This window comes from Haliotis rufescens, unplaced genomic scaffold (assembly GCF_023055435.1).
Source record: "Haliotis rufescens isolate VD_foot unplaced genomic scaffold, xgHalRufe1.0.p SCAF_5, whole genome shotgun sequence".
Classification (NCBI taxonomy): Eukaryota; Metazoa; Mollusca; class Gastropoda; order Lepetellida; family Haliotidae; genus Haliotis; species Haliotis rufescens.
In genome coordinates, this window is record NW_025964223.1 from 14,620,737 (window position 1) to 14,692,825 (window position 72,089).

At 40.6% G+C, this 72,089-nt stretch overlaps 2 protein-coding genes and 1 long non-coding RNA gene across 3 annotated transcripts in view; all 3 read left to right on the top strand.

The window, feature by feature from the left end:
• The first annotated feature begins 1,781 nt into the window (after positions 1-1,781).
• Positions 1,782-24,499, top strand: LOC124138329. Its single transcript, XR_007218366.1, has 3 exons — positions 1,782-1,814; positions 23,019-23,261; positions 24,330-24,499. It is a non-coding gene; the product is annotated as an uncharacterized LOC124138329 (long non-coding RNA).
• An 11,456-nt stretch (positions 24,500-35,955) lies between these two features.
• Positions 35,956-55,579, top strand: LOC124138330 (CD209 antigen-like). Its single transcript, XM_046504921.2, has 4 exons — positions 35,956-36,000; positions 41,171-41,413; positions 47,871-48,053; positions 55,203-55,579. Exons 2-4 carry the CDS (start codon positions 41,176-41,178, stop codon positions 55,445-55,447), a joined length of 666 nt encoding a protein of 221 aa, XP_046360877.2. The 5' UTR covers positions 35,956-36,000; positions 41,171-41,175; the 3' UTR covers positions 55,448-55,579.
• A 14,696-nt stretch (positions 55,580-70,275) lies between these two features.
• LOC124138331 (C-type lectin domain family 4 member M-like) overlaps positions 70,276-72,089 on the top strand; it is a 4,731-nt gene continuing 2,917 nt past the window's right edge. Inside the window, exons 1-2 of the mRNA XM_046504922.2 lie at positions 70,276-70,531; positions 72,054-72,089. The exon at positions 72,054-72,089 is cut by the window's right edge and continues 147 nt beyond it. Coding sequence (XP_046360878.2) covers positions 70,294-70,531; positions 72,054-72,089 — 274 coding nt within the window. The 5' untranslated portion in view covers positions 70,276-70,293. The remainder of the gene's footprint in view (positions 70,532-72,053) is intronic.

Genomic DNA, 72,089 nt, shown 5'->3' on the forward strand with positions numbered 1-72,089 from the left:
GTCTTTAGATTACCATCACTTGTCATGAAGACATAACTACATACTGCATGTCCCCTTTCAGCAGGAAGGGGCTTTTCAGTGAATTAGTCAACATTGCTAAAATAAAACGTAAAAAAATAAAGTATCACACTTTAACCTGTCTGGATACTAAGTAAGGCAAATTCGCAAAGTTTCAAAAGCATTTGTACTAATGTGTTAATTATAAGGCATGTGAAACTATTTAAACCATAGTTTTGTCCGAGTAACATTGCAACCAATATCTTTTGGTTGGTTAACCTGTTGGTGGTGTTTTGCATATAGCGACAGACAGGCATGTTGAAGATCGGCGATGTACCTAGATACCCGGAGAATCTGTTCTGATATATTTCGCGCCCCCCTCAGTGTAAAGCCCCCCCCCCCCCGATTATTCGGTTTGTTGAAATGTCTTTAGGTACTATATTTTTTAAATAGTTATCTTTAATGTAAGGAGGGTTACTTTAAAAATAGATTATGAAATATGGTCATATTTTATTTGGTAACTGTACCTTCCATACTAAAACAATTATTAGACATAATCATACCAAACAAATTTGAATGAAATGACTTAATGTAACAAATACATGTACCGGTACGGTTACTGTTGTAACTGAATTCAGAAATCTAATTAATCCTCGCAAACATTCGGTTTTAACACTAACTACGTAAAAACTGTCAACATATCCTCGCGCGCCTCCAGCTCAGGCTGTCCGTTATACTCTGATTTAAGATCTAAAATATATTCCTTAATACAGGCTACGATTTGAAAATGGTATCAGTGTAATATCAGTGGCTAGAATATCATGGTGCAACCAGGTTTCTGTTAAACATACAACTTCATAACTATCTAATTCAGCACTGATTAAATCTACTTTGTCTTTAAGACTGCGTACGTTTAGATGTAAAATCTTTAAATCTGGACTATGCAAAGGTCCTGGATTCGGATGGATATCACCGCAGCAGAAGAGAAAAAGTAAAACTAAGAATGATAATCGGAAATTATATAAGCAAAGTAAGCCAAAATATAGAGAAATGTCTATCATCTTCCCGAAATGATTAGCATGTAGAATAGATTCAAAAACACCCACCGCCAGTCTGTATTGAACAACATCAACCGGCATCGTCAAAGCAAAGTGTACAGTCATGTAATTGTTACAATCGGGCTGGCGGTGAATCTTAATAAAGAACACCTTGTTAAAAAGACACACCGAAACTGAGAGGGGGGGGGGGGGGGGGGGGGGGGGGGATTGGGATCGATGACATGCATCAACCAAGTCAGCGAACCTGACCATCCGATCCCGTCAGTCGCCTTTTACGACAAACATGGGTTGCTGAAGACCTATTCTACAACGGAATCTTAACGGGTTTGATATAACAAATACACTGAACTGTTCAACAGTGCCGACGACACATCACTGGGCATAAAATCTAATAAGATTGAAGCCACCTATGAATAGCAAATTAAATTAAAAATGGGGGGGACGGGGGGGGGATTTTATTCCGGGGGCGAATATATTTCGTGACACCGGCTCGGAGTCAGTATATAGTATTTTTGTGGTATCTCAGCGGGCTTGCCTCAATAACCCCGGACTGGTACAAACAGCCACATAAATACATGCATGCATCAATCTTACGTCGATGAAGTAAACCTCATTTAACGCCTGTTTGGTTTATGGATTCTCTCGTTTCCGTGCACCGGTCGATGAAGTTTAATACTTAGAAGTTTTAGTGTCCAAAGCATTCACTAGATCTGGCGCTTTGAGGACGGAAGACTTGAACGGTTGAGGATCCGTAACAAGGTAGTGTATGCTTGTAGCATGTCGTCCAACTGGAACTAATGGTGCTAATCACGGGTTTTTAGTTTATGGTTGCTCTCATTCTGACGTGAATACAAGTAAGTGTGTGTGTGTGTGTGTGTGTATGTGTGTGTGTGTGTGTGTGTGTGTGTGTATGTGTATGTGTGTGTGTGTGTGTGTGTGTGTGTGTGTGTGTGTGTGTGTGTGTGTGTGTGTGTGTGTGTGTGTGTGTGTCTGTGTGTCTGTGTGTGTGTGTGTGTGTCTGTCTATCTCTGTGTGTGTCTGTGTGTGTCTGGATGTTCGGATGTAGGAACGTCGACTAACGAACGAATCTCATTGAAATCAAATCTATTTCTCCGATGCGATATCTCCAATCGTGAACTTTCATATCGATTAAGTGAAGCATTCAGAGACGCATATCTAGTTTCTAGTTAGCGATTATACCCGGAGTGTTCCGTTTCCAACTAAAGTATGATATTGTTGTGTATAGATTACATATTCTGCTCAAACTGAGCACTGCCTCCGTGGTCTAGAAGTAGAGCGTCCATCCAGAGAGCGGAAGGTCCTGGGTTCGATCCCAAAAGGCGTTAAAAGATGGTACTTGTTGTTACCCTGTCTGGCGCTCGGCATTAAGGGGCTAACCTAGGATTAGTCGGCTCGGAGTCAGTATACTGTGTCTGAGTGTTTGTGAGGTGAGGTGAGGTGAAATGGGGTTTAACGTCGCGTCCAAGATTATTGCATTTATATAGCGACGTGCATTTACGTGTGTGTGTTTGTACTAGTCCGGACTGATGCCGATTTATAGTGCAAGCTCACTGAGATACCATGCCGCAGTTTAACATGAATACCCCACTCAGACACAGTATACTGACTCCGAGCCGACCAGTCCTTGTTTTAGCCCCTTAATGCCGAGCGCCAGACAGGGTTACAACAAGTACCATCTTTTAACGTCTTTTGGTATGACGCGGCCCGGAATCGAACCCCGGACCTTCCGCTCTCCGGGCGGACGCTCTACCATTAGACCACGGAGGCGGTCGTAGAGTTTGTGTGTCACGCAGCAGGTACTTGAAAAGTGAAGCTGACACTTCACATGATTGTTTCCTCCAGTGATGACACCTAATTTCGTTCATGTGGGACCAGTTCATGTGCCTACACCGCCGTGATATTGCTGGAATATTGCTAAAAGTGGCGTTAAACCTCACTCACTCACTCATATGCCTATATTTGTTTCAGAGGTTTGAATACGATTTACAATTTGGCCGCTTACCAAGTTCTGTAATTACTGACTTCAATATATTATTTTTCAATTTACTTTTAACAAAATAGAAGCTATGGATGTGTTGGCGCAGTTGTATCTTTGTGGTTTCGTACAAATTTGTATTTTGTTGTGTTTGATAAGTACAAACCTGTCATTTTAAATACGGATGTATGTGGATTCTTACATGAACATAAACTGACGTCCAAAAGAAACTTTACCAACTGAAAATATAAACTTCAGACAAAGTATAAAATGTTTTTCGATGAAGTCTATCTAAAACACATAACCTCAATAAGTAGTATAGGTAATGATGGTTCTGGCTCACTTCCAGTGGAGCCGGATTCATATACCTATACTGCTACTACAGGGGGCATTTTTTATGCCAAAATGACTATGCGATTCAACGATAGTCATAAGATTAAGTTAAATTGACTCCAGCTCACCACCACCTGGAGTCTATGATACAAATTTTTTATACGTAATGATGGTTCTGGCTCACTTCCACTGGAGCCGGATTCATATACCTATACTGCTACTACAGATGGAATTTTTTATGCCAAAATGACTATGCGATTCAACGATAGTCATAAGATTAAGTTAAATTGACTCCAGCTCACCACCACCTGGAGTCTATGATACAAATTTTTTATACGTAATGATGGTTCTGGCTCACTTCCACTGGAGCCGGATTCATATACCTATACTGCTACTACAGATGGAATTTTTTATGCCAAAATGACTATGCGATTCAACGATAGTCATGAGTTGTATTAAACGAAACATCAATATTAATTAATAATGGATAAAATTTACTATAGCCCACGAGGATATTGGAAAGGTGTAGGAGCAATAAAAAAATTAGCCACCGCGGCTAAGGTATCTAAAGATGTGGCCAAGGATTGGTTAAAGAAACAAGCGATGTGGCAAATATATTTACCGGCATCGCGTTATATACCGAGGAAGAAGTTTGATATTTTTACGACGAATGAAGTTCATCAGGCTGACCTCTTGTTTCTTCCCCACGATAAGGTAAAACGCAAAACGTATAAATACGCTTTAACAGTAGTAGATGTGGCTAGTCGATACAAAGAGGCTGAGCCATTAACCTCGAAAGAATCAACAGAAGTAGCTAATGCACTGAGTCGCATATATAAACGCGGACCACTAAAATGGCCTAAGCTATTTCAAGTAGATCCCGGTTGCGAGTTTATGGGATCGGTAACTAAACTCTTAACAAAGCACGATGTCGAAATCGTCCGTGGTGAAAGAGAGGCCCACCGCAGTCAAGCTATCGTCAAAAGATTTAACAGGACATTAGCGGAACGTTTGTTTGGCTATCAGTATGGGATCGAAATGAAATTGGAACGATTGAGATCAACCGAATGGGTGACACGATTATCAGCCGTTGTATCAGCGCTGAATAATGAAGTGACGAGATTAATAGGGAAGAAACCATCCGATGCTATTAAAATGAAATCCGTGACTTCCGAATCTTCAGCACCGAGGAGAGGCAAAGAACGAAAACTTCCGGATAGAGTAAGGGTAAGATATTTATACCAGGCCGGTGAACTCGAAGGAGGCCTACGTCGCGCAACTGATCCCATAAGACGTATAACATTAGTCGATTGGTTACGAAAGAAGGAGCGCCTATTCTTTATTATCTTCAAGATGGACCGGGTAGGGCATTTGTACGAGAAGAGTTGTTCATAGTTCCCGACGGTACGGTATTACCACCATAACCATAAGCATAGGTAGTTACACCATCATTATCAATCCATCTCTTTGTATCTAAGGGGGATAATGATGTCTTGTTCATTCTTAATCCATATATCCTATGATTGTAACTTCTTAAAGAGTTCATCTTGTGTTTGAACGTTCTACCGTTGAATAATGATTCTTTATACTGTTCGTGTTTGATATGCTTTTTTACAACATACTTCTTAACGCCCTTAGCTTTTCTTATCTCTCCATTATCGGACTTCTTTATAGAATACATCTTAGGTCTTAATCCTACATACTCCGCTATAGGGGTCCCAGCACATTCATCCTTCATCTTACCTAATACCTTTTTATTTACAACGTTGTGCAGTGGATTATCTTTAGGATAATCGCTTGTGTCGTACATATCTATTTTTTCTGCCATATCTTTATACACATCCTCGGTTTGTATTTCCATCAACAAAGAATCTGTGTCGGTATATAACACCTCGCATCTATCGCCGTATTGCTTCTTAAGTTCATTGTAATAAAAGTCATACATTAAGTGTTTTGACAAGTCGAGAATACTCATACCAACGTACACCGGTCTGTTGAATTTTATATTACTCTTCTGCATATGCAACGCGGCTAAGTCGTTATCGAATATCTTGCTTCTGTTAAAAGCCGGACTGGCTATAAGTTTCCTGAGTCTTTCTTCCTCATTAGATCTGACTAATTTAACATCAACACGCTTCCTTAGATTCTCCATAGTTTTACCAAATACCGAGTTATTCATGAGCTTATATAGATTCTTTTCGAAATCGCTGGTAGCTATCTTTCTTAAATCTGTGTTCAACCTTATATAGGGCTCCATCCAAGGGCTTTGATCAAACTTTAGAACTCTGTGTATTTTCTTAAGTTTCATACCTAACGATAGATGCAACTTGAGATTTCTGTATTGACTTATATATTTTGTCTTATCCATCAAATTTGGTACGAGTTTTTCTACGTTAGCTAACCTACTATTACCCATCAGGGAGCATTGATATTCCGACATCCAATCTTTATTAACCATTAATCTTTCGGGAGCTAGCGGATAACTGTTATGGTCTTTATGTAACGAACTTGGATATTCCAAGTCAACTTCTAGTATGTACCCTTTATTCTCATCATTATTATGGATATTAGTAACATTGATATCATCGACCCACTCAAAACCACCTGTGGGTAAAGGTTGACTTATAGCCCATCCGTACAAATTGTTAGCTTCGAGAAATAATATGTGCGTGTCGGGTTTACTCGGATCGTATCCTTCCACTAATTTATTATTAGCCTTAGAATACCTTTTAGCTGCCATCGATATACCACCTCTTAATCCTTTCTCAATAAACAAGTGCATATCGTAATCTGTGAGTAATTTTAGTTCTACGCCGGTCTTCTTCAACAATGCATCCCACGATAGTCCGGGACTGGAATAGTACCATGCCGGGTCCAAGCCGTATTGTTTTAAACATGTCTTTCTAAATATCTCGAATATATCGGCGAGTAACAGTACATCGGTTTTTAAGTACAGATAGTGATAATCGCCTAAATTCTTACAACCTAATTTATCCCAGACCGTCAGAGCGTGTTCATAATCGGCATCTGTTATTCTAGATTCTAGTTACTATAGAATGATTCGAGGGGTGGTAATTCAGTTTCTTCGAATCTAGACCAATCATCCATATATTCGTAAGGATATACACCTTTTCTCAGGAACAAATGACGAGTTATCTTATCGGTATATTGATTTGTTGTCGCGAAGTCATCGGGATTGTTCGCATTAACTAAATTGTCCAGGGAAGATAACAGAAACTGTACAGAGTCTATGAATCTAAGCCCATTACTTTGCTTTATTTTAGATTTCCCATCCTTGTCCCTATAATGTATAGGTTTAGTCAACGAGAACGATATGTATTTTTCCATATTGTTAGAAAAGCACGTTAAACCGCCGTCGGTCTTTGAGATTGCTTGCATAATGAGATGTGAATCGTATCCCCTAAGGTTATGAAACACAACGGGGATGGGTATTGTTTGAGAATTCATTTTTAGTTTCAAGTTACACTCGTTATGCGCGGCTCCCCGATAATTACACGTGACGTGGCAATGATCTCTTACGGAATCCCCATCCAGGGGTTTATTACAAACGTGACAACTCGTTGACTTCTTATGGACACTCCAATCATCCCTCGTCATACGCATAAGTCTCTTACACGATGATTTTTCCCTGATTATTCTCTCTTCATTTTGTAGATATTCTAGGAACTTTCCCGCCGCATCGGGACCTCTGTAAATCACGGGCGGGTTTGTTTTCCCATCATACCTTACAACTATATATCCAAACCCACAAGGAATATGTTCTTGAGTTTTGTAGGTAAAACTACTACCAGTATTGCGTTCGGTATTTTATATGGGTTTGATAAGCGCTTCGAAGTCGGCGTAAATTACGTACGGTACTGGCATTTGATTACAATAATGTTCAAATTTTAATATATTTTTTCCCTCTTTAGGCATATCGATCCTGATAGCGGTCTGTCCAACACCTCTACAGTCTTCTTTATGCGCTTCTAATAGATCTTGTCTGCTGTACCCATGTAGGCATCTTTCGCAGAAATATTTCTTTCTAGCATGTTTTGTTTGATCGTATAGTAGCCTGTTTAAACTCTTTATCCATGTATAATGATATTTTCCATCTTTTTCGATCAGAAATGAATTGATTCTGGGAATATGTTCTGGAGCGGAGCTTATCCTGTGTACAACAATTCCTTTAGAATGCCCGAAAACATTTATAGCTAAATTATTTTGCTTTTCCACCTTATCAATTTGCGATATTGGTGTAGGTTCGTCTATACCATCGAAGTTGAGTCCATCGTTTTGGGGATAGCTAGAAGGTCTATCCGGATTTTTGTCTACGAGGAACAATGCAGATCTTATCATCATTCTTAAACAGTCATCGGATTTATTTTTTACGTTAATTATGGCTTTTTTCTTCTTATAATACGGGGGTAAATCTATATAAGATCCACCTTTGAAGGGCATATAATTCGCTATATCTAAATATAAACTATCGATTTTATCCACACCCCAACCAGAACCTCTATTAGTCCAGCGTTCTAAAGTTTCCTGTATTCTCTGAATTGATGTATCTAATGATGAGTTTATAGTATCGGATTCGGTTATAACTTCTTGATTGCTTTGGAAATATGGTTCGGTATATTCGACGCTATCATCTGCGCTACTTTTACTCAATGACATTTTAATCGTCAGCTGGTATTTTATACTATGTAAATCATCTAACTCCTCGTTACTTTTACTCCATATGATGGGCTTAATATCTTTAACATCCATGTTGGAATTAATATCCATCTTCCAACCTCTTAGATATTTACCAACGCCGGCGGATGTGGGTACAAATATTAATTCTTGTTGTTGTTGATTATTATCATTATGTTGAATATCATCATCATCATCATTATTATCTAGTAAAGCGATCAATTCAGCTCTTCTCATTTTAGAATAACCTCTCAGCCCACTGTTTCTCGCTCGAACTTTGAGTTCTCTAACAGTCTGGGGTTTGTTGTATTCCAAACCGAGTAAGGTAATCAATTCAGCTTTTCTCATACGAGAATATCCACGTAGGCCACTTTGCTTTGCCATAGCTTTTAACTCTCTAACAAAAACCATTGTGGTTGAATGGTATATGCAAAATGAGACAAATGTCTAATTGGTTGTTTTCATATATCTAAATACGTATTCTCCCCAACCTATTCCTCTCATTGATGTAATCTCTCTTCCTAGCATGAATAATCTGGTTCCTGACCCTATCAGCACCGTGTTTCTTGCATAAACTATAACGACCTTTGACCCCTATCCCGCATTCAGAACACTTATAGTTTATGTGTCCGCGCCTGATGTAATAATTGTGTATACCGCAGTAAATATCAACACAGCGTCGATTACATAGAGTCGTCTTCCCCATGAGTGTCAATTTGCAATTATTCATGGTATATACATCTATCATATCATTTGTCTAAATGCAAATCACATCTACACTAGGCGAGATATTGATTAGGCTATTTATAGATCGCTATAACTAGGTCACGGTTTATGCATAGCCACAGCTGTGGTTATTTATGAGTAGCTATTGTATAGCTGAAAATCAATAGAGCAGATAACCCCATTATCACAAATGTGACCTCTCGGTCTTTCTGAGCCTCTGACGGTGTATAAAACTGACTCATTGTTGGTATCGGTATTGGGTCTAGTTTTTTCCCCAAAACGAGGTAGTATTCGTGCATGGCATATTCGACATCCTTAAACGTTTGAATTGAATGTCCTTCCTTAAGCAGTTTTTCATGAATAAAGTCTAATCTCTTCATTCTCTGCTGCGTATATTGTAACTGGGCTGCTTGGTATTGTTCTAAAGCTTCGTTATGTCGTTTACGCTCCTCTTCAACTTCTTTAGCGTTTGATTCCCTCATACTGGAAAATAAATAATTACTCCCCGAAAAAGCTAGAGCATTAACAACAGCTCCACCGACCATCATCGCAATTGTTGCCATAGTATATGAATATAAAATATTCAAATGTTTAATTACTTCATTATGTCTTCCCGGATAAGTCCTTGTTTGATGAGCATATCCTTCGTTGCCATTGCTAATCCAATATCCAGAACCATCATACCTATATCAAATCCATTAAAATCTAGCTTGGGAGGTGTGGCTTTAGTAATCATTTTAGCCATACGAGCATAGCCAATGGCCAAGCCGGTGACCACCGCTGAATGATACATCGCGTTTACCAACATTTTACCGTCTGTAATTGGAGTAGTCATGCTTCTTATAGCATTATATGAGGACTAACCTCTAATTGAACTTGTTGTTGCGGTGGGGGTGACGTTTTCTCTTCTCCGGCTACCAAAGTGGCGAGTCTTTCTCTATGTTTATCTAAAGATTTATCTACATCAGGCTCAGATTCTTTGAGCATTTGTTCAATGAGTTCGTCGCATTCCATAATGTAATACCTAAGGAGATATTTAAGTCTAACATAATATAATATGGCATATCCAATACATCCCGTAATAATGAACTGTTGCGAAAGAATGAGGATTTCGAACCACATTTTATGTAATATTAGCCGCTAATGTTCAATTTGCTACTTTTTTGCTATATTTTGCTACATTTTGCTACATTTTTGCTATAATTTACTAAGCAATTGCATAAGCAGCTGGTTGATCGGTTTTTAATACGAGTTTACAGTGCTTCGTTGCCGCTAACACTTTTCTGACTTTATCTCGATCGCCCTTGGTATAAATAACATCATTTTCGCGTAAACATTCCTCGAATGAATCTCGGTCTTTGCAATGAAAGAATGCTACCCATTTGGTCTGCTCTCTGAGATCTTTCAGGACAGAGTTGTATTTTTGAGTAAGTACCCAAATGCTTTGCTGAGTATGCCGACCGGAGAATGCTAAATACAAAAGCATATCTTTCTTTTTTGTGAGTTCTTTACTCGCGCTGCAGTCGTCTATTACGAAAAGGGTTGATTCTCCTTTGTATTTTTTGTGACATACTCGGAGACAGTCTTGTAAACGATCGCCCGGATCGACTCTGTGTACCCCGTCGTCATTCATTACCCAATCTCTCGATAAGTATGTTTTATTAACGCTTATAGTCGGGCACAGAATAATAATATGATCGAAAACGTCCTGATAATGACTTTCTAAAATATCTAGAATAAAAGCTGTTTTTCCGCAGCCCGTTTGCCCGCATATGATAGTGCAGTGCGGATCTTTAGGTAAAAGATTATCAATAGATTGCTTGCACGAATCTACCATTCTGTATATTAAATTGCGCATTCATAATCACGTACAAATATATGTTTAATTTACCAGCCGTTTCCTGGAGCTTCGTTATCTGTATGGTGACACCCTCGCTAGCATTTTCTATTCTCCTCCTGCTGCCATGTAGTTGGTCATTGTCCATTGTTATCATGTCGAGCCATAGCGCGTACTTCGTGGTGAGGTATTCACCCATCGATACACTCCCGAGAGACAGATCTTTCACGACCGCGTTAACATCCGGAGAACGTTTTATAGAAGGAAGTTTTTTAATCTCATCCCACTGGTGATATGCTAGCATTCCTTGGCTATATAGTTGATTAGGAACGCCCTCGATAGTCAATTCTACTTTTGTAATCTTGGGATTGTAGAACTTCTCGGTATTTCTTTTAAACGTATCGGAGGGATCCTCGAACAACATTAAAATACCCTTCAGCGACCTCGTGGGGACGTTTAGATTTATATTCCACATTGTATCTTTTTTGTCCCTCGTGATATTTCGATGTCGCAGCACGCGATCGTACAAAATGGCTAAACTTCCCGAATAATGGTTACGAATTTGTCTGGCTAATGCGGGATCCGTTATCATATCGTACTCGAGCGAGATATTGTCAATGGAATAGCTAGCATCTTCAGCAGCTCTGATTACTCTACCGTAGTCATTAAAAGTGAGTTCGTATTCTAACCTATCACCTAGGGATGCTTGATAAAAGGGCATGTGGGAATCTAGTAATTCAAAGTCTAGGGGAATATAGAATCGGTTACGTAATGCGTCGGCAATGGCCTTATCTTTTTCGTTGGTATCAACACCATTTTCAGCACCCACGCGCAGTCTCAATGTATTCTTATTACAAATACCTTGGTACTGTAAGTTTTCCCACTCTTTATCCGTTCTCCAGAGATCCATGTAACAATAGTATACATCGCTATCGTCGATACTCAAAACCTCATTACCGCTAATTTTAATGGCGATTTTCTTAACGATAGCACGACCTATGTTCTGAACGGGCTCCCTGTTAACGTCGGTAGAAGTCAAACTAATCGTAAATGCTAGTCGGACAGTTCCCGGAACTAACACATCGTGTGCGCCGAGATTAGGAAAGCGAACCAGAAGCGTTTGATTCTGATCGATGGTACTAGGGTTATTAGTTATAGTTACAGACTGACAAATTGCTTTGACCCCTAATGGATCTCGAAGTCTACGTTGTGGGTTTAACTTGCGTCCGTATTGCGAAGACATTGTTATATTGAAAACATGTATCCTATGAAATCTTGGATACCTATTACAATAATTCCACGTTACAGGTATCGGGGTTTAGTATTAGGGAATTACGAGGTCTTGAGAAGGCAATGCGAACAATGCGGGGAGAACTCATCAATAATACAGCCAAGATATCCGAAATCGACAAGCATATAGCTTACGAGAAAACAAAACTTGACGAGGCGGACCTCGATGAGTTCAGTAGACGCCGCATAGCGAAAAGAATACGTGACTTAGAAGACGAAAGATCGGCCCGCCTCGAAGCAGCTTCCAGTAATAGAAAGGCACTTCGTTCGCAAATCAGTCGAATTCGAGAAACTATCGATCAAGTCCTCAACGATGACACTACACTGGCCGATAAAATTAAAACATTGTTCAGAGAACAGGGAATAACCATTGCCAGTATTTTAACCGCGTTGGGATTTATTATATCGACTTTGACTCTCTCGTTAACAGGTGGCAGTACAGGTGGTAGTACACCGCCTAACGATAAAAACGGGATAAAAGAGTGGATAAAAAAGCATTTAAAAGCATTAGGTTCAGCACTGGGAAAGCTCGCTGAGAAAGCCGCGGCCGCACTTCCCGGTATAATAGGGAGTATTGTTTCCTGGCTATTGAATTTATTAGCTAAGACCACCACTTGGCTTAGTCAAAACTTGTGGGGGCTGATCGTAGCAATTGCAGGGCTGTTGTACGTATTCGCTAAGAACTATTTAAGCAAATCATGAGTAAACCAACCATGACTCCACCCACTACCAGCGCTGTTTTTTCATTGATATGTTGTTGATTTTTAGTCTCAATATGCGGTGACACTTGTGCGTCAGTAGATATTTGTGAAACATGTGGTGTTTGTGGCTTGACTATTCCCTTTTCGCCCGTGATTGTTTGCGTTATTAATTCGACGTTAATATCTGAATTTATACCTGGTTTTTGTTGATCAGTAGAGATAACAATTTTATCATCATAACCTATCACTTGACCGATCTTAAGTTCCATATTACTCGGAGACATGTATAGTCCCGGTGCATAAACGTAGTCCACTTTGGATTGAGCGTACTGTAATGCATCTTGAAAACGCTTTATAGACGATGGTATGTCAACTGGTGAATTAATGGCGTCCTCCACGTTTGCGACAAACTGTTTTTGCGCATCGAACGCCGTCCCAGAACCGATAATGGACGTTCGTGTTTGCGATTGTGCTCCGAGAATTGCCCACACATAAGTTCTTATCGATTCATTAACTCTTTCAAATCCTGGGTTAGTAAAATTATTTTCCGTTTTATCATTAAGAAATTCATTCCAAGCGTCTGTTGTATTGTTTGGATGCACAAACTTTGTTATAATATATGCCACTCTCAAAGTTCATACGATCTGCTCTAAACTGTTTACTCGAGAGAGCAAAGCCTGAAGGGATCACACCCTCTTTAATTAAATAATCGCTTTTATCTTTAATAGTTCTTTGTCCATTGTACGGAATACCTAGACCATGGCTAGGTCCTTTAATGCACCAATCTTTACTCGTAGAAACATTAAATTCATTACAAATACGTTCGAAGGCCCTCTTATTATAATGATTATTTGCGTGATTCCATGCTGGATCCAGCGGTAATGGAGCACTAATTTCTTTAAGTATACGTCTAATCTGATAGTACACATGAAATAATATAACAGACTTATATAGTATAAATCCTGGGGCATTAACAGATACGCCACATCCCGTTGTGGCACACCATACGGCAAAGTTTAACTGATTCTGCCAAAATTGCATCGGACAGTTAAACCAATCGTCCACCATTTTATCGTTAGTTGCCGTGAAACTGTATTTTTCAAAGATATCGTGGAATTTAACGGTAAACTCAGCACCGGAGGCAGTTACTATAATTGATTGATTAGTAATGTAAGTTGATTTCATATTTAAGTTATGATATAGTATCAATGTATATTTAATATGTATGTTACACTCCCTGGAATAACAAATGGTCAGTCTATTGAACTGCTTCATACTATCGATAACTCGGATGGTCAACTCGAAGTAGCTCTATGCGATGTAACGTATTACCCACTGTGGACCAATATAAATGCTGCGAGAGGTTATAACAATGAGACAGAAATAAATGGTCAAAAATACATTATACCTGATGGGTATTACAGCGTATGCTCACTCAATGATGAATTTTTTAAGCCTAATGGGATTAGTCTAACACAAAATGAGTCAAATGGGTTACTGATTTTAAACGCTGGAAAAAAGGATGTAAAGCTTTACGAGAACTTAGCATACACACTTGGATGGGGAGGAGAAATAACAGTAATCAAGACATCAGATCAGGGACTCTATTTACCTGATTTAGTTCCCTATAAAGAGTTGTGCATCCATCTTGATCAAATCAGTACGACGGATAATATTCAACAAGAAAGTCCTTCAACTCTACTCAGATCTATTCCAGTTAAAAATGAAAAAAATACAATAGTGGTAGAACGGAATCTTTCTCAACATTACAATATAAAAAATTAAAGCGGGGTATTATTTCAGACCTTAAAATTTCTATATTAGATGTAAAACACCAACCTGTACATATAGGATACTTAAGTGTAACACTCCATATTATATATAATGGTTGATTCCATATTTAAGTTATGATATAGTATCATTGTATATTTGATATATATGTTACACTCCTGGGAATAACAAATAGTCAGTCTATTCAACTGCTTTGTACTATCGATAACTCGGATGGACAACTCGAAGTCGCTCTATGCGATGTAATGTATTACCCGAGGTGGACCAATATAAATGCTGCAAAAGATAATAATAGGATAATGATATTATCCGTACTTGGTACTGTCAAATACATTACTATACCTGATGGGTATTACAGCGTAAGCTCACTCAATGATGAAATTTTTAAGCCTAATAGAATTAGTCTCACACAAAATGAAGCAACTGGGACAGTGAAATTCGACCATGAAGAAACTATACTTTTATTGGACCAATCACCTACACTTGAATTTACACGCTTAGTTGGCACAATTAACAAGTTACCAGATCAGGAGGTTAAATTACCCGATTTAGTTCCCTATAAAGAGTTGTTCATCCATCTTGATCAAATAAGCACGACGGATAATATTCAACTAGAAAGTCCTTCAACTCTACTCAGATCTGTTCCAGTGAAAAATGAAAAATATAATAGCGGTAGAACGGAATTTTTCTCGTCATTACAATATAAAAAATTGAAGCGTGGTATTATTTCAGACCTCAAAATTTCTGTATTAGATGTAAAACATCAACCTGTACATATAGGATACTTAAGTGTAACACTCCATATTAAAAATAATGGTTGATGCATCAGGCCCTGGAACACTAAGGCAATGTAATACAATTGCGCTTTCCGATCTCGGAGACACAGAAGGATTTGATAAACCCGGTTACAATGGTAAGTTATACGCTTTACACTTACACGGTAATGTATACAAGCGGAAAGAAGTCACATTCACGGGTAATCTAGCAGATTTAAGCGATGTCGACGTTAGTAGACTCATTAAAAACACTTCGTACAATATTATTCTCAACGGTGAGAATAACTGGACTATGGTCGAAGCAAACATCGAGTGGCTACTGAATATCGTCATTACCCCACCTTATGTGATGATGGGTAATGGACATAATTTAACTATGATAATAAATAGTGGCATCGTACTCGCGGCTTATATCCCGTCAAAACGAAAAAGTGTGTTAGTCACTCCCCTGCCAGAAAACCCAGGTCATATGTTATATAGTCGTCCGGCCTTAAAATATGTTAGTTTAAATTTGATTACTGAATTCGAAGATATTAAAGATAACTTGAGTGCAATACCTAATATTTCCACGCTTATTATTGAAGTCTTGTTCGGAGATGTACCGGAAGATGCCTTCGAAATATTACCAGGTCTATCGATTAAATGGCTCAAGAAACACGAGCGTCGACGTTGCAGTATTATTCATATCGGAGCATCACCCGTTGCAACCCTCGAGGGGGTCCAAATTATTAAAAGTGACAGCATTTCTCTTACTAAGATATTCTTGCCGTATAATATACATTTGATAAGGTTGATGTATAGTCTCAAAACATTTAAGCAAGACCAATTAAAGACTATTATATGATCGTAATATACACTATGAGTTTATATCCAGCGCTCGATGAAGCATTTGAAAAGATGGATACTGTTGATGGATTTCGATTACATCAAATAAGCGACATAAAACATCGAATAGAGAAGGATAGGGAGTTGAGACTTGGATTGTATAAAAAGTATCGCAGAGCCGTGAATGCTCTGGACGGAGTTGACACCGCTCTTGTAGTATCTGGCATGGGACTCGGTGTAGCGGGTACTATCAACTATAATCGCCGCGCCTATCGTGCTCGGCATGGAAATAGCCGCTGGAGTCTCGGGACTAACAGGAATAGCGATAAAATTCATTTCTCGTAGGTTGCAAAAGAAAGCATTAAAACACGATAGTATTCGGATACTCGCCGAAGCAAAGTTGAACAGCATTGAGGATCATATTTCGACAGCAATGGCCGATTGTAAGATATCCGAGGATGAGTTTCGTTTAGTGCTGTCGGAACTCACCAAATACAATGAAATGAAGCAGGAGATTCGATCAAAATCTCATAAGACCAGTGGTATTAGGGAAGACGAGAAAAAAAAGTTCATAGAACAGGGGAGGCAACAAGCGCGTCAATTATTCCGTGCCAAAACCAAAGAACTGGTTGGAGATTAAAAATAGATTGCTTACTATCGTTTGATCACATTTAGACAAATGCTTACATACATATATAATAATGGAGAAAGCTATTAAATGGAGAGAATTACCACAAGGTTTTTATTATATCAGTGATGTCAAACCAACCAAATACGGTTATAAATTGTTTCTTATCAATTTACAAAAAGAATGTAGTTATATAGTCTGGTCTCCTAGTAAAATGAACGAAGAACTTAATAAAAATGTTGCATATCGCTTTATCGATAAAAATAATGAAGAATATTTTTATTACCATTTAGGCTCATCTAAAGCAATGATTGGCCCCAAGTATTGGTCAGCTAGAGCCAATTTAACTTAATCTCATGACTATCGTTGAATCGCATAGTCATTTTGGCATAAAAAATGCCCCCTGTAGTGGTGGTATAGGTATATGAATCCTGCTTCAGTGGAAGTGAGCCAGAACCATCATTACCTATAAAAATTTATATCATTGGCTCCAGGTGGTGGTGAGCTGGAGCCAATTTAGCTGAATCCTATGACTATCGTTGAATCGCATAATCATTTTGGCATAAAAAATTCCATCTGTAGTGGTGGTATAGGTATATGAATCCTGCTCCAGTGGAAATGAGCCAGAACCATCATTACCTATACTACTCAATACAACAATAGTGTATGCAGAAAATGTTAATCGTCTGTTACATGTTTGCGAGATAACACGCGAAAAAGTGAAAAACACGTGCACCACGGACAACTGCAAATGCACGTGCGGGTAAGGGTATAGAACGATTGCAACGGCAAGTCAGACATCCACAGTGATAAAAAAACACTCAAAAGAAATGCCACGACTCACAGTCGAACAACGTGAACGAGCCTTGGGCATGGTAGAGATGGAAGCCACCCACGCCCATATTGCACGAACCTTCGGTTGCTCCCGCTTTGCCGTTACCAACTTGATGCAACGTTACAGATAGACAGGGCGGACCGCTGACAGGACAAGAACAGGCAGACCCAGGGTGATCACGCCCCGTGATGACCGGTACTTGCGTACCTTGCACCTCCGAAATCGCTTCCTGACAGTGACGTCATTGGCGACAAATGCCTTAGGTCACAGGGCTAGTCGACAGACAGCGGCCAGGAGACTCAGGGCTCATGGAATCAAGGCTTTTATACCATACAGAGGACAGACTATTGACAGCGCATCATCGTCATCTGCGATTGAGATGGGCCCGGACTGTACGGCGTTGGCAACGACGTGACCGGCAGACGGTTTTCTTCACTGACGAAAGTCGATTCTGTATGTTAAGGGCTGATGGAAGACAACGAGTTACCGACGAAGGGGTGAACGAACGGCGGCGTGTTGCGTGGAGGAGGTCGTACCATATGATGGAGGGAGTGTCATTGTGTGGGAAGGGATCTGTGGGCAGGAGAGGTCACCGCTGGTCATCGTTGACGGAAACAGCGTTTCACGGATAACATTCTTCGTCGAGTTGTCCTACCATTTCTCCAACAGCAGCCACGTGGTGTCATTTATCAGCATGACAACGCTAGAGCCCATACAGCCAAAATGGTCACTAACTTCCTCGCAGCCAACCACGTCAACGGCCTGCCGTGGCCTGCACGCTCACCCGACATGTCCCCCATAGAACACCTCTGGGACTTGATGGATCGTCGTGTTCGACAACGACCACACTCTCCAGCCAACCGGCAAGAACTGAGCTTGGCCCTCCAAGAAGAATGGCGTCAAATCCCACGTGACCTCATCAGACGACTGACTTTTTCTGTGCGTCGAAGAGTTTTTGCGTGTATTGAGGCATTTGGTGGTCACACACGCTACTAATGACTTGTTATGGAACGTGAGCGATTGTTTATGCACTCTGCCTATTGTCCATGATTCTGAAAGTTCGAGTTTTGTACTACACCCAACTTTGGGGGGCTCTGACGTCATTCTCGGTCGCGGTATGATTGTCATTTTCAGTGTTGATTATGTTGACATATATAAGTATCTTCTCAATACACTTTACTTCATGCATGTATGTTTTGTTGTTTTTGAGCAAGAGTGATTTCAAACTCTGGTAAAGTTTCTTTTGGACGTCAGTTTATAATATGACTTTAAGTATTCACGATACAATGCTATTCTAAGTTCTGTGACTAGAGCTACATATAAGAGTATCTTTTGGGCTTGTAAATGTAATCGACAAACCCTTTCCATAATCACAAAGGACCAGTGAAGAGCCGCAGTAGAATATCTTTTCAGCAACCAATACTTGCCGTAAAAGGCGACTATGCTTGTCGTAAGAGGCGACTAACGGGATCGGGTGGTCAGGCTCGCTGACTTGGTTGATGCATTTCATCGATGCCAATTGCGTTGATCGATGCTCATGATATCAATCACTGGATTGTCTGGTCCAGACTCGATTATCTACAGACCGCCTTCATATAGCTGGAATATTGCTGAGTGCCACGTGAAACAACAAGCCAACAAACCAACCAAAACCACACAGTTATCTGAAATTGCCAGTCTTGAAGGGGGCACGGGTGGCCCAGTCGTCTAAGGCGCCGCGATTCGCTGTGCAGAGTTGTGTCCCTTAGGCACGCCAGAAACCTATGATTGTATGTTCGAATCCCGGTTCGCCTCGATTATGTTTCTAGGTTTATCAGCACCATACCCGTGCTCATGGGTTTCACCGAAGTGGTAAACGTCTGAGACCTGATCACTTCGGGCTTTCCTCCCACATTAAGCTGACACGCCGCGATATAACTGGAATCCTGTTAAAAGCGGCGTTAAACCCGACTCACTCACTCAGTTTTTGAAGCTATACCTTGGTATGCATGTTTCTTCTTTTGGTGATAACATGTTTTGCTTTGTTCATATCTTTGGAATTTCATTGCTCAATATTTATCCAATATTGGATGACGTAAAGCAAATCATCACAATTGTCTTAAAGAAATTGATCTTTATGTGGGGAAATCAAAGCTTTATTCTGTTATAGTACACATTCTGTTTTATATTTGAATGGAAATTGATTTGGGGTTGAAGGTAAATAAACGACAATGGTTGTTTTTGGTGGTAGACCTCGAATAATGAAGGGACGGTATTATCAACTATACTCTCTTTCTAGATATTCTAGGATATGGACTGAAGGTTATTTCAAGCTGATGGGCATTTATGGAACTATGCCTAAATGTTTATGCATTTCAACTTCTTTTACAATGATTGCATCCATTAGGAGATTTAATGGTACCGTTTTGTGGGAGAATGAAATACTTTCGGTTTTCTCAGGGTTGAACTAAACGCTGAAGACAATGTTGACCTGGCGACTATGCTTGTCGTAAAAGGCGACTAACGGCATCGGGTGGTCAGGCTCGCTGACTGGGATGATACGTGTCATCGATCCCAATTGTGTGGATCGATGCTCATGCTGTCAATCGCTGGATTGTCTGGTCCAGACTCGATAATTTACAGACCGCCGTCATATAGCTGGAATATTGCTGCGTGCGACGTTAAACAACAAACTAACAAACAAACAAACATCAGTTATAGATGCACTCGAATGTAAAACACATTGTCAATACAATTTCAATACTCAAGACCCGTTAAATACCCGTTTAAACAACAGCAGCTTTTTAAACAATATTTCCATGTACGGTACTTACCCTGACACAATACAATCTGCGTCATCTATCGACTTTCCCGCTTACGATGCTCACATGTTTCTGATCGGCGGAAATCCTTTGGTAAGTAAACGATTCTCACGGATGAAATATTTAATATGCAACCCGTAAAACACAAAACATATGATTGATTATCTACCAGCAGTGTACAGTATGCGTAGCATTCATTTTTTGTGTGCACTTTGCGACTCTGACGCTGACATTCACACTGAAATAAATAAATCAATAATTCCACAAAGGACACTTAGTACATAGTACTCCAGGAGAAATAGAATGAGGTATCACAAATGATTCGATCCCGTCTGTTGCGGGGCACATTTGTGATAAATATTTGAATTGTATTCAATGGGGTTTTGGTCCAATTTTGAACATGGTCTACGCAGGTGGTTAAGGGTTATCTTATGCTAATTTAAGAACCACTGCAGACAGTTTCCAATCGAAATATTTGGGGTACGTACAGGGATGCAACATACCCATGACATTCAATGTTTAGGTCTATCTAATCTATCATGCCATCTGTGGGTACACCCGTCCCGCTTTGACAGCTACGCTGTATTAAGGATAACGTGCTAAATAATATAGTTGCTTACCACTTTTGTCACATTCGTTTTGGTACGCCTTGAGACCAACAGCTTACTTTATGTGGTCTTTTAAAAAGCGTTTGAATTGGTATTCGTTTCCAAACGTTTCACTTTATTGCTAGAATCAAAAATAATCTTGAGACCAAGGTAATATTTATTCAAGAGAAAACAAACTTCAGAGTTAATGTCTTGTGTGGTGTCTTTGGTGTTTTTTACCCAAAATAGTGCGATTGTGAAACACAAAGTAAAAAGGTGTTTGCAGCTCAATGCCTAGACTAACATCTAGTCTCTGAAATGAACATATCGTAATAAAAATATAATAAAAGGGAGCCCAGTGACTCTCTTCATTTTCAGAGTAATATAGACTTGCCAAACATTATAGACTTGCATGGGCTGTATTTGATATATATTTGTATCAGGGTCTGTAAGACAGACTACTCCATGCCCAACCGTCCCTTCCCTGAATGCCCCAATACTGAACCCCATGCTGCCTTAATACCAAAGTATGTTTAATTACATCGGTCCCTATTTCGGGAAACGTATGCACAAACAGTTAATCCTATGTTTCTAGCTACCTTAACACCAAAATTAAAAGGACTTCCGTTATAATGATATCACTTCGATTTGGGAGAAAATTGGACCCGGTGGAGTACAATCTTAAAAGGGGCAGTGCTTGTAGCCACTTAAATCAAATTAAAGTAAAGGCACTTCCAGTTTAATGACTCGACTTCTTGTTTGGGACATCATGCTCATTGTAGTGCACCGACACTAGCTAACTTCATGACAAAGTTATTATCTCTTCTGGGTTAATGACATCACTTAGGTGCCTCTAACAGCATTAATAAAAAAATAGTAGTACTTCAAGGTTTGTGATATCACTTCCGGTTTACGAATTTAAAACGCCAACGCCGGATAATCACCAGTCTCTGAAGCAGGTTCCATGGGGCGTAAAGGAAAAATAGCGGTGAAAATTATGTGAATGGATCACACAAAAAATCAGTGACCAGCTACATATGGATATCTATACAAACAGGCGGATCAATAGTTATCGCTCACACAGAGGGAAGGGAAAACATAAATATAAACGCAAACGCCAGAAAATCAAAGCGCGGTGAACAATATATGATATGATCACAAAAAACCCAGTGATGACACCAGGTGTTCGCGAGTACGCATGTCTTGCCCTATCGGGGCGGTCGGGTAGCCTATTGGTTAAAGCGTTCGCTCGTCACGCCGAAGACCCGGGTTCGATTCCCGACATGGGTACAATGTGTGAAGCCCATTTCTGGTGTCCCCCGCCTTGATATTGCTGGAATACTGCTAAAAGCGGCGTAAAACTCACTCACTCACTCACTTGCCCTATCGGTAGCACGCGGCATCCACACAATTTGCATAAAAAATGTAAACACATGTCTAAAGGAAGACAATATAAGACAGAACATGTTGTGCCTGTAACTTCATTTCCGGTTTAATGATACCACTTCCGGTTGGATGAAATACATGCCATGCCTGTAGCTACATCAGCATCAATAGAGGTCCATGAACTCCCCTTTTAGAAACTTCACTACTGGTGTTAGAAATAAATACGTATGTGCATTGCATGACAATTTAAATGCATCCAGCTAGCTTCCAACGAACGTCATATGTACTCCCGGTTTAATTACCTTGACCCCCAATTTCAACCAATCACATACTTGACTATTTCTGATTGAAGACATGGTACTTGTTATCACGAACGATAATGCACTTTGCGCAAAGATCGCTTTCAGAAAACTCCAAGGAATACACTCCATATGAAGTAACGGTTTTATGTGTTACTATTATCATAAGAGACGACTTAACCGATTCCTATACAATATTAAACATAACCGCCATATTGAAAATTACCATTTTTGAGTGAGTGAGTGAGTGAGTTGGGTTTAACGTCCACTTTTAACACTCCGTCAGTATTCCAAATGCCAAGGCCATTTTGTTTTTCACAATTCGATTTTTGTTCTTTAACAACTGTGTACCTTTAGTATGAAGGAATAAAACGCCAAAAAAAATAAGGCTGAAATATGGCGCTGTTAAACAACATACACATTACGGAAGTTATATGGTTCGATTCCAACTTTGCAGGCACAATGGCTATACAGTTATTCATGTCAGTCGCCCTGTCTGATGTTCTTGACACCAGTCTGACACCAGCCATGACAAGCACTTTGTTCAACTGTGTGATACAGTGTTACTCAAGCACTGGATGTTCCTCCATCTTCTACAACAAAGCGACTCACCAATGTGCAGTGTCATCGCACGTATATCGAGAAGGCGACAGTGTTCTAGCATCTTCCACGGGAATGAAGCTGTACACTTGGAACCAAGGTAGGGGATGAAGCGTTTCCCAAGCTATGTAAATACAAGTCAACATAGATTTACGATTCCGACTATATCATGAGCTCATATACAAATAGTGATGATACCAGGTGTTTGCGAAAAGGTGAGCGAATCCCGTCCTATTGATGGCACTCGTCACAAACACATGCAAAGGAAAGTCAATAGTTCACCTGAAAAAAACGGGAACATATGGTATAAGTCCAAATAGGGAAATGTATCGGACATGATCTTTGTCACTGATTGGTCAAATTTGGGGATGTCTACCATAAAACGTTTTGAAAGCTTTACTGAGGCCTTAAATGTTGAAACCTTGATCAACCAACTTTTGAGCTAGAGTCGTATGACGCTGTTTGAAATTTTAGCAGAAAGAGCATGCTCGATGTGAGTCAAGTTAATAGTTCACCTGACAAAACATACAAGTATGCTCGGTTGTATCTCAAAGTTGTGAAAAGTAAACACCAAAGGTTGGAGCTGCTGGAATATTGGCCGACATTGAAGGGGAGTTTGACTATTGAACATTTGAAGTCATCCCTCTTGTCATACAATCTTGAGGGGAGTGTTTTGTCACTCTGAATCTTTATGCATGGTCCTTAATTGAAACAGATGAGCCAGCCTCCCTGGTCTCCAATATGTCACTAGCAGGTGGGTAAATCAGTGGAAGGGGCGTGGCTATTTGATGGTTATTAAACTGCATCAGATCATCGATATGCCTGAAGCTTAAGTTAAACTTCTTGGCCAAATATACTTGTTTGGACTGACATAAATTTCGAAACAGATCAGCAAAATCAGCGAGAAGGGGAGCACAATTGGTTCCCATGGGGATGCCTATTTCTTGGTAAAATATCTTCCCCACAATTTGTATACGGATGTTATCAAAGAGGAAGTCCAACGTGCGAGGAAGCACTCATATGTTACTTCGGTCAAGAAGTGGTAAACGTCTGAGACCTGCATCACTTCGGGCTTTCCTCCCACATTAAGCATGACCAACTCATTACATCTTTTATTATCTATTATCTCGTTTATATTTCACTTAATCAATAAAAGTCTCTCTTTTAGCTGGATGTCCGTTATCAGCTGGCTGGATTTACCACCGTCCCTCAAATCTCTGCTACAAGCGCAATGATTACAAGGTGGACATAACTACGGCAGAGACTGCGTGCAGAGATGCTGGAGCAAGACTTGTTGTCGTGGACACCGCCGAGAAGAACGCTCATCTCCTAACATTACATCCGACTTCAGGTGAATATGAATGCTGCTCAGCCAGCAAAGATCATAGGCGGCCTTACTTTGTTTCTTTAACGCCGCCGCTGACCTCACTGTCTGGGCACGATGACAAGATATCCACTCAGTCACCCAGCTACCACTCATATGAAGTATTTTGCCAATACCAGGATTTTATTATCATGTCGCGATTTATCATTTAGGACTATGAGCAGAAACTTTAACTAACGTATACAATACCCCATCTTAAAATAGTTAGTCCACATATTGCAATGTCCGTTTTCGTACATTCTGTTATCCCTCACCCAAACGTATTTTTTAAGGGACCTTATGTCATGGCACGTTGTCTGTTGTGAATTCGTTTGGTTGTCCGTACCTCGTGAACTTTAACATGGGTGACAGCTCCTCGATAACTCCAAAGCATATAAAGTTGAAACATTGCAAGAATTGTCTCAGCTATAGTATCTCCAAATCGTGGACATCGAATCTCGATCACATTATTATACATGGCATCCACGTCAGCCCTATTGAAACTATCAGTTTTGCATATTATGAAATTTTATATCCATACCATATGTAATTGAGCTTATCTGTGTTGTAGACCTCTGTTGTTAGCTTTGTTTATGCGTCTTTGCTCATGCATTATGTACACCTTCACAGATAACAAATTTTGTTTTGTTGCATATTGCGACGTTTCGATGTACAGTAAACTACGGTTATAACGAATTCAAACTGACCACTAATTTTAGTGCGTTATAACCGTAGTTCGTTATAAGGATATATACAGCATATATACAACAAATGGCCGGGACTTAAAAATAAGTTCGTTATATCGTCCAGTTCGTTATTAGCGTGTTCGTTATAACCGTAGTTTACTGTATATTCTTACACCATTATCACGCTGGAGTGACAAAAAACATGAGTGATGAGTGGTAAGAGAGCATGACATGTTGTGATAAGCAGCAGATAAACATTGACAACAGCAGGTAATAGATTACAAGTAGCATATACTAGGAGTTAATTGGGTGAGGCCAAATGTACAGTAGGAACAACAAATAGAACACAGGTAATGAAGCACACGGGTAATGAAGCCAGATGTACAGTAAGGATAAGAATTAAAAGTATGAAACAGTTGTGACAAACTAAGTTTATCTTGGCTGGTTAGTTATGTTGAACAAAGGTTTGTGATGGCGGATTTCAATAGCTTCTGAGAGTTTTCTTTTGGTGTGAAGTCCTGATATTTGGTTGAGAGGATTTGGACTTTGTCGAAATTAATTTGACGGCTAGGGGTGTTTTGCTGGTGGTCTGAGAGGGTTGATTTGCCGTCTGCTTTGGCTGTTGAAGTCTTATGTTCTTTGGTGCCGGTATCTACTTGGCGGGAGGTTTCAGCAATGTACGAGTCACCACAGTCACAGTTAATCTTATAGATTACTCCTTTGGGGGCTGCTTGTTGGAGTGTTGGAGTGGGGGTTACGGCCATTAACTAGTAGGATGGTTCTTAGGGATGGGGAGTCAGTGAAGATGGTGCATGGGGTAGATGCCTGCTTGGTGCTTGTTTGATGTGAGGCCTTGCCAGTGAATGGTAAGGTGATTGTGATAGGGCGGATGATGGTCTTGTTGGTGTAAGTTTGGGCTAGAGTGTGGTGGAGATGGTCCTCTTGACTAGCTTGGTCGGGTTCTGGTTGAAATTGGTGAAGACTTAGTTTTCAGGGTTGGATAGAGTTGATAGAGTTGATAACTTAAGCACCAAGCAGGCATCGACAGCATCTTCACTGGCTCCCCATTCTTTAGAACCACCCTCCCGCAATGTCCGTAACCCCCCAGTGCCAATCAAACACTCATGCATGACCTTTTTGATCTTATACGATGACTGTGCAGGAATAGGAGGACCAGTAAATGACAACTCATTCGTATGCAGCTATTTTTTACGACCTCATATACTGAGTGTCATTAACCGCGCTTGAGAGTGTAGTCCATAACGAGGGGGCTGTAGTTTTTCCTGCTATGCTTTAATCATTGCAAGGATCATAATTTTACTTATGCCTATTTTGCAGCTTGATGTTGATGTCCTGCATCACTTTTGTGTTGTTACATATATGCTACTAGGAATATGGACTGTGTGATAACACCATGTGTTTGTGCATGTACGTCAGTTTGCCCTGTTTTGATTATAGAAACATGTATATATTTTTGTTTATATCCTGTCAAGCTGTTTTACACTACACATTCATAGATGCTTTCAATCTAAATTTTCTTTTCTCCATGGGACACATTTCAGCTATTTGCGCCTTTGCTATATGTCTGAAATATTGCCAAGCCGACATTTAATACCAACTCACTCTTATTTCGAATAAACAACAAGTTCAATATCCTATTGGGTTTTACAGGTGATCATTCTTGGATTGGGCTTCGCAAAGTCTCTGGAACTTGGAAATGGAGCAATGGAGAAACACTTGGGCCTTTCAATGCCTGGGAAAAAAATCATCCCATCAATGGCAAGGAGTGTGGAATTTTATCAGGGTACCTTCAAGGATGGTCATCATTTTCTTGTCTAACTGGTACTAATATTAACTATATATGTGATAAAGAGGTCAATTCTTATTCACGTCTTAAGCTTAAAATATTAAAGTGAAAACAGAAATGTAATGTTTTGCATTTGGCGCATTAGTTTCTTTGTTCCTTAGAATGAAATCACGTGCGATCTCATGTAAAAGCCACACAGATTCTGATGTCATTAAATCTGTGAAACATATTTCCGCCTCAACATGACTACACACTACACGAATAAAACAATTTCTTGACGTTTGGAATAGTATGGGCATTATTCTAATTGCATATATTGCACATCTAAGCAAAGTTGAGGGTATTTTGTTTTCGTGTGACACTACACCAATTTCGGGCAATGAAAGTAAGTGATTTATGTAGCATTTCCGAAGAAATCAAGCTCCCAAACACAACATTGTAACAGTCATGAAGCACGTGACCTCGGGCAGAACATGCAAAGGGTGGTATGCCAGATTTACGATTGTCACTCAGATTCAGACACTTTAATAAACATATTTGATAATTAAGGAAGCAACAGTATTGATTAAGCGACGTTTGCAACGTGTTAAAAGTTTACGTGCGATAGGCATGTTGCAGGTGGGCACATGTCAAAATAATGTTGCCCAAACGCTGCATATTTTCTAATCTGTCATCAGCAGTCCCTTACCAGAGCGTAGTGACATACTTATATTTCATGTGTGCGTATACGATTTGAAATAAATATAACTTGGGAAGTTTACTATTCTCAAACCATATACGGCGTTAGACGTTAGAAATTAGACATTTCCCTCAATTCTACAGAAATAAATAGGAAATTATACAATTTCAAATGATTTGCAGAGTCACGTTTGGCACATATGAATTGCGATTACCTTCTATAAGTTTAAAATGCTTGGATAAATAGAAGCCGATACGTGAGTTGTGTGTCATTTTATTTTCCTTTCATTGCAATATACAGGTATATGTATCAAATTTCAATCGAACCGTACGAAAAAATGGAAACATAAGGAAAGATAACTAATATTAAATATGAACGGTGTTTCCCTACACAGTCTGTAAACGAAATAAAGGCTCGTTATAGTAGAAATAATTAATTGCAAGAGGCAATGAGGAAGATCAATCTTAAGCTTGTTTCTAACATTATACTATAGTGGACCATGTGAGGAAGAATTATTGCGAGAGAAACATTATGCCTTCAGTGCAAATAAACACTAAGGTTTTAGATTAAATTAACATTGATGAGAAACTCATATATTCCAAGATAAAATTCATGTGAAGCTTTTGCTGGCACAGTTGGGTAAATAAAAAAATGTATTGTACCGCCATTTTAGTTACCAGTAGAATAGTATATTCAGTGAGAGGTACGGAATAACAACGCAGTCAAATGGAAACTTAAGATACATGTTTGATTGTTTGTTTGTTTGTTGTTTAACGTCTTACTCAGCAATATTCCAGCTATATGACGGCGGTCTGTAAATAATCGAGTCTCCACCCGACAATCCAGTGATTGACACCGTGAGCATCGATCCACGCAATTGGGATACGATGACATTTATCAACCAAGTCGGAGAGTCTGACCACCCGATCCCGTTAGTAGCTTCTTACGTGTGCCATACCGTTTTGCATTGTAATTAACCCTGTAATATAATTTGTTTGTTTGTTGTTTAACGCCAGACTCAGCAATAGTGGGGCTATATGACGGCGGTCTGTAAATAATCGAGTCTGGACCAGACAATCCAGTGATTGACATCGTGAGCATCGATCCAAGGTAGCTTCAACGTGAGCAATATTAAAATTGAAGTCTGCGTGAAGGTTGTCATTATCTATGATTGAGACAAATTGAATAGGTTCAAGGTGTCCCAAAAGCCCAACGATCGTAGGTTATGAAGCAAATCCACGTTCTTGTGGCAATTATATGTTTGATGTCGAACACATGGGCACTTTCTTGATATCAATAGTCGAATATGTGTCATTTCCTCTTCACCTTGTTAAATCAAAGTAAAGTAAATTATTGCGGCCACAATAACGATCTCTCATCCCAGTTATCGTTTGGTGCTTTTTGTCATCAAGTGACGTTTCTACAGTCTGGTTCTACTTGCCGGCTTCTGTTTTAATGGGGTTCATCAGTGTTGTTCTTTGTACTTTTCTAATCTATTTTGAGTCTTGAAAACAACTGATGAAACCTTGTCAATAAAATGAATGCTTGTTTATCCTTTGTGTCTTTTTGTACTGATGCCTGCGTGATTCAGTTTCAGATTGGGGTCAGATGGAAAAAAAAGCTATCCTCTGTTTCCGTTCACAGGTGGCGCAGTCGTCTTAGGCGTCCCTTGGGCACGCCAGAAACCTATGATTGTGGGTTCGCATCCCGGTTCGCCCCGATTATGATTATGTTTATGATTAAGTTTGTCAGCACCATACCCGTGCTCGTGGGTTTTACCGGTGGTAAACGTCTGAGACCTGCATCACTTCGTGCTTTCTTCCCACGTTAAGCTGACGCGCCGTGATATAACTGCAATACTGTTAAAAGCGGCGTTAAAACCAACTCACTCACTTCTTTCACTCGTTTCATGAAACTGGTGTTAATTACATACCTCCCGTTATGTAAAACATACACCCAGTGCAGTACATATTGCAACAGAAAGTCTGTTATATGTCTGTTATATGTCTTCCAATTTAACGATCTTGACCCTAAGTCCAGCTGTAGATGAAAACATTGTCACTACTTTTGACAATATGTCATACGAACACTGGGTTGGTTCAAAGCATAAAGAGGCAGACCTAAGTTATGAATCAGCATTCCCGTGTCTGTCCTGATCAAGTACGTTCCAAAGGAGTATACGACTCAAAAAGCACAATGTATATATAATAAAAGCCAGTGACCTACACTATGTTCAGTGTGTAGCATATGCTACATTTATTACACTAAATGCTTCCTATGGACATTATATTGCCTGGAGATTGTCATCACTTATCATACATGAGTATCGAAAAACATAATTAGGAACGTTAAAATTAATTTAACAGACTGACTGCAGAAAAACCGGCTTGTTATAATTCCACTTTAGTAGTCATCTTTGTGAAGCCATTCGAAGTACACGTAACAGCGATCTGACTGGATATGGCATTTTCACCAAAAGTACGGTGGCCCATAAGGGACGTGGAGTCTGTTTTTCCATATTTTCATATTTCACTTACTTTTATCGTAACCTTTCGCAAATTAACACGATTTGTCTTACAAATATGTGATAAATCACGTGTAAAGAAGATATTGAATCGCTGCAAAGTGAAACGAAAATGTCTAAAACTAAAATGAAAATGTCAAAAACCAAAACGAAAATGTCAAAACTAAAATGAAAATGTCAAAAACAAAAGTGAAAATGTCAAAAACTAAAATGAAAATCCACAGAAAACTATTTCTACCGCGGTGATAATATTTCCACCGAGGTGAAAACTATTTCCACCGCGGTGGAAATATTTTCACTGTGGTGGGAATATCATCACTGCGGTGGAAATAGTTTTCTGTGGTTTCATTTTAGTTTTTGACATTTTCACTTCACATTTTAGCGACTCAATAGCTACTTTAAAGTACATTTTCCATGTTTTCGGTTGTTTTTATACATCATTTATCATATATTTGTATGACAAATTGTGTTAATTTCCAAAAGGTTACGATAAAAGTAATTGAAATATCAAAATATGGAAGCACAATGTATATATAATAAAAGCCAGTGACCTACACTATGTTCAGTGTGTAGCATATGCTACATTTATTACACGAAATGCTTCCTATGGACATTATACTGCCTGGAGATTGTCATCACTTGTCATACATGAGTATTGATAAACATAATTAGGAACGTGAAAATTAATTTAACAGACTGACTGCAGAAAAACCGGCTTGTTATAATTCCACTTTAGTAGTCATCTTTGTGAAGCCATTCGAAGTAACAGCGATCTGACTGGATATGGCATTTTCACCAAAAGGGATACAACTCGTGTTCTACACGGGATGGCTCCGCGATCGAGCCAAGAAAGTAAGTTGGGAATTTCAAGGGTAGAAACTGGGCTTGGATATAAGCTAGTGGACACTCTCGCCTTGGGAAGATTGAGTCCATCATGCCCCGACACAATCAGACCTGAACAGGGCCAACTGACAAACAGCTGACAGACTGGTACAAGCTTTACAAAAGAAACAAAGTACCAATAAATACTTGCTCAATAAACATAGAAATATTTACAAGTTTATATTATCTGTACACTACAAACCTTAATAACCAGTTTTAACATTACACTTTTCCGGATTTTAACATCTTTGGGATTATGACAACCTTAGCACTTATTAAACAAACATGCAAAACATATTTAGAAATATATTTAGGTATTATTAGCGTACTTACAAAATTTTGGGGCCTTTTACCAACGTAAATTCAAATTTCCATCTCAATAGACTATCGCAGCAGACGTCAGATGTGCTTTCATAACTAATGATCCGGATCATTCTCCGGGTCAAACCTTATGAACTTCTCAAATTAACTGAAAATACGGAAAGAAGCTCTCGTAAAATGATATCTAACAAAAAATGCTATCCTACAACTACCATCGCAGATGACCTGGTCGATCAGAAAGCGAAAGGATTTGAGATTTCATTCCTTACAGACAAACAAAATGACAAGATTGAGACGATAAATATAGTCATCACTGTCTCATTTCGATCTTACAATACCAGAGGCATTCTTAATGCAAGTGAGACTACACAGTATCAAGTACCACTGCATATCGCGGCAACATGAAACGCTCAGCAGTTTATCTTGATGTCCTGGAACAGGTAAATAAATGTGAGCCAGCACCTCGAGAAACATATCCGAAGTTTACAGAGGTTAAGTGCCATGCAGATTTACACTGATGGCCCACTGTCTGGTCGTGTTGGTGCTGGTATATTCATCGTTAATGAAATGAGAGAACTTTCTATCCGATTGGCTGATTATCAGTATTTTCTGCTGAACTAGGAGCAATCATTGAAGCATTGCGTTGGATTATTAATTTTTTAAGGCCTGTTTCGGCGGTAATTTTCAGTGACTCTGTTAGTGCATTGCAAGCAATTCGGGTAGGTTCTTCCTCAGCGAGACAGGTCTTGATCAACATAATTCTCGTCCTTTATAATGACTTAAGTGAAGATCTGTTAGATGTTGAATTTTCATGGATCCCTGCTCATGTTGGATTACTTGGAAATGAGAAAGCTTCAGGGTCATTATTGCGACGAGTCTTGGATTCAAACCTAAAAACCGCGTACCCTGGCTGGTTTGACAATTTCACCCGTACAACCTCTCCAGTAGGTAAGAAATGGCATGTTGAATGTCACTGTCACTATAAAACACTATATTTTGAATTATTCTTGCTCAACAGGCAACTTTGATTTAAATATATAAACCTTTATTCCTGCAATATTATCTATTCATTTGTGCACACAATGTTGATATTACAGGAGCAGGGACATATAACCAAGAATGTGTGGTTCGAACACACAACCAGCGGATCCTGGAGACACACGCACACGCACGCACACACGCACGCACGCACGCACGCAGATTGAACTCTAGGCACCGTGTTTTGATGGTTGTTAGGGTTATCGATGATACACTTGTTTTATACATTAAATCATTGATATCGTACCATCGTTCCTCCTACATGTACGTACCTACATAAGGTGCTTGTACCCCCTACGGTTGTCGTCATGCCACCATGGAACTCCCGCAAGCAGACAAAACTGTCGCAGTCTTGATCAATCACCACATTCCCGATTCCTGCAGAAGAAGGCTCGTGTAATACATGTATGTAGACGTGTAACCACAGCGTGCTTTGGTTTGTTTGTTTGTTTGTTGTTTAACGTGGCACTCAGCAATATTCCAGCTATATGACGGCGGTCTGTAAATAATCGAGTCTGGACCAGACAATCCCGTAATTGACATCATGAACATCAATCCATGCAATTGGGATCGATGACATGCATCAACCAAGTCAGCGAGCTTGACCACCCGATCCCATTAGTCGCATTTTACGACAAGCATCGTCGCCTTTTACGGCAAGCAGCGGTTGCCGGAGAACTATTCTACCCCGGAATCTTCACGGGTCTTTGGAGTAAGTGCGTAATTCATTATGTGGGAAGGTAAAATGGGGTGCGTGCTTGTCTGTTTGTTCTAGTCCGGACAAATACCGGTTATATTCATAGCGAACTGAGACACAATGTCACTATCAAGCTTTCATAATTAACCGCAGTTAGTACTGCAGGAGTTATCGCCGATACCAGCAAGATAATATTTTACAACGCTTTTTTGGTTTATATCGTTGTTGACTAGTTAGGTCCCATGTATTCTTTGGTATGAGTTTTTCATGGACACCCCACCTCCACACATTATACTCCAGGCCGATCAGCCCTAATGTGATCCCTTCATGTCGAGCGCCAGGCAGACGAGTGTAACAACAAGTACCATCCTGTAACGTATTTCTGTATGACGCCGCCGGCGGGATCGAACCAGAGACCTTCCGCTCTATCCACTAGGCCACAGTAGCAGGCCATTGTGTGGGAAAGATGAACACAAAATGGAATGCCGACCATTTAATATCCTTTGTGTACATCTTACCGAACTGTTTAAATAGCGTTCCTCGGACAAACCCTTTTTTTCTCAATATGAAATTATATATGTTAACGAGGTCCGACAAACCCACGAAGATCGAGGAATAATATAATTCGTGTGCATGCTAATGATAAATCAATTTATCTGTAATGGACACTTATAGAACAATTTTTGTGTAGGGTTATTAGATTTAATTACAGTAAAACAAATAAAAATGTTTCAGAAAGAGTTGGTTGTAATGATAATATTCTTTAGATTCATCTTCCTAGAACAATTCGCTTCTGATACTAAGCTTATTATAGAAATTTAAAACGTCAACGACAAAGAATAATCAATCTTCATTATCTGCCGAGACAGATTCCATTGGGCAAAAATAGTGATGACAATTATGTGAATGGATCAATGAAAATCATGCCCTGCTCCACCCGTGGTGACCGCCTCCGTGGTCTAGTGGTAGAGCGTCCGCCCGGAGAGCGGAAGGTCCGGGGTTCGATCCCCGACCGCGTCATACCAAAAGACGTTAAAATATGGTACTTGTTGTTACCCTGTCTGGCGCTCGGCATTGCACGTCGCTATATAAGTGCAATAATCTTGGACGCGACGTTAAACCCAATTTCACCTCACCTCACCTCACCTCACCTCACCTCACCTCACCTCACCTCACCTCACCTCCACCTGTGGTATCCGCCACTCACGCAATCTGCATAAAGCGTGAGTGTGATTTAGTTGTTGCCCATTGCTTTAACGAAAGTTTTACATACGATCCACACATGGATACTGTGAATAGAATAGTTTTTGCAGCATATTCCAGTGTGCATAAGAAATCTCCGACAACATCATAAACACGTGTTTATGAATCAAATAGTTAAGATACTAGGTGTTCACGGAAAAGTGCGCTTATCCTGCCCAATCGGTGGCACCCGTCCGAACACGAGAGCGTATGGTTAAGTCAAAATAGGGAATTGCACCGGACATCATATTTGTTACAGATGCCCTGAAACACTTTTGTCACTGAAACTCTCAAACACTCACCCGTGAACAACACAATGATGTACAACCATCCGCTCTTGGTTAAAGTCATCTGAACCATTACTGTTGTACTGAGTGGGAAACAGGAGGGTTGTCAGCAGTGTAGAACTACCTCGATTATATTGATGTTAACACTGACACCGTAGACCTGATACCACAAGTATGTACTGGTATGGTGAAGACAATGGCTGGTATCTTGATAATATTGGAAACCAGTCAACCGTCCTTTGGACTGGTTGATCTTGGAACGAAGATGTGAACTTGATATGATATGCACGCCATCCTGAACAAAATACTTGAGGTAATACACAATGTACATGTTTATGTTCATTTGCCCCGTTGACAACGGCGGAGATATAGTTCTGTGTTGTAATGGGAATGACTTCTGTTTAATTTAATGTGTATTATACAAGGATAATTCAGGCGTATTGTTGGTACATTTTGGCCAATACAGCGAAGTGTGTTAGAGCATTGCAAAGTTTAATCATCAGACTGGAAATACGAGGGCTGATAAAAAAATTCCAAGCCTGACCAATTGTCAACTATGGGCAAGAACAAAGTGAACTAGTCAATGTAGTCCATTGTTTCAGTAGTTCATTGCAAGTGTATTTGGTCTGTTCAGGCCGTTTTTATATCTGTTTGTTTGTTGTTTAACGCCACACTCAGCAACATTGCAGCTATATGACGGCGATCTGAAAAATAATCGTATCTGGGCCAGACAATCCAGTGATTGACAGCATGAGCATCGATCCACACAATTGGGATCGATGACATGCATCAACCAAGTCAGCGAACCTGATTTTCCGATCCCGTCAGTCGCCTTTTACGACAAGCATGGGTTGCTGAAGACCTATTCTACAACGGAATCTTCACGGGTCTGATATAACAAATACACTGAACTGTTCAACAGTGCCGACGACACATCACCGGGCATAAAATCTAATAAGATTGAAGCCACCTATGAATAGCAAGTTAAATTAAAAATGGGGGGGAGATTTTATTCTGGGGGCGAATATATTTCGTGACACCGGCTCGGAGTCAGTATAAAATATTTTTGGGGTATCTCAGCGGGCTTGCCTCCATAACTCCGGACTGGTACAAACAGCCACATAAATACATGCATGCACCAATCTTACGTCAATGAAGTAAACTTCATTTAACGCCTGTTTGGTTTATAGATTCGCCCGTTTCCGTGCACCGGTCGATGAAGTTAGATACTCAGAAGTTTTAGTGTCCAAAGCATTCACTACATCTGGCGCTTTGAGGACGGAAGACTTGAACGGTTAAGGATCCGTAACAAGGTAGTGTATGCTTATAGCATGTCGTCCAACTGGAACTAGTGGTGCTAATCACGGGTTTTAAGTTGATGGTGGCTCTCATTCTGACGTGAATACAAGTAAATGTGTGTGTGTGTGTGTGTGTGTGTGTGTGTGTGTGTGTGTGTGTGTGTGTGTGTGTGTGTGTGTCTGTCTGTCTGTCTGTCTCTGTGTGTGTCTCTGTGTGTCTGGATGTCCGGATGTAGGAACGTCGACTAACGAACGAATCTCATTGAAATCAAATCTATTACTCCGATACGATATCTCCAATCGTGAACTTTCAAATCGATTAAGTGAAGCATTCAGAGACGCATATCTAGTTTCTGTATCTTGATAGCAAATATAACCGGAGTGTTCCGTTTCCAACTAAAGTATGATATTGTTGTGTATAGTTTACATATTCTGCTCAAACTGAGCACTGCCTCCATGGTCTAGAGGTAGAGCGTCCATCCGGAGAGCGGAAGGTCCTGGGTTCGATCCCAAAAGACGTTAAAAGATGGCACTTGTTGTTACCCTGTCTGGCGCTCGGCATTAAGGGGCTAACCTAGGACTGGTCGGCCCGGAGTCAGTATACTGTGTTTGAGTGTGTGTTTGTGTGCAGAGTTTGTGAGGTGAGGTGAGGTGAGGTGAAATGGGGTTTAACGTCGCGTCCAAGATTATTGCACTTATATAGCGACGTGCATGTACGTGTGTGTGTTTGTATTAGTCCGGACTGATGCCGATTTATAGTGCTAGCTCACTGAGATACCATGCCGCAGTTTAACATGAATACCCCACTCAGACACAGTTTACTGACTCCGAGCCGACCAGTCCTTGTTTTAGCCCCTTAATGCCGAGCGCCAGACAGGGTAACAACAAGTACCATCTTTTAACGTCTTTTGGTCTTTTGGCATGACGCGGCCGGGGATCGAAACCCAGACCTTCCGCTCTCCGGGCGGACGCTCTACCATTAGACCACGGAGGCGGTCGTAGAGTTTGTGTGTCACGCAGCAGGTACTTGACAAGTGAAGCTGACACTTCGAATAATTGTTTCCTCCAGTGATGACACCTAATTTCGTTCATGTGGGACCAGTTCATGTATATTTGTTTCAGAGGTTCGAATACGATTTACAATTTGGCCGCTTAACATGTTCTGTACTTACTGACTTCAACATATTATTTTTCAATTTACTTTTAACAAAGTAGAAGCTATGGATGTGTTGGTGTAGTTGCTGTGTTTGATAAGTACAAACCTGTCATTTTAAATACGGATGTATGTGGATTCTTAAATGAAATAAATTTATAATATGACTTTAAGTATCACGATACAATGCGATTCTAAGTTCTGTGACTGGAGCTACATATAAGAGTATCTTTTGGGCTTTGTAAATGTAATCAACAAACCCTTTCCATAATCACAAAGGACCCGTGAAGAGCCGGAGTAGAATACCTTTTCAGCTACCAATACTTGCCGTAAAAGGCAACTATCCTTGTCTCAAGAGACGACTAACGGGATCGGGTGGTCAGGCTCGCTGACTTTGTTGATGCATGTCATCGATGCTCATGATATCAATCACTGGATGGTCCAGACTCGATTATCTACAGACCGCCGTCATATAGCTGGAATATTGCTGAGTGTAACGTTAAACAAGCCAACCAAAAACCATAATCACAAAGTAATCTGAAATTGCCAGTCTTTGAAGGGGGCACGTCGTCACCGCGATTCGCTGTGCAGAGTTGTGTCCCTTAAGCACGCCAGAAACCTATGATTGTGGGTTCGAATCCCGGTTCGCCCCGATTATGTCTCTAGGTTTGTCAGCACCATACCCGTGCTCGTGGGTCTGGCTCGCTGACTTGGTTGATACATGTCATCGATCCCAATTGTGTGGATCGATGCTCATGCTGTCAGTCACTGGATTGTCTGGTCCAGACTCGATTATTTACAGACCGCCGTCATATAGCTGGAATATTGCTGAGTGCGATGTTAAACAACAAACAAACAAACAAACATCAGTTATAGATGCACTCGAATGTAAAACACATTGTCAATACAATTTCAATACTCAAAACCCGTTAAATACCCGTTTATACAACAACAGCTTTATAAAAAATATTTCCATGTACGGTACCTAACCAGACACAATACAATCTGCGTCATCAATCGACTTTTCTGCTTAAAATGCTGACATGTTTCTGATGGGCGGAAATCCTTTGGTAAGTGAACCATTTTCACGGATGAAATATTTAATATGCAACCCGTAAAACACAAAACATATGATTGATTATCTACCAGCAGTGTGCCGTATCCGTAGAATTCATTTTTGGTGTGTACTTTGCGACTCTGACGCTGACATTCACACTGAAATAAATAAATCAATATTTCCACAAAGGACACTTAGTACATAGTACTCCAGGAGAAATAGAATGAGGGGTCACAAATGATTCGATCCCGTCTGTGGCGGGGCACATTTGTGACAAATATTTGAATTGTATTTAATGGGGTTTTGGTCCAATGTTGAACATGGTCTACGCAGGTGGTCAAAGGTTATCTCACCTAATATAAGAACCACTGCAGACAGTTTCCAATCGAAATATTTGGGGTATGGACAGGGATGCAACATACCCATGATATTCAATGTTTAGGTCTATTGTATCATGCCATCTGTGGGTACACCCGTCCCGCTTTGACAGCTACGTTGTAGCTACGTTTAATGACGCTCTGATCATTAAGGATAACGTGCTAAATAATATAATTGCTTACCACTTTTGTCACATTCGCTTTGGTCCCCCTTGAGACCAACAGCTTACTTTATGTGGTCTTTTAAAAAACGTTTAACTTTATTGCTAGAATTAAAAATAAACTTGAGCCAAGGTAATATTTATTCAAGAGAAAACATACTTCAGTGTTAATGTCTTGTGTGGGGTATTTGGTGTTTTCTACCCAAAATAGTGCGATTGTGAAACACAAAGTGGAAAGGTGTTTGCAGCTCCATGCCCAACCATCCCTTCCCTGAATGTTCCAAAACTGAACCCCATGCTGCCTTAATACCAAAGTATGTTTAATTACATCGGTACCTATTTCGGGAAACGTATGCACAAACAGTTAATCCTATGTTTCTAGCTACTTTAACACCAAAATCGATTTGGGAGAAAATTGGACCAAGTGGAGTACAATCTTAAAAGGGGCAGTGCTTGTAGTCAAGTTACAATCACTTGCAGTTTAATGACACGACGTCCTGTTTGGGACATCATGCTCATTGTAGTGCACCGCCACTAGCTAACTTCATGAGAAAGTTATTAACTCTTCTGGGTTAATGACATCACTTAGGTGCCTCTAATAGCATTAATAAAAAAAATAGTATGTACTTCAAGGTTTGTGATATCACTTCCGGTTTACGAATTTAAAACGCCAACACCGGATAATCACCAGTCTCTGAAGCAGGTTCCATGGGGCGTAAAGGAAAAAAAGCGGTGAAAATTATGTGAATGGATCACATACATATAGATATCTATACAAACAGGCGGATCAATAGTTATCGCTCACACAGAGGGAAGGGAAAGCATAAATATAAAGTGTAAACGACAGAAATCAAAGTGCAGTGAACAATATATGATATGATCACAAAAAAACAGTGATGACACCAGGTGTTCGCAAGTACGCATGTCTTGCCCTACCGGTAGCACCCGGCATCCACACAATTTGCATAAAAAATGTAAACACATGTCTAAAAGTGAGGTGAAATGGGGTTTAACGTCGCGTCCAAGATTATTGCACTTATATAGCTACGTGCATGTACGTATGTGTGTTTGTGTGGCTGCTTGTACTAGTCCGGACTGATGCCGATTTATAGTGCTAGCTCACTGAGATACCATGCCGCAGTTTAACATGAATACCCCACTCAGACACAGTATACTGACTCCGAGCCGAACAGTCCTTGTTTTAGCCCCTTAATGCCGAGCGCCAGACAGGGTAACAACAAGTTCCATCTTTTAACGTCTTTTGGTATTAATCGAACCCCGGACCTTCCAATCTCCGGGCGGACGCTCTACCACCAGACCACGGAGGCGGTCTCATGTCTAAAGGAAGACAACATAAGACAGAACATGATGTGCTTGTGACTGCATTTCCGGTTTAATGATACCACTTCCGGTTGGATAAAACACTTGCCATGCCTGTAGCTACATCAATAGAGGTCGTGCCCCGGATCTTGGTTGGAACAAGTTAACCTATGCTGGTTGTAACACGGACTCGAAGGATCAGCTGGTCAGACCAGGTGACGTGGTGCAGAGTGACGTCAACTGACGTAAGGGAAATACGTCTAATGGTTTGCTAGTTAGGAAGTTACTGCAAGCGTTTGGCGCGGTGGAATGACAATAACAGACTTTAGAATACAGTAAACTACGGTTATAACGAGCTCAAAGGGACCACTTATTTTAGTTCGTAATAACCGTAGTTCGTTACAAGCATATTTACAGCATATACACAAGAAATGGTCGGGACTAAAATATAATATGTTCGTTATATCCGTCAGTTCGTTATAAACGTAGTTTACTGTATTATAAATGGGATTATGTTCGTTGTCATAGTTAGGACGCGCATTTGCTAGTTACTTGTCTACGCCAGTTATGTGTTTACAACTATCCTTCTTGTCTCTTTCAATTGTTTGTTAAAGTACCCAGACGGCATGGATTGCCTCTCACAATATCAATCACTTGTTCCAGACTCAATTAATTACACGCCGTTTACATACATGTATGAAAAACAACAAAGAAACCAAACACTACAAAATCTGAAAATTATTGAAATTGCCGCACATCATATGAATGTTTTAGATGCCAAGACCATTTTGTTTTTCACAATTCGATTTTTGTTCTTTAACAACATTGTACCTCTAGTATGAAGGAATAAAACGCCAAAAGAAGATAAGGCTGGAATATGGCGCTGTTAAACAACATACACATTACGGAAGTTATATGGTTCGATTCCAATCGGACTCGATGTGAATCTCACTGTATTGACACACATCATATGAATGTTTCAGATTCCAAGACAAATCGATATATTTACACGCCAATTTTGGATTTTCAATTTTTAAGGATGAAAACGTACAACTAAATATAGCTGCAATAATCACGCTCACTAAGGTAGTTATATGGTTCGATTCCTACTTTGCAGGCACAATGGCTATACAGTTATTCATGTCAGTCGCCCTGTCTGATGTTCTTGACACCAGTCTGACACCAGCCATGACAAGCACTTTGTTCAACTGTGTGATACAGTGTTACTCAAGCACTGGATGTTCCTCCATCTTCTACAACAAAGCGACTCACCAATGTGCAGTGTCATCGCACGTATATCGACATGGTGACAGTGTTCTAGCATCTTCCACGGGAATGAAGTTGTACACTTGGAATCAAGGTAGGGGATGAAGCGTTTCCCAAGCTATGTAAATACAAGTCAACATAGATTTACGATTCCGACTATATCATGAGCTCATATACATATAGTGATGATACCAGGTGTTTGCGAAAAGGTGAGCGAATCCCGTCCTATTGATGGCACTCGTCACAAACACATGCAAAGGAAAGTCAATAGTTCACCTGGAAAAAACGAGAACATATGGTATAAGTCAAAATAGGGAAATGTATCGGGCATGATCTTTGTCACTGATTCGTCAAACTTGGGGATGTCTACCATAAAACGTTTTGAAAGCTTAACTGATGCCTTAAATGTTGAAACCTTGATCAACCAATCTTTGAGCTAGAGTCGTATGACGCTGTTTGAAATTTTAGCAGAAAGAGCATGCTCGATTATACATTAAAAGTTGTGAAATGTGGCCACCAAAAAGTGCTCGACATGAGTCAAGTTAATTGTTCACCTGACAAAACATACAAGTATGCTCGGTTGTATCTCAAAGTTGTGAAAAGTAAACACCAAAGGTTAGAGCTGCTGGAATATTGGCCGACATTGAAGGGAAGATTGACTATTGAACATTTGAAGTCATCCCTCTTGTCATACAATCTTGAGGGGAGTGTTTTGTCATTCTGAATCTTTATGCATGGTCCTTAATTGAAACAGATGAGCAAGCCTCCCTGGTCTCCAATATGTCATTAGCAGGTGGGTAAATCAGTGGAAGGGGCGTGGCTATTTGATGGTTATTAAACGATATCAAGTCAAAGTCAAAGATGTTTATTGTATCAAAGGCCATCGGCCCATATACAAGTTCAGATAAATACAGTGGGTGAGAATTTACAGATTGAGAGATACAACAAAAATTATATAAATATAACATTCATTTAACAATCGGTGATAATCATGAGGACTTTCTAGGGTGAGGTAATTAAAATTATGAATTTCCACTCAACATGTTATTTCGTAGTTCCATCCCATGTTTTACAAATAAAGACAGTTTAAACATTACATCGGCATCATTCGATGACAAAATAGAAACAAAAGCTATTCTACTCGTCTTAGATAAGAAACATTCTGGTATATATTTAGTACGTAATTCTGCATAATAAGGACATTCAAAGGTAAAATGTATTTCGTCTTCTATTGCAGAGTTACAGAATGGACAAATTCTTTGTATTCTTTCAAGTGATATATTCCGTCCATAGTTAATCATAAGTTTTGACAAGCCAAGTCTGTATTTAATATATCCATTTCTTAGGTGACTATTTGTTAAAACTGATAGATATTTTTCTGGCTCTAATAGAGTCTTAAATGTTCTGTACAAATCATAACGTGAACTATTTTCCAAGTTGCATTGCCACCCTTGATAGAACATATTTATTGCTATTTTACGAAAATCATTTAGAAATAAATGTTGATCACCAACAGATTGGTTAAGCCATATGTACCCATATCCATGTGAGAATAATAGTGTCCTAATATGCGATACCCATGTAACCTTACCGATACTATCTAAATGAAAGAGCATGTTATAAGCTTTTTTCGGAAGCCGATGTTCTGGCATACGGATGATATTAAACCAATATTTTAAACACTTTATTTGTGAATTAATGTAAAGTGGGTATCTTCCACATTCTCCATATATCATATTATTTGGTGTTGCTATTCCAACGCGAAGAAACTTTTTACATGCCAGTAGGTGAATTCTTTCTAAACATTCATATCTTCGGTAACCCCACACTTCAGATCCATACAATAAAATTGGCTGTATTTGAGTATCAAATAATTTGAAAAATACTTTTGGAGTAATAACTCCAAGTTTATGTGAAACAGACATTTTATTAAGTAAAGCTCGTTTCCCTCGCAGTGATAAGTCAGATACACATTTGTTCATATTTAGTGTTGAATTAAACATTATGCCGAGATACTTATAACCATTAACTACATTAATTTGTTGTCCATTTAAGTACCATCTTTCCCTAAAATTTAAAGGACCCCCTTTTCTGAATACTATAATTTCTGTCTTATCTAAATTTACAGATAAATTCCATTCCTTAGTATATTTATCTAATACATTCAACTGATTCTGTAGACCAATAACAGTGTCAGATAGTAAAATAACATCATCGGCAAAAAGGAGCATAAGAAGTTCAAGGATGTCAGGATACATCTGTATACCATGCTTGCCGTTACTTGAGATTTCATAATATAATTCGCTTATGAAAAACGAAAATAACAGAGGACTCAGTATACATCCCTGACGTAAACCAGATGGGCAATCGATAAAATCAGTAACACCATAATCACTACGTACACATGACTTGATATTTGAATACATTGATTGTAGTATATTAAACATCTTCCCTTGTAGTCCAGCTTTTCTTAAACAACACCATAATTTATAACGATCAACTGTATCAAATGCCTTTTTAAAATCAATAAAAGCAACGTAAACCTTGTGTTTACGACGTGTTAGACATTTTTTGAATTGCAGCATATAATGTAAAAATATGATCTATGGTTGAATAATTTTTTCTAAAACCAGCTTGAACTTCCGGTATCTTATCTCTCATATTCGCCCAGTTAGTAAGCCTGTTATTCAAAACAGAGGTAAAAATTTTCCCCAGAACACTCATTAATGAGATCCCCCTGTAGTTGTCAGGGTTTCTCGGATCGCCTTTTTTATGTAGAGGGACTATTTCTGAACAAGACCAACTGTTTGGAAATATTTGATTATCAAAGAGTTTGTTGAAACATTTATGAAGAAATGGCATAATATCTAATACGGAACATTTAAGCATTTCTATCAGCACTTGATCGGGCCCGGCGGATTTTCCTTTTTTAAACTTATTTATTGATGATGTAATTTCATGTTCAGTTATCGTAGAATTTAGTATGAATGCATCAATATCTGTAAACTGATTAGAACTGAGTTCATTTTCATCATCTAAGTGAGGAGAAAAAACATTGTCATTTGCAAAAACCTCTCTAAAATGGCACAGCCATTCTGCTTTCGTTATATGATTCTTCTGTCTGGGTTTGTTTTGTATGATCTTATCTGTTTCCAAAAGCTAGATTGACTATTTATGCTTCTATGCAATCTTTCAACTGATTTCTTACGTGAAATGGATTTAAATTTTCTGCAACAAAATTTATAATGATTTCTTTGTCTACAGTACACAATTCTGTTAGCGACTGTTCTTTGTGTTCTAAATCTCCTAAGTGCCCTACGTGTTTCTCGTTTCGCTTGTCTACATTCTAGACTTAGTGGTTTGTGATTGGCAAATTGTGGATTATGTCGTATTGTCTTTTTCATGCAGCTAGCAGAGTCTAATACAATGTCGACAAAGTGGCTAATTGCGTTTGCAATAGCATTATCAATTTCTTTAAGGACCATTTCTTTGTTTTCAGTAAAATTATATCTCAGGTTATCAAGAAACAAACTGGAGTAATGATCATTCCATACAATTTTTCTCTGATGCTTGTGGATCCATACATGAATCATTGTTGCACCTCTTACCCATATTTGGAAATCTACACATCAATTCTAATGGAAAGTGATCAGAATCAGATCGATCACCGACAGTGAACATATTGATAAACTGAAAAAAATCTGGTGAACTTATAAAATAATCGTTCACACTAGATCCATGTTGGCTACAATAAGTAAATTCCCCATTAGTATCACCATATACACGTCCATTTACGATGTAAAGTTTAAAAACATAGCATAGATCCAACAACATTTGACCAAATCTATTTACAACTGTATCCTGTGAAGTACGATCCTCAACAGGGTCATCCTCCTCCTCAGGGAAAGGGGAGGTGTGATTGAAGCTATCATCATCATTGCTAATATCAGGGTTATTTCTCTCACCTGTTCTCGCGTTCATATCTCCACAGATTAAATTGTATGAATTTGAAAACATTTCATCATTATCTATTAAGAATTCTTCTACTTTTACGATGTTACTATTGGTGTTTACATGATTATAATAAGGAGACCCCATTGGAGGGATATAGGTACATAACAAATTCACATTTTTGTCAATTCTAAATAAATCTTTAGATAACGAGAGACCAATTATGTTGTCTCTATCTGCTTGTATAACATTACAGAAACTACTCAGTGATTGACGTACACACAGACAAATACCACCTGATAAACGTCCATAGTTGGATAACTTAACTGCAGGACAGTAAAAAGTATCATATCCATGTAGCCAATGTTTTCCTGGAATATTTACAACAAATGTCTCAACAAGGCACACAATATCAAATTTAATGATGTAAGTTAAAAAGTCAACATCATTTATTTTGCCGAGAAGACCACCAATATTCCAACATACAAAGGAGAACGCGTCTCTGTTGACATCAGTAACACTGTGAGCGCGAGTATCACCGGTGTGCACATCAGAGGTTCCTTGTGGGAGATGATCCGGGCCATGGCCATTGTGCTATTTCCCAGGGCGCGACTTACTTCTGTTTGGTCGAAGTCTGTCCGACATTCGGTTTTCTGAGTCTTGATTTGTAGATCCACGTTGGTCAGCCGACGTACGAGGCATCGTAACAAGCTTGCCATTCTTGAAGAAGCCGAAATTTCCCGTTCCTTTTAGGGCTTGCAATTGTTCGCGTTGACGCGTGGTTAAATCACTTCCAATTCCAAGTCCATTCGATTTAAATGTCGCTCTGGCTTTCAATGTTCGTACCTTGTCGTCGGAGAGTACCAGTTTTGCAATTATTGGTCGTGGTCTTTCACTACCAGGCTTCTTCACACCGATGGGCGATGGGCGCGTGCAACGTCAGTCGGTTGCCAAGTTTTGAATGTTGCGTTTTCATTAAGTACGGCGATCGCTTTTTCTTCACAGGCTATAGATTTTTCGCCTTCATCTTCATCAACACCATAGATAATGATATTATCTCTTCGGCTAAACGACTCGAGTTTATCAAGTTCAACATCAATTTGCGAAAGTTTGTCATTTATGATATCCACTGTCTCAGCAACCGAATCGACGTCAGATTGCATTACGTGGTTCTCAGTTTCAATTTTCTTCATGTCTGATTTCAGTTCCGAAACTGATTTTTCTAGATTGTCACACTTAGTTCCGATACTTTTGACTTCTGTTCTTAGATTAGAAATGTCGTTACCTAGGTCGGATTTGACGTTTCTCAGTTCGGTAAGGATTGCTTCTTTTATGTTGTTAAGATCTTGTAGGGTAACAGGCCCGGGGTTTGTCTCCACGTCATTTGCACACAGTAGCATAAGCGCTATGACACGCTTGGGTAGCATGTGCTCGGGGTTTGTCTCAACCTGATTTGTAGACAATAGTATAAGAGTCATAACACGCTTGGGTAGCTCGTGCATCTCACCTGGATCGCATACATTTCGTGTATGGGTCAACATCATGCAGTATGTGTTTGACGTGACGTCACCAAAGGTGTTGGGTGATACCTTGTTCAAATCACCAATAATATTATGATGATCATATGTTAAGTCAACAAAGTAGCTTGCAAATATCCTGTGATATTTAACACATAACGTTCCCAAACCCATGGTTAGACTGCAGACAATAGCCACACTCAGAAGTCGATATGCGAAGCTCATACCTGGTGTCCATCTTGTCTCACCTGTGTAGCGTTCAACCTTGTCGACGTTTCTATGTCCACGGGGAGGGATGAAACACCCGATCCTTGCTCGCAAAACATCGAGCGTTATACCCAGATCAGATCATCGATATACCTGAAGCTTAAGTTAAACTTCTTGGCCAAATAAACTTGTTTGGACTGACATAAATTTCGAAACAGATCAGCAAAATCAGCGAGAAGGGGAGCACAATTGGTTCCCATGGGGATGCCTATTTCTTGGTAAAATATCTTCCCCACAATTTGTATACGGATGTTACTTTGGTCAAGAAGCCGAAACATTGCCGATGTTAACTCACACTCGTATATTACATTCCCCTAAATCCAAGCTATATATATATATGGTGGTATGAATGTATGTATTGTCATGAAACAATATTGTTTACTTCTGCTGTACTTAGTTGTGAGAGGGATGACAATAACAGTTTTATTTGGATGTGGGGGGCACGGGTGGCCCAGTCGTCTAAGGCGCCGCGATTCGCTGTGCAGAGTTGTGTCCCTTAAGCACGCAAGAAACCTATGATTGTGGGTTCTAATCCCGGTTTCTAAGTTTGTCAGCAACATACCCCTGCTCGTGGGTTTCACCGAAGTGGTAAACGTCTGAGACCTGCATCACTTCTGGCTTTCTTCCCACATTAAGCTGACACGCTGCGATATAACTGGAATACTGTTAAAAGCGGCATTAAACCCAACTCACTCACTCACTATTTGGATGTGATCAAGCCTCCGGCTGATTGGATCTAATGACCAACTCATTACATCTTTTATTATCTATTATCTCGTTTATATTTCACTTAATCAATAAAAGTCTCTCTTTTAGCTGGATGTCCGTTATCAGCGGGCTGGGTTTACCACCGTCCCTCAAATCTCTGCTACAAGCTCAGTGATTACAAGGTGGACATAACTACGGCGGAGACCGCGTGCAGAGATGCTGGAGCGAGACTTGTTGTCGTTGACACCGCCGAGAAGAACGCTCATCTCCTAACATTACATCCGACTTCAGGTGAATATGAATGCTGCTCAGCCAGCAAAGATTATAGGCAGCCTTACTTTGTTTCTTTAACGCCGCCGCAGAACCTCCATGTCGGGGCACGATCACAAGATATCCACTCAGTCACCCAGCTACCAAAGTATTTTGCCAATACCAGGATTTTATTGTCATGTCGCGATTTATTATTTTAGGACTATGAGCAGAAACTTTACATAACGTTTACAAAACCCAATCTTAAAATATTTACACTACAATACACTACACATTCATAGATGCTTTCAATTTTCTTATGACCTTATGTCATGGCACGTTGTCTGTTGTGAATTCGTTTGGTTGTTCGCACGTCTTGAACTTTTACATGGGTCACAGCTCCTCGAAAACTCCAAAGCATATAAAGTTGAAACATTGCAAGAATGGTCTCAGCTATAGTATCTCTAAATCGTGGACATCGAATCTCGATCACATATTATACATGGCATCCACGTCAGCCATATTGAAACCATCAGTTTTGCATATTATGAAATTTTATATCCATACCATATGTTATTGGGCTTATATCTGTGTTGTATACCTCTGTTGTTAGCTTTGTTTATGCGTCTTTGCTCATGCATTATGCACACCTTCGCAGATAACAAATTTTGTTTTGTTGCATATTGCGACGTTTCGATGTACAGTAAACTACGGTTATAACGAACTCAAACTGACCACAAATTTTAGTGTGTTATAACAGTAGTTCGTTATAATAATATATACAGCATATATACAACAAATGGCCGGGACTAAAAAAAAGTTCGTTATATCGGCCAGTTCGTTATAAACGTGTTCGTTATAATCGTAGTTTACTGTAGATTCTTAAACCATTATCACGCTGGAGTGACAAAAAGCATGAGTGATGAGTGATAAGAGAGCATGACATGTTGTGATAAGCAGCAGATAAACATTGACAACAGCAAGTAATAGTTAACGAGTAGCATATACTAGGAGTTAATTGGATGAGGCCAAATGTACAGTAGGAACAACAAATAGAACACAGGTAATGAAGCACACGGGTAATGAAGCCAGATGTAGGATAAGGATAAGGATTCAAAGTATGAAACAGTTGTGACAAACTGAGTGGATCTTGGCTGATTAGTTATGTTGAACAGAGGTTTGTAATGGCGGATTTCAATAGCTTCTGAGAGTTTTCTTTTGGTGTGAAGTCCTGATATTGGTTGAGAGGATTTGGACTTTGTCGAAATGAATTTGACGGCTAGGGGTGTTTTGCTGGTGGTCTAAGAAGGCTGATTTGCCGTCTGTATGGCTGTTGAAGTCTTATGTTCTTTGGTGCCGGTATCTACTTGGCGGGAGGTTTCACCAATGTACGAGTCACCACAGTCACAGTTGATCTTATAGATTACTCCTTTGGGGGCTGCTTGTTGGAGTGTTGGAGTCGGGGTTGCGGCCATTAACTAGTAAGATGGTTCTTTGCGATGGGGAGCCAGTGAAGATGGTGTATGGGGTAGATGCCTGCTTGGTGCTTGTTTGATGAGAGGCCTTGCCAGTGAATGGTAAGGTGATTGTGATAGGGCGGATGATGGACTTGTCGGTGTAGGTTTGGGCTAGAGTGTGGTGGAGATGGTCTACTTGACTAGCTTGGTCGCGTTCTGGTTGAAATTGGTGTAGACTTAGTTTTCAGGGTTGGATAGAGTTGATAACTTAAGCACCAAGCAGGCATCGACAGCATCTTCACTGGCTCCCCATTCTTTAGAACCACCCCCACCGCCAATCAAACACTCATGCATGACCTTTTTGATCTAATACGATGACTGTGCAGGAATAGGAGGACCAGTAAATGACAACTCATTCGTATGCAGCTATTAAGTGTGAATGCCAAGCATAACATAACGACAACTGAATGGGAAAATATGGGCGCAGCTTTATTACATGGCGGAAGTCACGACAGGTTTTGATACTGAACACCGACCTTACAAAGATGGGCAATTCAGAAAAATACAGGGTACTATACAAAGGTACAGGTTGTACACTTATCACACACACAAAGTTAACTTGCTATTGCATCCGAGGTTGATATGCACATCGTTATGCGGGAGCAACAGTAAACATCATGACCAAATGGGCCGGAATATAATACAAGGACAAACACACACACTGAATACCCTCCGTGGCTACACACAACGTGAGGTTCAGTTAGTCCTGCGATGAACAATTACACACCCTGTGTACCCTCTGTGGATACACACAACATGAGGGTCAGGTTAGCTGCAAACTTTTTGGTAAATACTTTACCATCCGTGGTTACTCACAACGTGAGGTTCAAATAGTCCTGTGGTGACAAACCATTATGTCACATATTTGGTACGCCTGCCATGACCCCCGCCACTGGACTTGCTTTATAGCAAGTTCATCCCACCCACTGAACCTAAGATAATGCAACAGCGTCATGGCATATATCTAGTTTTGGAATACAAGCACATCAGACCTAGCAATGAAATTCTCCAGGCCTCCCTGCAATGAATTTAGAAAAATGACATTTCCAATGTCTGAGAGGTGAACGCCGTCCTCCCTGAACAAACTTTGAACAGATACAGTAATTTCTGAGTGTCCAATTGCACAGCCTCCTTTGCTGAGAACCGCTTTTCTGCCAAATCTGTTGTATCGCTTTTGCTTCTTCTCCATTATCCTGCCATCAGAGATGCCTCTCCATGTAACCCGCTGTAGAATGTCAGACCATATCAACACAGTAGCCGGCATCATGGATTGCAGCTTTTGCAAATCCTGGTTGACCGTGTCAAGTAAATGTTGAGTTGCAGTGTCGCCAAGATTGTTTGATCCCAAGTGAATAAGAAGCCACGCGGGTGGAGGATACGTGTCTAACTGCTGCGTAATGAAAGGAACTAAAGATCCCCACTTCATTCCCCGTCTCCCGTACCACCTAACTGTCATGCCATGTTGCTTTTTCAGTCCAAGATTTAAACCCACTGGCCTGGTAACTGCTCTCCTGTGTGCCCAGTATATGAGACTGGATCCAACCATCCAAATTTCTGAATAACATTAAGGGTAAATTAATATCATTTACATGTTAAGCCTTATGTATGTAGAGTATGCCCCAGACTTCCACCTGCCCCACATGCATATCACATTGTCTGATATGCCAACTCTTGATGCATGGGCAGATGCTCCTATTCTAAAAGAATGTGATTTGAAGTGTTGAGCGTCAACGTTGAGACAGTTCAATGCTTTCTGAAGGACAGCTGAAAACTGGTACCTTGTCACTGGGGTACCATTCAGATAGATGAAAAACTGTGACGGTTGTGATGGACGATATGTTAGGTATCTGTTGATTGCTCGAACTGAGCAGCTGATTGGGTCTGTTTTTGGGGGGATAATCAGTGTCGTACCCCTACCAAGTTGATCGGTTTTTGAAAAACGAACTCTTACATGTAAGGCTCCCTGAACAATGGCTACATCTTGGAACTGAAGAGGTCTATCACGGTCCCTTTTAGAAACAAGTGCACTTTCTCCTATCCGAAGAAAACCAAAAAAGGCAAGATTGAACAAAGCTGTAAAAAGGCATGACTCATTATCTGATTTACACACATGGTTGAGGGCACCAGAAAGTTTTATCAGTATATCAAGGGTTATTGGTTGACGGATATCTTGTGTACAGTTTTCCTTTCTATATCCCTGCATGCACTTTCTCACCAGGGATTGGTCAGTAGGGTCAAGCCAGCAATTCACTTTATGATGTCTTGCGAGTGCTGACAGATGAAGTGCTTTTGAACTAGAATAAGTTTTTCAAGAAATGTCTGCTATGTAGCATAATATGTGATCCACAGTTGCTGGCCATATTTGAGGGATGTTAAGTTCACTCCTAAATTGCATAAATGATCTTACTGCTGCTCCATAGGTCTGGCGTGTGTTCGATGAAAGTGATGCTTCAATCATTGTAAAAGCTTCAGATTGTAGATGATCCAAAGATTGTCTGGAACTTGAGTCGGGTTGACAGCATCATTTGGTGCAAGGCAGCGGAAACGCTAAAGCTGAGGACGAGAAAGTGCATCAGCCACGCCATGTTCAGAACCTGGGATGCACTCTCCCTTAATTAACAGGTTGATTTAGAGACAGTGGAGAACAAACTTTCGAACATACTGCATGGTGTCCTTGCATTTAGTAGTTTGCCTATTCAGTATAGAAACAACAGCCTGGTTATCACAGTTGATAATTAATTTCTTACCACTGAGTTCTTCTTTCGAAACATTAACTGCTACAGAAATTGGGAAAAACTCGAGCATTGTAATGTTCTTTGTCAAACCCCTTTCGTGCCAGTGATTAGGCCAGGATCCTCGCGTCCAGCTTCCATGAAAGAATGCTCCGAAACCTCCTGACTCACCACCTGCGCTGTCCGTGTACAGCTGTAGCGAAAGACTGCTGGTCCCGAAGGGATCCAAAAATAGTGATGTACCATTGTGATGTTTGAGAAATTCTAGCCAAATATGGAGATCTTCCTTCATCGATTGCGTGACCCGGATCTTGTGGTGGGCTCGCTTCAGTCCACATGTGGCATCTATGGTCCTACGCAAGAATGCTCTACCAATTGGGATAGCTCTGCAGATGAAATTAAGAGAACCTAGCAGACTTTCTACTTGCATTTTTGTGCCTTTGCTTTTAGCTTTAATGAACTCTAACTTCTCCATTGCTTCCAATAGCTTTTCCTGGGGGATGCTAATCAGCATTGTGACAGTGTCCAGCCTAAATCCAAGGAAGTTTAGAACTTGTGTTGGGGTAACTGTTTTGTCTCCTGCAATTAGAACGCCTAGCGTTTCACAAACTGACAAAAATGTTGAAAGTGCTTCCGGCAGTCTGACTTGTCCAGACTGCTGCCACCAAATAGGAAGTCGTCAAGATAATGCATCACTTCCCCCTGACACTGAATCCTTGTCTCAACGACCCACTGGAGAAATGTGGCAAACTTTTCAAATATGGAGCAACTCATACTGCATCCCATAGGCAGAGCCTTGTCAATGTAGAACTGATTTTGAATGTAATTCCCAACAGTTGAAAATCTTGTGGTGATACCATGCATAACCGGAATGCATTCTTTATGTTTGCTTGTGCCAAATATGTTATAGTGCCTAAATGCTGTATAATCCTAATGGCATCATCAACTGTTGAATTGTTTACTGAACATAACTGAGGACTGATAAAATCATTAACTGATGAACCCTCAGGGAATGACAAGTGATGAATTAGTCGATATTGCCCGATTTCCTTCTTTGGAACAATCCCTATTGGAGAAACTTTGAGATTTGAAATTGGCGGTACTTCAAAGGGGCCCGACATCCTGCTGAGTGATATTTCTTTGTTGAACTTTTGAAGGACTATGTGCTCCATACCCGGATCTCTGGCTGATTTCAAATTTTGACAATGTGTGCTAGCCTCCCTGGGCCCTTGGTACTGTAAACTAAAACCATTAGAAAAACCATCACTTAAAATAAATGCATCTTCCTTGTGTGGATACGTCTCGAGTAGACATCTTAGGTTATCGAGCTTGACTGGACTATAACCTAGGGCCTTGAGGGCTTCTTTGGATCTGAAAAGGCATACTTTCCTTTGCATTTAGTGTAGGGGTGGCCACCGCCACAATTGTAGCAGACGTGGGAATCTGCAGTTTTGCCTGCGACAAAATTTGCCTATCTCGTTAAAATCCCAGCAATAGCCCACTTTAGGGGAATTAGCAGCTTGTGAGAACAACCCTTTCTTTGACTGGAACGAAAATAACGATTTGCAGGTTGATTCATGTATAATGACCAGAGTTCTGTATGGAAACTTGCCCAAGACATAGTGGATCTAGCCATGCGAAGTCTGAACTGCCTGTCATACTGTGCCCATCCTTGACCCCTACTAGCAGCTAGTCTGATCGTGTGCATGTACTTGAGTATGTCTTGGTGTTTTCCTGGGAACTGCTCAAGATAAACAGATGAATATACAACGAAAGCTGATGTCAATTCCTCGATAGACTGAATTTCCTTAGTTTGCCGAGCCATTTCAAGTTGACCATTTGAGTTGAACTTAATTGTACCATCATTACCGTTGTCCTTGTCCAAACCTTTGAGCAATGTGGTCAGTTCAATAAACTCGCCATTCTTTATTTTGTCCCTTACCCCCTGGGGAACGAGATAACCCACATGGTCAGATGAGATTGGTGCCATGTCGTCTGGTGTAATAGGCATGTGATCATAATTAGGCCTATCATTAAAACATGTGTTCGCTGGCCTATGCGAGTGGGGCTGGAAAATGTAGTATTGTGAACCGTATTTACGGGCAAGTCAATAATAACATCAGACGATGGAACGGGATTTACGATATAATGATGTAAAGTGAGTTCACCTGACATTGCCGCCTTGCTCTGCGATGTTTGGCGCCATGTTGTCTGGCTGGCTTGTAACCTCGCTGACTGTGGCGGATGCTCGCTGGGTTGTTGACTGCCTCGCCGCTTTACCTTGTCTCGAACCACCTGACAGTGTAGTGGGCCGTAACTTCCTTCTTCGACCCTTCGGTTATTTAATACGCTCGGTTATGCACCCAGATTCACTGGGTTTACAGTCAAAGGGAAGTAACTCATGATTTTTTTGGTGGTAGAGCGCCTAACCTCTCACTTAGACAAATTTGTTGCAGACAGGCTTACACAAATTAGATTTTGTACGACCTCATATACTGAGTGTCATTAACCGCGCTTGAGAGTGTAGTCCATAACGAGGGAGCTATAGTTTTTCCTGCTGTGCTTTAATCATTGCAAGGATCATAATTTTACTTATGCCTATTTTGCAGCTTGATGTTGATGTCCTGCATCACTTTTGTGGTGTTACATATATGCTACTAGGAATATGGACTGTGTGATAACACCATGTGTTTGTGCATGTACGTCAGTTTGCCCTGTTTTGATTATAGAAACATGTATATATTTTTGTTTATATCCTGTCAAGCTGTTTTACACTACACATTCATTGATGCTTTCAATCTAAATTTTCTTTTCTCCATGGGACACATTTCAGCTATTTGCGCCTTTGCTATATGTCTGAAATATTGCCAAGGCGACATTTAATACCAACTCACTCTTATTTCGAATAAACAACAAGTTCAATATCCTATTGGGTTTTACAGTTGATCGTTCTTGGATTGGGCTTCGCAAAATCTCTGGAACTTGGAAATGGAGCAATGGAGAAACACTTGGGCCTTTCAATGCCTGGAAAAGAGATCATCCACACAATGGCAAGGAGTGTGGAGTTTTGTCAGGGTACCTTCAAGGATGGTCATCATTTCTTTGTCTAACTGGTACTAATATTAACTATATATGTGATAAAGAGGTCAATTCTTATTCACGTCTTAAGCTTAAGACGTTAAAGTGAAAACAGAAATGTAATGTTTTGCATTTGGCGCATTAGTTTCTTTGTTCCTTAGAATGAAATCACGTGCGATCTCATGTAAAAGCCACACAGATTCTGATGTCATTAAATCTGTGAAACATATTTCCGCCTCAACAAGACTACACACTACACGAATAAAAACAATTTCTTGACGTTTGGAATAGTATGGGCCTTATTCCAATTGCATATATTGCACTTAAAGTAAGTGATTTATGTAGCAAGAACATTTCCGAAGAAATCAAGCTCCCAAACACAACATTGTTACAGTCATGAAGCACGTGACCTCGGACAGCACATGCAAAGGGTGGTATGCCAGATTTCCGATTGTCACTCAGACTCAGACACTTTAATAAACATATTTGATAATTAAGGAAGCAACAGTATTGATTATGCGACGTTTGCAACGTGTTAAAAGTTTACGTGCGATAGGCATGTGGCAGGTGGGCACATGTCAGAATAATGTTGCCCAAACGCTGCATGTTTTCTAATCTGTCATCAGCAGTCCCTTACCAGAGCGTAGTGACACAATTATATTTCATGAGTGCGTATACGATTTGAAATAAATATAACTTGGAAAGTTTACTATTCTCAAACCATATACGGCGTTAGACGTTAGAAATTAGACATTTCCCTCAATTCTACAGAAATAAATAGGAAATTGTACAATTTCAAATGACTTGCAGAGTCACGTTTGGCACATATGAATTGCGAAGTGCTTGGATAAATAGAAGCCGATACGTGAGTTGTGTGTCATTTCATTTTCCTTTCATTGCCATATACAGGTATATGTATCAAATTTCAATCGAACCGTATGAAAAAATTGAAACATAAGGAAAGACAACTAATATTAAATATGAACGGTGTTTCCCTACACAGTCTTTAAACGAAATAAAGGCTCGTTATAGTAGAAATAATTAATTGCAAGAGGCATTGAGGAAGATAAATCTTAAGCTTGTTTCTAACATTATACTATAGTGGACCATGTGAGGAAGAATTATTGCGAGAGAAACATTATGCCTTCAGTGCAAATAAACACTAAGGTTTTAGATTAAGTTAACATTGATGAGAAACTCATATATTCCAAGATAAAATTCATGTGAAGCTTTTGCTGGCACTGTTGGGTTAATAATAATATGTATTGTACCGCCATTTTAGTTATCAGCAGAATAGTATATTCAGTGAGAGGTACGGAATAACAATGCAGTCAAATGGAATCTTAAGATTTTGTTGTTTGTGTGTTGTTTAACACCGCGGTCGGTAAATAATAAAGTCTGGACCCGACCATCCAGTGATTGACATCGTGAGCAACGATCCACGCAATTGGGATACGATGACATTTATCAACCAAGTCAGAGAGTCTGACCACCCAATCCCGTTAGTAGCTTCTTACGTGTGCCATACCGTTTTGCATTGTAATTAACCCTGTAATATAATTTGTTTGTTTGTTGTTTAACGCTAGACTCAGCAACATTCGGGCTATATGACGGCGGTCTGTAAATAATCGAGTCTGGACCAGACAATCCAGTGATTGACATCGTGAGCATCGATCCAAGGTAGCTTCAACGTGAGCAATATCAAAATTGAAGTCTGTGTGAAGGTTGTCATTATCTATGACTGAGACAAATTGAATAGGTTCACGGTGTCCCAAAATCACTTTGGGCTTTCCTCCCACATTTTAATTAAGCTGACGCGCCGTGATATAACTGCAAGACTGTTCAAACATACACCCAGTGCAGTACATATTGCAACAGAAGGTCTGTATGCCACTTTAATCATAAAGTTATATGTCTTCCAATTTAACGACCTTGACCCTCGTTTCAGCTGTAGATGAAAACATTGTCACTAGTTTTGACAATATGTCATACGAACACTGGGTTGGTTCAAAGCATAAAGAGGTGGGTGAGGTGAAATGGGGTTTAACGTCGCGTCCAAGATTATTGCACTTATATAGCGACGTGCATGTACGGGTGTGTGTTTGTGTGGCTGCTTGTACTAGTCCGGGCTGATGCCGATTTATAGTGCTCGCTCACTGAGATACCATGCCGCAGTTTAACATGAATACCCCACTCAGACACAGTATACACCTAGGGGGAGTGTATGATGGCATGCAGTCAACCATGGTTTACTAGGGACCAGTTCTAATCCGGAATCCCAACTGGGTCAACCTTTCACTACATTTGCAGTATTTAAACAGTATTCACATCATCTAACTGCATGATAGTGTTTACTGTGTGAAAATGTTCACTCCGTCTCTGGAAGAGTTACATCGCGATATATTAATTACCTTCCGGGCAAAAGAAAGCATACATTTGAAAACAGAATTTGTCCAAAGAATTACAAAACTTAAACGTTACTAGGCTGAAAGCAACCATCGAAATACTGCAAACTTACCGTAATACGTATCAAATCAGCACCGTTTAATAACTATTTATTGTTTATGTCATTTTTAGCCACGATGAAACATGGGTTATGCTTTATTATGCGCGGAACTTTATATTGCGATTGCATTCACTATCTTGGAAGAATCTTGCAATGGTATACTTGTAATATTGCCATATTGTGGCGTAGAACATCCCTCACTCACTCACTCACTCACTCACTCACTCACTCACTCACTGCAAAACCTTTTGTGTGATGCAGCAATAAAACAACATTATTTCGCTCACAGGAAGAGCTTGAAGAGATAATCAGCTTGGTGAAGAATACATGAACAGAGAGAGAGAGAGAGAGAGAGAGAGAGAGAGAGAGAGAGAGAGAGAGAGAGAGAGCGAGAGGGACCTACCCACACAGGCAGACACACCACTCGCAGACACACACAGACAGGCACACACATATACACGCACATGCACAGTTAAACCACCCAGACACACAGAGAGACACACACACAAACACCAGACACATATACACGCACAGTCAGACACACATACTCACACACACATACACCCACCCACACAGACAGAAAGTTACATACACACATACACCACGCACAGACACACACAGACAAACATACACCACTCACAGACACACAGAGACACAAACAGACACACACACACGCACAGACACACACACACAGTGATTGAACTCTAGGCACCGTGTTTTGATGATTGTTTTGGTTATCGATGACACACTTGTTTTATTCATTAAGTTTGAATCATTGAAGCCGTATTATTTAGTTCTTCCTACATGTGCATACCTACATAAGGTGCTTGTACCCTACGGTTGTTGTCACGCCACCATGAAACCAAATAGTCCCGTGTCCTGACTTACCACACTCAACATGCATCATGAGCAGAGAGGCCATGTCCGTCATCTCCTCTATTGTCAGGGACGTACAAATCACCGCAGGATAGGTACTCTTGTGTTATGCTGTGAAGAAAACGGTCATGTTATGAACGTCGTTTTACTGTCCAAATGGTCCTTAACATTAAGCGAACCTTTGTAATGTCGTCATGGAAAGCTAATGGAACGTGAACATGAAAGTTCAATTTGATGATATACATCTGTTGTAGGGCGACCACTTACAAAATAGACACAATTTATGGATAACAACTTCTTTACTGCTGTGAAGGCGACGTTTCTGTATAGATCCTTATACCTTTATCAAGCAAGGATCTAGACCGAAACGTCGCCTTTACAGCAGTAAAGAAGTTATTGTCCATAAATTAAGTCTACTTTGTCATTCGTCAACTTCTAAGTAATGCCTATTAAATACTTATCAGCTGACTTATCGGTTTCTCATAGAATTTGAGTGATTGGATTGGGTTTAATTCTGCTTTGAACAGTAGTAGTGCAGTTATATCACTGCGTGTCAGCAGACTGTAAAGGACAAAGTGGGGATGCAGGTTATAGACATTTAACACATCGAAACCAATGAGAGTGGTTATGGTGCCGACACACCAAGCTTCAGGGTCATTATTGCGACGAGTCTTGGCTTCAAACCTAAAAACCGCGTACCCTGGCTGGTTTGACAACTTCACCCGTGCAACCTCTCCAGTAGGTAAGAAATGGCATGTTGAATGTCACTGTCACTATAAAACACTATATTTTGAATTATTCTTGCTCAACAGGCAACTTTGATTTAAATATATAAACCTTTATTCCTGCAATATTATCTATTCATTTGTGCACACAATGTTGATATTACAGGAGCAGGGACATATAACCAAGAATCTGCGGTTCGAACACACAACCAGCGGATCCCGGGATCGCTGAGACACACGCACACGCACACGCACACGCACACGCACATGCACACAAACACGCACACACGCACGCACGCGCACGCAAGCACGCACGCACGCAAACACACACACACGCACACGCACACGCACACACACCGATTGAACACCGTGTTTTGATGGTTGTTAGGTTATCGATGATACACTTGCCTTATACATTTAATCATTGAAGTCGTACCATTTAGTTCCTCCTACATGTACGTACCTACATAAGGTGCTTGTACCCCCTACGGTTGTCGTCATGCCACCATGGAACTCACGCAAGCAGACAAAACTGTCGCAGTCTTGACCAATCACCACATTCCCTATTCCTGAAGAAGAAGGCTATTGTTGTATGTACAAGTGTAACCACAGTGTGCTTTGGTTTGTTTTTTGTTTGTTGTTTAATGCCGCACTCCAGCAATATTCCAGCTATATGACGGCGGTATGTAAATAATCGACTCTGGTCCAGACAATTCAGTGAGCATCGATCCACGCAATTGGGATCGATGACATGCATCAACCAAGTCAGCGAACCTGACCACCCGATCCCGTTAGTCGCCTTTTACGGCAAGCATGGGATGCCGGAGAGCTATTCTACCCCGGAATCTTCACGGGTCTTTTGAGTAAGGGCGTCATTCATTATTTTGGAAGTTAAAATGGGGTTAAGGTTGCGGCCCAAGAATACTGAACTTCTCTAGCGACGTGCATGCGAGTGTGTATGCTTCTGCGTGCGTGCGTGCGTGCGTGCGTGCGTGCGTGCGTGCGTGCGTGCGTGCTTGTCTGTTTGTTTTATCCCGGACTAATGCCGGTTATATTCGTAGCCACCTGAGACACAATGTCACTATCAAGCTTTCATAATTAACCGAGGTTAGTACTGCAGGAGTTATCGCTGATGACAACAAGATAATATTTTACAACGCTTTTTTGGTTTCTATTGTTGTTGACTAGTTAGGTCCCATGTATTCTTGGGTAAGAGTTTTTCATGGATACCCCGCCTCCACACATTATACTCCAGGCCGACCAGCCCTAATGTGATCCCTTCATGTCGAGCGTCAGACAGTGTAACAACAAGTACCATCCTGTAACGTATTTCTGTATAACGCCGCCGGCGGGATCGAACCAGAGACCTCCCGCTCTATCCACTAGGCCACGGTAGCGGTCCATTGTGTGGGAAAGATGAACACGAAATAGAATGCCGACCATTTAATATCCTTTGTGTACATTTTACCGAACTGTTTAAATAGCGATCCACGGGCAAACCCTTTTTTTCTCAAAATGAAATTATGTTAACGAGGTCCGACAAACCCACGATGATCGAGAATAATATAATTCGTGTGAATGCTAATGATAATCAATTTATCTGTAATGGACACTTTTTTGTGTAATGGACACAATTTTTGTGTAGGGTTATTAGATTTAATTACAGTAAAACAATTAAAAATGTTTCAGGAGGAGTTGGTTGTTATGATAGTATTCTTGAGATTCATCTTCCTAAACAAATTCGCTTCTCATACTAAGCTTATTGTAGAAATTTAAAACGTCAACGACAAAGAATAATCAATCTTCATTATCTGCCGAGACAGATTCCATTGGGCAAAAATAGTGATGACAATTATGTGAATGGATCACTGACCGCCTCCGTGGTCTAGTGGTAGAGTGTCCGCCCGGTGAGCGGAAGGTCCGCGGTTCGATCCCCGGCCGCGTCATACCAAAAGACGTTACAAGATGGTACTTGTTGTTACCCTGTCTGGCGTTCGGCATTAAGGGGCTAAAACAAGGACTGGTCGGCTCGGAGTCAGTATACTGTGTCTGAGTTGGGTATTCATGTTAAACTGCGGCATGGTATCTCAGTGGGCTAGCACTATAAGACGGCATCAGTCCGGACTAGTACAAGCAGCCACACACACACACGTGCATGCACGTCGCTATATAATAATCTATTATAATAATAATCTTGGACGCGACGTTAAACCCAATTTCACCTCACCTCACCTCACCTCACCTCCACCTGTGGGATCCGCCACTCACGCAATCTGCATAAAGCGTGAGTGTGTTTTAGTTGTTGCCCATTGCTTTAACGAAAGTTTTACATACGATCCACCCATGGATACTGTGAATAGAACAGTCTTGCCGCATATTCCAGTGTGCATAAGAAATCTCCGACAACAGCATGAACATGTGTTTATAAATCAAATAGTTTTGATACTAGGGGTTCACAAAAAAGTGCGCGTATCCTGCTCAACTGGTGGCACCCGTCCGAACACGAGAGTGTATGGTTCAGTCAAAATAGGGAATTGCATCGGACATCATATTTGTTACAGACGCCCTGAAACACTTTTGTCACTGAAACTCTCAAACACTCACCCGTGAACAACACAATGATGTACAACCATCCGCTCTTGGTTAAAGTCAGCCCTACCATTACTATTGTACTGAGTGGGAGACAGGAGGGTTGTCAGCAGTGTAGAACTACCTCGATTATATTGATGTTAACACTGACACCGTGGACCTGATACCACAAGTATGTACTGGTATCGTGAACACAATGGCTGGTATCTTGATGATACTGGAAACCAGTCAACCGTCCTTTGGACTGGTTGATCTTGGAACGAAGATGTGAACTTGATATGATATGCACACCATCCTGAACAAAGTACTTGAGGTAATATACAATGTACATGTTTATGTTAATTTGCCCCGTTGACAACGGCGGAGATATAGTTCTGTGTTGTAATGGGAATTACTTCTGTTTACTTTATTGTGTATTATACAAGGAGAATTCAGGCGTATTGTTGGTACATTTTGGACAATACAGCCAAGTGTGTTAGAGCATTGCAAAGTTTAATCATCGGACTGGAAATACGAGGACTGATACAAAAATTCCAAGCCTGACCAATTGTCAACTATGGGCAAGAACAAAGTGAACTAGTCAATGTAGTCCATTGTTTCAGAAGTTCATTGCAAGTGTATTTGGTCTGTTCAGGCCGTTTGTACATCTGTTTGTTTGTTGTTTAAAGCAACACTCAGCAACATTCCAGCTATATGACGGCGATCTGAAAAATAATCGTGTCTGGGCCAGACAATCCAGTGATTGACAGCATGAGCATCGATCCACACAATTGGGATCGATGACATGCATCAACCAAGTCAGCGAACCTGACCATCCGATCCCGTCAGTCGCCTTTTACGACAAGCATGGGTTGCTGAAGACCTATTCTACCTCAGATTCTTCACGGGTCCGATATAACTATTACACTGAACTGTTCAACGGTGCCGACGGTAGCAAGTTTAATTAAAAATGGGGGGGATTTTGTTCTGGAGGCGAATAAATTTCGTGACACCGGCTCGGAGTATAGAATATTCTTGTGGTATCTCAGCCGGCTTGCCTCCATAACCCCGGACTGGTACAAACAGCCACATAAACACATGCATGCATCAATCTAACGTCGATGAAGTAAACCTCGTTTAACGCCTGTTTGGTTTATGGATTCTCCCGTTTCCGTGTACCGGTCGATGAAGTTTAATACTTAGAAGTTTTAGTGTCCAAAGCATTCACAAGATCTGGCGCTTTTAGGACGGAAGACTTGAACGGTTGAGGATCCATAACAAGGTAGTGTATGCTTATAGCATGTCGTACAGCTTGAACTAATGGTGCTCCGTAACAAGGTAGTGTATGCTTGTAGCATGTCGTACAATTGGAACTAATGGTGTTAGTCACGGGCCTTTAGTTTATGGTGGCTCTCATTCTGCCGTGAATACAAGTAAATGTGTGTGTGTGTGTGTGTGTGTGTCTGTCTGTGTGTGTGTGTGTGTCTGTCTGTCTGTCTCTGTGTGTGTCTGTGTGTGTCTGGATGTCCGAAGGTAGGAACGTCGACTAACGAACGAATCTCATTGAAATCAAATCTATTACTCCGATACGATATCTCCAATAGTGAACTTTCGAATCGATTAAGTGAAGCATTCAGAGACGCATATCTAGTTTCTGTATCTTGATAGCGAATATAACCGGAGTGTTCCGTTTCCAACTAAAGTATGATATTGTTGTGTATAGTTTACATATTCTGCTCAAACTGAGCACTGCCTCCGTGGTCTAGAGGTAGAGCGTCCATCCAGAGAGCGGAAGGTCCTGGGTTCGATCCCTAAAGACGCTAAAAGATGGTAGTTGTTGTTACCCTGTCTGGCGCTCGGCATTAAGGGGCTGACCTAGGACTATGTGTGTGTGTGTGTGTGTGTGGTTGTTTGTGTGCAGAGTTTGTGAGGTGAGATGAGGTGAAATGGGGTTTAACGTCGCGTCCAAGATCATTGCACTTATATAGCGACGTGCATGCACGTGTGTGTGTTTGTACTATACCGGACTGATGCCGATTTATAGTGCTAGCTCACTGAGATACCATGCCGCAGCTTAACATGAATACCCCACTCAGACACATAATACTGACATCGAGCCGACCAGTCCTCGTATTAGCCCCTTAATGCCGAGCGTTAGACAGGGTAACAACAAGTACCATCTTTTAACGTCTTTTGGTATGACGCGACCGGGGATCGAACCCCGGACCTTCCGCTCTCCGGGCGGACGCTCTACCATTAGACCACGGAGGCGGTCGTAGAGTTTGTGTGTCACGCAGCAGGTACTTGACAAGTGAAGCTGACACTTCACATGATTGTTTCCTCCAGTGATGACACCTAATTTCGTTCATGTGGGACCAGTTCATGTGCCTGTATTTGTTTCAGAGGTTCGAATACGATTTACAATTTGGCCGCTTACCAAGTTCTGTAATTACTGACTTCAATATATTATGTTTCAATTTACTTTTAACAAAGTAGATGCAATGGATGTGTTGGTGTAGTTGTTGTGTTTGATAAGTACAAACCTGTCATTTTAAATAAGGTTGTATGTGGATTCTTACATGAACATAAACTGTCGTCCAAAAGAAACTTTAGCAACGGAAAATATAAACTTCAGACAAAGTATAATATGTTTTTCGATGAAGTCTATCTAAAACACATAACCTAAATACAACAATAGTGTATGCAGAAAATGTTAATCGTCTGTTACATGTTTGCGAGATAACACGCGAAAAAGTGAAAAAAACACGTGCACCACGGACAACTGCAAATGCACGTTCGGGTAAGGGTATACAACGATTGCAACGGCAAGTCAGACATCCGAAAAAAAAACCGCAAAAGAAATGCCACAACTCAAAGTCGAACAACGTGAACGAGCCTTGGGCATGGTACGGATGGGAGCCACCCACGTCCATATTGCACGAACCTTCGGTTGCTCCCGTGTTGACGTTACCAACTTGATGCAACGTTACAGACAGATAGGGCGGACCGCTGACAGGCCAAGAACAGGCAGACCCAGGGTGACCACGCCCCACGCTGACCGGTACTTGCGTACCTTGCACCTCCGAAATCGCTTCCTGACAGTGACGTCATCGGCGACAAATGCCTTAGGTCACAGGGCTAGTCGACAGACAGTGGCCAGGAGACTCAGGGCTCATGGAATCAGGGCTTTTAGACCATCCAGAGGACAGACTATTGACAGCGCAACAGCGTCATCTGCGATTGAGATGGGCCCGGACTGTACGGCGTTGGCAACGACGTGACTGGCAGAGGGTTGTCTTCACTGACGAAAGTCGATTCTGTATGTTTAGGGCTGATGGAAGACGACGTGTTTACCGCCGAAGGGGTGAACGAACGGCGGCGTGTTGCTTGCAGGAGGTCGTACCATATGGTGGAGGGAGTGTCATGGTGTGGGGAGGGATCTGTGGGCAGGAGAGGACACCGCTGGTCATAGTTGACGGAAACTTGACAGCTCAGCGTTACATGGATAACATTCTTCGTCGAACAACAGCAGCCACAGCAGCCACGTTGTGTCATTTATCAGCATGACAATGCTAGAGCCCATACGGCCAGAATTGTCACTAACTTCCTCGCAGCCAACAACGTCAACGGCCTGCCGTGGCCTGCACGCTTACCCGACATGTCCCCCATAGAACACCTCTGGGACTTGATGGATCGTCGTGTTCGACAACGACCACACTCTACAGCATACCGGCAAGAACTGATCTTGGCCCTCCAAGAAGAATGGCATCAAATCCCACGTGACCTGATCAGACGACTGACTTTTTCTGTGCGTCGAAGAGTTTTTGCGTGTATTGAGGCATTTGGTGGTCACACACGCTACTAATGACTTGTTATGGAACGTGAGCGATTGTTTATGCACTCTGCCTATTGTCCATGATTCTGAAAGCTCGAGTTTTGTACCACACCCAACTTTGGGGGGCTCTGACGTCGTTCTCGGTCGCGGTATGATTGTCATTTTCAGTGTTGATTATGTTGATATATATAAGTATCTTCTCAATACACTTTACTTCATGCATGAAGGGCCGGAGTAGAATAGCTTTTCAGCAACCAATACTTGCCGTAAAAGGCGACTATGCTGGACGTAAGAGGCGACTAACGGGATCGGGTGGTCAGGATCGCTGACTTGGTTGATGCATGTCATCGATGCCAACTGCGTGGATCGATGCTCATGATATCAATCACCGGATTGTTTGGTCCAGACTCGATTATCTACAGACTGCCTTCATAAAGCTGGAATATTGCTCAGTGCCACGTGAAACAACAAGCCAACAAACCAACCATAATCACACAGTTATCTGAAATTGCCAGTCTTGAAGGGGACACGGGTGGCCCAGTCGTCTAAGGCGCCGCGATTCGCTGTGCAGAGTTGCGTCCCTTGGGCACGCCTGGAACCTATGATTGTGGGTTCGAATCCCGGTTCGCCCCGATTATGTTTCTATGTTTGTCAGCACCATACCCGTGCTCGTGGGTTTCACCGAAGTGGCTTATATATAGCTGGAATATTGCTGAATGCGATGTTAAAAAAGAAACAAACAAACAAGCAACAGTTATAGATGCACTCGAATGTAAAACACATTGTCAATACAATTTCAATACTCAAGACCCGTTAAATACCCGTTTAAACAACAGCAGCTTTTAAAAAAAAATATTTCCATGTATGGTACTTAACCTGACACAATACAATCTGCGTCATCTATCGATTTTTCCGCTTACATGTTTCTGATGGGCGGAAATCCTTTGGTAAGTAAACGATTCTCACGGATGAAATATTTAATATGCAACCCGTAAAACGCAAAACATATGATTGATTATCTACCAGCAGTGTGCCGTATCCGTAGCATCCATCTTTTGTGTGTACTTTGCATCTCTGACGATGACATTCACACTGAAATAAATAAATCAATATTTCCACAAAGGACACTTAGTACAAACTACTCCAGGAGAAATAGAATGAGGTATCACAAATGATTCGATCCCGTCTGTGGCGGGGCACATTTGTGACAAATATTTGAATTGTATTCAATGGGGTTTTGGTCCAATTGTGAACATGGTCTACGCAGGTGGTTTAAGGGTTATCTTATCCTAATTTAAGAACCACTGCAGACAGTTTCCAATCGAAATATTTGGGGTGCGTACAGGGATGCAACATACCCATGATATTCAGTGTTTAGGTCTATTGTATCATGCCATTTGTGGGTACACCCGTCTCCCTTTGACAGCTACGTTGTAGCTACGTTTAATGACGCTCTGATCATTAAGGATAACGTGCTCAATAATATAGTTGCTTACCACTTTTGTCACATTCGTTTTGGTCCCCCTTGAGACCAACAGCTTACTTTATTTGGTCTTTTAAAAAGCGTTTGAATTGGTATTGGTTTTCAAACGTTTCACTTTATTGCTAGAATAAAAAATAATGTTGAGCCAATGTAATATTTATTCAAGAGAAAACATACTTCAGAGTTAATGTCTTGTGTGGTGTCTTTGGTGGTTTTTACCCAAAATAGTGCGATTGTGAAACACAAAGTAAAAAGGTGTTTGCAGCTCCATGCCTAGACTAACATCTAGTCTCTGAAATGAACATATCATAATACAAAATTATAAAAGCGAGCCCAGTGACTCTCTTCATTTTCAGAGTAATATAGACTTGCCAAACATTATAGACTTGCATTGGCTGTTTTTGATATATATTTGTATCAGGATCTGTAAGACAGACTATTCCATGCCCAACCGTCCCTTCCCTGAATGCCCCCAAACTGAACCCCATGCTGCCTTAACACCAATGTATGTTTAATTACATCGGTCCCTATTTCGGGAAACGTATGCACAAACAGTTAATCCTATGTTTCTAGCTACTTTAACACCAAAATTAAAATGATATCACTTTCGATTTGGGAGAAAATTGGACCCGGTGGAGTACAATCTTAAAAGGGACAGTGCTTGTAACCATTTTAATCAAATTAAGTTACAAGCACTTCCAGTTTAATGACACGACTTCCTGTTTGGGACATCATGCTCATTGTAGTGCACCACCACTAGCTAACTTCATGACAAAGTTATTAACTCTCCTGGGTTAACGACATCACTTAGGTGCCTATAACAGCATTAATAAAAAAATAGTATGTACTTCAAGGTTTGTGATATCACTTCCGGTTTACGATTTTTAAACGCCAAAGCCGGATAATCACCAGTCTCTGAAGCAGGTTCCATGGGGCATAAAGGAATAAATAGCGGTGAAAATCATGATAATGGATCACAAAAAAATCAGTGACCAGTTACATATGGATATCTATACAAACAGGCGGATCAATAGTTATCGCTCACACGGAGGGAAGGGAAAACATAAATATAAACGCAAACGCCAGAAAATCAAAGCGCAGTGAACAATATATGATATGATCACACAAAAACAACAACAGTGATGGCACCAGGTGTTCGCGAATACGCATGTCTTGCCCTATCGGGGCGGTCGGGTAGCCTAGTGGTTAAAGCGTTCGCTCGTCACGCCGAAGACCCGGGTTCGATATTGATATTCGCCTTGATATTGCTGGAATATTGCTAAAAGCGGCGTAAAACCATACTTACTCACTCACTCACTCACTTGCCCTATCGGTAGCACGCGGCATCCACACAATTTGCATAAAAATTGTAAACACATGTCTAAAGGAAGACAATATAAGACAGAACATGTTGTGCCTGTAACTGCATTTCCGGTTTAATGATACCACTTCCGGTTGGATAAAATACATGCCATGCCTGTAGCTACATCAGCATCAATAGAAGTCCATGAACTCCCCTTTTAGAAACTTCACTTCTGGTGTTAGAAATAAATACGTATGTGCATTGCATGACAATTTAAATGCATCCAGCTAGCTTCCAACGAACGTAATATGTACGTGTAATTACCTTGACCCCCAATTTGAACCAATCAAATACTTGACTATTTCTGATTGAAGACATGGAACTTGTTATCACCAACGATAATGCCCTTTGCGCAAAGATCGCTTTCAGAAAACTCCAAGGAATACACTCCATATGAAGTAACGGTTTTAGTTACATGTGTTACTATTATCATAAGAGACGACTTAATCGATTCCTATACAATATTAAACATAACCGCCATATTGAAAATTACCAGTGAGGTTTTTTTTGAGTGAGTGAGTGAGTTGGGTTTAACGTCCACTTTTAACACTCCGTCAGTATTCCAGTTATATCGCGGCGTGTCAGCTTAATGTGGGAGGAAAGCCCGAAGTGATGGAGGCCTTTGACGTTTACCACTTGGGTGAACCCATGAGCACGGTTATGGTGCTGACAAACCAAGAAACAATCAGGGCGAACCGGGACTCGAACCCACAATCATAGGTTTCTGGCGTGCCAAGGGACGCAACTCTGCACAGCGAATCGCGGCGCCTTAGACGACTGGGCCACCCGTGCCCCCGATCTGGAATGGAACAAGTTAACCTGTGCTGGTTGTAACACGGACCCGAAGGATCAGTTGGTCAGACCACGTGACGTGGTGCAGAGTGACGTCAACTGACGTAAGGGAAATACGTCTAATGGTTTGCTAGTTCGGAAGTGACAGCTAGCGTTAGGCGCGGTGAAATGACAGTTACTGACTTTAGAATACATATTATGAATGAATAGGATTAGGACGCCCATTTGCTCGTTACTTGTCTATGCCAGTTATATGTTTACAGCCATCCTTCTTGTCTCTATCAATTGTTTGTTTAAGTACCCAGACGGCATGGATTGCCGCTCACAATATCAATCACTTGTTCCAGACTCAATGAATTACACGCCGTTTACATACATGTATGAAAAACAAGAAACAAACCAAACACTACAAAATCTGAAAATTATTGAAATTGCCGCACATCATATGAATGTTTAAGATGCCAAGGCCATTTTGTTTTTCACAATTCGATTTTTGTTCTTTAACAACATTGTACCTCTAGTATGAAGGAATAAAACGCCAAAAGAAGATAAGGCTGAAATTTGGCGCCGTTAAACAACATATACACATTACGGAAGTTATATGGTTCGATTCGAATCGGACTCGATGTGAATCTCACTGTATTGAAAAACATAATATGAATAATTCAGATTCCAAGACAGATCGATATATTTTCACGCCAATTTGTATTTTCAGTTTTTAAGGATGAAAACGTATAACTAAATACAGCTGCAATAATCACACTCACTAAGGTAGTTATATGGTTCGATTCCAACTTTGCAGGCACAATGGCTATACAGTTATTCGTGTCAGTCGCCCTGTCTGATGTTCTTGACACCAGTCTGACACCAGCCATGACAAGCACTTTGTTCAACTGTGTGATACAGTGTTACTCAAGCACTGGATGTTCCTCCATCTTCTACAACAAAGCGACTCACCAATGTGCAGTGTCATCGCACGTGTATCGAGATGGCGACAGTGTTCTAGCATCTTCAACGGGAATGAAGCTGTACACTTGGAATCAAGGTAGGGGATGAATACAAGTCATCATCGATTTACGTTCCGACTATATCATGAGCTCATATATAAATAATGATGATACCAGGCGTTCGCGAAAAGGTGAGCGAATCCCGTCCTATTGATGGCACTCGTCACAAATACATGCAAAGGGAAGTCAATAGTTCACCTGAAAAAAACGGGAACATATGGTATAAGTCCAAATAGGGAAATGTATCGGGCATGATCTTTGTCACTGATTCGTCATGTTTGGGGATGTCTACCATAATAAAGTTTTGAAAGCTTTACTGAGGCCTTAAATGTTGAAACCTTGATCAACCAACTTTTGAGCTAGAGTCGTATGACGCTGTTTGAAATTTTAGCAGAAAGAGCATGCTCGATTGTACATCAAAAGTTGTGAAATGTGGCCACCAAATAGTGCTCGACATGAGTCAAGTTAATTGTTCACCTGACAAAACATATAAGTATGCTCGGTTGTATCTCAAAGTTGTGAAGAGTAAACACCAAAGGTTAGAGCTGCTGGAATATTGGCCGACATTGAAGGGAAGGTTTACTATTGAACATTTGAAGTCATCCCTCTTGTCATACAATCTTGAGGGGAGTGTTTTGTCACTCTGAATCTTTATGCATGGTCCTTAAATGAAAAAGATGAGCCAGCCTCCCTGGTCTCCAATATGTCACTAGCAGGTGGGTAAATCAATGGAAGGGGTGTGGCTATTTGATGGCTATTAAACTGCGTCAGATCATCGATATGCCTGAAGCTTAAGTTAATATTCTTGGCCAAATATACTTGTTTGGACTGACATAAATTTCGGAACAGATCAGCAAAATCAGCGAGAAGGGGAGCACAATTGGTTCCCATGGGGATGCCTATTTCTTGGTAAAATATCTTCCCCACAATTTGTATGCGGATGTTATCAAAGAGGAACATGCGAGGAAGCACAAATATGTTACTTCGGTCAAGAAGCCGAAACATTGCCGATGTTAACTCACTCTCGTACATAAGGTTCCCCTAAATCCAAGCGATATATATATGGTGGTATGAATGTATGTATTGTCATAAAACAAGATTGTTTAGTTCTGCTGTACTTAGTTGTGAGAGGGATAACAATAACAGTTTTATTTGGATGTGGGGGGCACGTGTGGCCCAGTCGTCTCAGGCGCCGCGATTCGCTGTGCAGAGTTGCGTCCCTTGGCAACGCCAGAAACCTATGATTGTGGGTTCGAATCCCGGTTCGCCACGATCATGTTTCTAGGTTTGTCAGCACCATACCCGTGCTCGTGGGTTTCACCGAAGAGGTAAACGTCTGAGACCTGCATCACTTCGGGCTTTCCTCCCACATTAAGCTGACACGCCGCGATATAACTGGAATACTGTTAAAAGCGGCGTTAAACCCAACTCACTCACTCACTCACTATTTGGATGTGATCAAGCCTCCGGCTGATGGGATCTAATGACCAACTCATTACATCTTTTATTATCTATTATCTCGTTTATATTTCACTTAATCAATAAAAGTCTCTCTTTTAGCTGGGTGTTCGTTATCAGCTGGCTGGATTTACCACC

Coding starts and splice junctions, on each gene's coding strand:
- LOC124138330 (XM_046504921.2), top strand. CDS start 41,176: ATGGCTATACAGTTATTCATGTCAGTCGCCCTGTCTGATGTTCTTGAC. Junction 41,414..47,870: donor GTTGTACACTTGGAATCAAG/GTAGGGGATGAA, acceptor TCTCTCTTTTAG/CTGGATGTCCGTTATCAGCG. Junction 48,054..55,202: donor AACATTACATCCGACTTCAG/GTGAATATGAAT, acceptor TGGGTTTTACAG/TTGATCGTTCTTGGATTGGG.